This window comes from the organism of the source record quoted next, unplaced genomic scaffold, assembly GCF_019419815.1.
Source record: "Pyrus x bretschneideri cultivar Hongxiangsu unplaced genomic scaffold, Pyrus_bretschneideri_v1 Contig25, whole genome shotgun sequence".
In the NCBI taxonomy this organism is placed as follows: Eukaryota; Viridiplantae; Streptophyta; class Magnoliopsida; order Rosales; family Rosaceae; genus Pyrus; species Pyrus x bretschneideri.
In genome coordinates this window covers 3,931,221-4,000,737 of record NW_025999557.1, presented here as the reverse complement: position 1 = coordinate 4,000,737, position 69,517 = coordinate 3,931,221, and the positions used below count along the sequence as shown (strand labels likewise).

Below are 69,517 nucleotides of genomic sequence, written 5' to 3'. Positions count from 1 at the left end.
CTCGGAACACAAATTTTTATAACTTATGCCACGTTTAATATGTGTCTAACCTTTAGATTCATATTAAACTCGAATCATCTGTTAAAACGGTCAAGAGTACGAATGTTCAGTAATTTCTTAGAGAGTTAAATGTAAAACCTTAGATAATAATCATACTTTCCCATTCCCTTTGTTAAGTACATTTTAGTAGTTCGGTGTTTTTCTTGCATTGAAAATGGAGTAAATATTTTGCGGGACCATGATATTATCATGTAACATTTCACGTTATAATATGTCTACTTGTTAATATAGACAGATGAAACATCAATCATTTCGTCTATAAGTAATGTTAGGGTAGGGATAGTAATGGTTCGGTTTTAGGGACAGAAATGTTATATTCATTCCCATAACTACGAAAATTAACCATATTCATAACTGTAAAATAACCATCGGAGATTATCTAGAATCATACTCACCGGGTAACGAATTTCCTATCAATTAACGGTTATATCCATCTTCATGAAAAACAAAAAATTATATTCATCCAATTGGCGCACAATAATTTAGTGAATACTAATTTCGTTATTAAATAGTCACGTCTAATAATAAAAAATAAAAAACATAACAATAAATGAATTTTGTAGAGTATAAAAATAAGAGCATTGAATAAAACATTGATGATGTGATCCGTTGATATCTCCCATAAGCATTATGTTTGATGCATAATGAATATAGTATAGCGTTTGATGCATAAGGAATATGGTATAGAGTTCATTGAATACTATTATATTTTTTGAGAGAAATACAATTATATTATATACTAAATATATTATGCGGTAAATAATGAATATAGTAATGATGGTATAACTTCACTCAAATACAATATATAGGAACCGGATCCCCTCCGGACCCAAATATACTGAGTCTGCTGAGCAAGGGATCCGAGCCGTTGAAATTTGATCTAACGGTTACAATTATTATAACTTTTGGAGGGCCTCCTGTTTGTAGCCGTTGGATCAAATTTCAACGACTCAGATCCCTTACTCATAAGGCTCATTTTTATTGGGTCCGGATGGGATCTGGTTCCCAATATATATATATTACATAACTATTATATTATATATTATTCGGTTCAGATTCGTGGGAGGATACGGATTTGAGACTCTTATAACCTTATCCAAAATCATAACCGATAAAAGTTCACAGTTTACCCCATATCCATAATAGACCTAATTTTTCATACCCAAATCCGCTCAATTCGGGCGGTTATTCATGGTTATTGAGTTTAACGGTTTGAATTGTCATCTCTATGTTAGGGAGACTAAATTTGCAAATTAAATTATATATCACCAATAAGAATGAACACATTTATCAACATTTAAATAATAAATCAATCATTAACTTTTATACCTTTTAATTTCTAAAATTTAGTATACAAATACAATGTTTTTAGCATTACCGTCCATCCATTGATATTGTAATTCGTACGAAGTAGTTATGTAAACAGCGTGAAATTATGATAGAGGTATCTAAGGAGGATGGAGGACGAGTAGGCTGCATGTACTGAAACTAGGAGAGATTTTTCAGTGTTCCCGTCACACGAGATGGTACACCACGTGTCTCAATATAAATGGTAGGTCATATGTGTTAAAATATTAATAACTTAAAAATTAAAATTTTCCACCAATTGCATTGAGACACGTGGTGTACCATCCGTGTTCCCGTCACACCTAAAAATTTTCCCTGAAACTAGATGGAGCTTTCAAATCATGGGATGGGAGAAATAATCCGTTTCAAGTTGAGATAACTCGGATTACCTACATGCCTCTGCTTCTTCGTCCGTGCGCAATTACAATATTTCTGAACTGTCACCATTAAAGATTGATGAAGAAAGAGATTGATCAGCAACGCTTGGATTTCCTTAGCACTTTTTTGATCTTCCAATTAGGACCTCTCACACTACGGGGTCCCATTTATGCAGCAAAATTTCCTGCAACAACGCCTCATTTTTTTTCTTTCTATTTTCTTTTTCTGCTGCTTTATCACGTGGTAATGTTCTTTCGATGTAAATATGTCATGTGCGATATGTATAGTTTGAGTTTATATACAATTTTCACATGTATTATAGTTTAAACGACGACATTCAAACTTTCTTTGCAAGCGGAACTGCATTATTTGGGCAAACCTGTTTAACTCGTGCATATCTTTTGTAGTCGCATAAATGAATTAATATCAACAATACATGTTGTCATAGGAGCAACTTGTCTGTGGGAATTCTGCTTAACTGTAGCAAAAAAGAGAGAAGTATAAGATCATTGTAAGGATCATGTATTCATCCTACAAGACCTTATGTATTGGGTAGTGTTATTCACACTACTATTTTTACCTCTCACACATCCTTAATAATTTTTGTTCATTGATATTCTTCAATTTATTTGATCTGACAATCGAAAATTGAGAGGAATGTGTACGAAGCAAAAATAAATATGTAGATAATACCACCCTATATATTCTCCATTGTTTCTCTCCTTTTTGTCTTAAAATGTGGAGGTCCCATACGATAAATACAACATCCCTACAAGGTCTTGTTTATCTCGTTTTTGCTACAAGAGATCGGAATTCCAGTTAAGAAATGAGTCGTGATGTTCAGCTGTTATAATGTTATAATTAATTATCTAGTTTTGATGCTAAGTTTGAAGAAAAATATTGAGTGAAGGTGAGGATTTTGAGGAGGGAAATCGGTAGGTACGGACTTACATATGGGTGTAAAGAATGGTCCAATTCCAAGCCAAATCTCAAAACAGGGCAGACATCATGCATATTGCACATGGTAGGGTGGTGGGTGACCCATTTAGTCACAGAGCCAACTAACGTTTTGCTTCAATTCGTGTTTCAAAACCCTATCCCCATTTTTCTGGTAGAAATCTACATTTTATTCAACCCCCTTTCTACGAACCAGAAGAAACTAGCTAGCTATTTCCTCTTGTCAAATCGATACCGTATGAATCCGATCCAAACTGAATTATTAGCTTCTGTTTCGTGGGTGGGTGCAAAGTGCAAATCTATCCGTGGCCTGCGCATGAAGATCCACGATGATTGATGCATGCAACACAGAAAAGTTGTGTCTAAAAAGAATATATATCTACTTTTACTATTTTTCGTGCAAGAGGGGGACATTGCACTGCTAGAGAACAAAACTACCAGTGTATTGTACTGAAAGATCAACATCACAGGAGGCTAAAGTTAATTACTAGTCTTATATTACTGGGGACAATGCTTGAGTGTATTTCTCTAACTTATTTATAATGTATCTTTATCGTAAAAATTATATGATAGAAAATCGTTCCATCTGTTATAGAATGGTTACCTTTTTTTAGTTTAGTTAATTATTTTGCTCGAATGTTAATATTTGGCATTCTTTTTGTTTAATAAATCTCATAAATGGCTTACCTTTCACAATTAGGACAACTGACCACATGCTTAAATTTCTTCATTCTCATGTGTTTATTTTCAGAGAGTTCCGGGAAGGGTTCATTGATAGAGATTTGCTAGCCAGAGTTGCTCCTAAAGTGAGTCTAGCAGGACTTGCCACACGTGTATTTTGCCTCCAAGAATTTACCCTATTTTACCTAATGTACGTTAGATTTAACTGTGGTTAATTTCCATCAAATTACGTACACACTTGTCTTACTTCTGTCAGACCAATTAGGTTATAAATATAATTTATTATCTGTCAAGTCAAATTAATTGATATGAACCCCTCTTTCTCTTGAAACTCGATAGATTGAAACAAACTGTCTTTCCTTCCTGCATTCTGGCCGCATGGAGGTGGTGTGGTCGGACAAGGAAAGGGATCCTCTTTGATTCTTTTTCATCAAGTCTACTAAATTTATCAATTTAAATTTTTAAAATTTGATCTAACTACTAAAATTATTATAATTTAAAAAAAAAAACTTTATATTTTTATCTATTAGATCAAATTTTTAAAATTTAGATTGATAAATTTAATGAAAGAGAACCGAAGATAATCTATTTCCGTCGGACAAGTATCTCTCCTACTTTTTTTATTTTTTCTATTTGGAGGCTTAAGATTTTATTTTGTGAAAAGAGAAAGAAGAAATAAAAAATTGCAAGAGGAGTGGAGATAAAAGGGAAGATAAGAGAATCCCCATCCGTTGTGGTCATTAGGATATTATTTCTTAATAATGTACTTGCAACTTGTAACAAAGCTAGAATAAATAATATACTAAGCCTATTTGACACGAGGCATTCAATAATTTATACGCATTTAGAATTTTGTTATTATGAGCAAGCTATTTGACAAGAAATATAAATATATATATGTATGTACATTGTAATCGTATTTTTCAATTTTGGTTGGTACATTATATTGTTATTAGTATCATGAAGTTTATCTTCTTTCATTATTAAGACAAGACGTACAATATCAGTATACCCTTACTATAAAGTTCATCTCCTTCCACTAACTATGGATTGTGGAGGGCAAGGAGGGAAGCACAAGAAGATTAGAAGTCATGCAATTTCAGAGGAGGCTCTTTAAGCATACAAGATCTTGAGATCTTAGCTGTACCATGGATGTCTGCTGGATCAGGTTTGTGTAGCCAAATACCACCAGCCAACCAAGCCATGTGTAACGGGCAACAGCAAGAGAAAGTTCCTCAACCAAAAGTACAATTAGTGGCAAATTATCTGTATTACATTATCCTCCGAAATTATTTGGTTTATAATAAAAGATTCATATCAGAATCACTACTATTTGCTGCCACACCTACAGGATGAATCAATCTTCAGCCAGTAGTGCTGAACCTGGCTCTGTGTCTTTAGCTGAAGTGTATCCACCTCTGTGCATTACAAATTTTCCTTTTTCTTTTGTTTCCTTTTTCTCTGGGAATAATTGGCACGGTACACCACTATATATTGGGCCAACTTCTAGGGGATCTAGCTGTCCGTACTTCGAATCCACTTCGACTTCTCTATGTCCAGGTCGAATCAACTTCGACTTCTCTATGTCCAGGTCGAATCAGCGTGAAAGTGGACAGTGATGTTGACTAGAACAATATCCTTACCAACAAAAATCACGTCTTAAACCTAAATAGTCAAGTTAACTAAAATAATATGCTTAATCTTCAGATATACCAATATGAATAAGAGTATAAACGTCCGTGTACCCTAAGGAAACTGGCATTATGCAACGTAGACGTGTTTGGACCCGATTTTATACTATTAGTTCGAGTAATCAAGATCATTGAATAAACAGGATTTTAGACCATTGAATGATAAAGTAGTTGAAATGATTTTTAATTATTATTGAGAAATAATATTATAATTTTTACATAATAATGATTTCTTAATAATATATTAAATTATCTAGAGTACAGTTGGATAATAAAGTCACGGTAATATCGTGTGGGTTAACATTGCTATAATTTTGTAGAAAGATAGCATGACTATCATGGATGGAGTCAAAGTATGGCAGGATGATTATCAAGTTCAAAGACTAATCAGATAATGAAGAATGCATGCACGGATATAAATGTGATGGAGAATAATGATTACATTTTTTGATAAATTGATGGAAGATAATGATTACATTTTTGGCTGTAGTGGGTTTGCACTGATGAGACAAACAATAAGGAAGCATTCTATGACTTCCACGTGGAAGATTAAACGCACCTGTGCATGAGAATAATCTCAAGGATAATTTCAAATACTTGCATATTAGCAACGTACAGGAGACGGTCAGTGCTTTTGATATGTTTGGCATCAGGATAGTATTCCATGAGTCAGATCCTATTATAGTACGACACATCAAGCGAGTTTTCTATAAATACATGGCATTCTGCATAATTCAGAGCTCTTTCAATTTAACACACAAATTATCTTGCGTAAAACTTTTCAACAACTTTGAGAATTTTATTTTTTTTCCTTTTTTTTTCCGCCAACACATCTTCAGTTTAGATAAACAGCACTTTGAAGACAACCAGCGACATTTTCAGTTTGGATAAACAACACTGGAGTCATCTTCAATTTAGATAAACAGCGACATTTTCAGTTTGGATAAACAGCACTGGAACCATCTTCAATTTGGATAAACAGCACTGTAAAGGCAATCGGCGAAATCTTTAGTTTAGATAAACAACACTGGAGCCGTAGAATCAACCAATCAATTAGCATCTTCAATTTGGATAAACAACACTGCTTTGAGACCGACTAGTTATTTATCCAAGTCTCGGTCGACAAGGATATTCAAGTCTTTGTTGGTAGAGGTCATCTCATTAGCATTCTTGGCAAAGTGAGGTATTACTAGGTTACTACATTCGGCACATTGAAAACCGAATTTGATATTGAACTTCGTAGAACTACCAGCCTTGTCTTCAGAATATAAAACCCGAAGGTCGAGACGTGTTCCTTCCTCGGCAATAGTCGTAAGATCAATAAGTCAGCAGCGCGATCAATGTGACATCAATATATTTTACTTTTCGGCCGAACTCTGTCGTCGAGTTGGCACGTCCCGCACATAACTAGAAGACATAGTTAGCTCATTAGTTACTCGACCTGCGCGTCATATAGGAATAGTAGTCTTTAAGGTCAACAAGAAAGACACTAGTTTTGCATTTTACCACCAAACAACATAAAGTTAGAAATTAACAAAACGAGGGAAACATGTTGACACTAAACAAGATATTTACGTTACAAGGGATTTTTTATGTCTATGTAGAAACTTAGTATTACAACAAAAGTAACACGACTTATCCACACAAAAACTTTCAACCCATATTCTTGTGCCCAAAAATTTTCAACCCATATTCTTGTGCCCAAATTCTAACATGATGCAAGTACATATTGAAATAGTCTTCATACGTTTATTCCCAGTTCTGGTTAAGCCTAGCCGTTGCCGCGAGCGATTCAGCAACTCCGCCTGGAGTAGTGGGCATATTCGGACTGTTCCGTATCTCCGCTCCTATCACCGCCCTTGCATCCTCTCTAGTCACAGGTTTGTCCGCAGGCAACTTCTGAGTTGCATCCTGCAATATTTTCAGGAAAAAAAAAAAAACAATTAAAAGAATTAAAAACCCTAGAATGTTAAACATAGTTATTGATGTATTATATTAAATGTTAACATAATCTGTACCTCTAACACATCACCAAGTTTCGTTTTATTGACGTCGCGCAGGTTAACAGAAGCTGCATGCTGAGCTACAGCCGCCACACCGCCGAGTGCTATCTTGTTGCATCCAGTGGCTCTCATTTCAGCCGTCTGTATTGCAGCGGCGTCACTTTGTTCAATCGGTTTGTCTCCTGCTGACAGAGCACTGGCCTCCAGCGCTTCACTAATTGTAATTGCATTTCGATCAAGCGCTTCTCCTGGAGAAGCCACTGGCACCGGTGGCTCAACATATTGTGCCACAACCTTCAAAAGAAGGTAACCAATATATAGTCACATAAATATACATAAAACGCTGACTATCACTGTTTTAGTTCATTATCAATTAGATGTTTTGACACACCCCGACCTAATTAAGGCGTGTTGGCCGTCATGTGAGAGTGACGTAACCATGTGCACAATGCGGAAGCAAAAATGATATAGAGAAATACGAATAAATAAAACCCAGACTACTAAAAGTACTCGCTAAAAAAATGCTCGTGCGAGATTAAGCGTGATAACACAACCAGAGTATAAGTAGCCTAAGTGCGGTCCAATAGGACAGTACTAATTACACAACACCTAAAGGTGACCATACAATGGTGATAATCTGTCAGATCTGCCGTGGATTCCTCGCAAGCCACCAAAAGCACTCCTAACTAGAACCTGGAGGGGCGCAAAACAGAAAGTGTGAGTGGGCAAAAACAAAGCTTTTCAAAATCATTTCATTTCTCAAAAGTTCTAACACCTCGCCGTAAAACTTGTATAATTTCTCAGAAAATAGAACATAAATATATATATCACAACCATGCTGAGAATAGCAAAATTCACCAATATGCCATGTCAAATATCTCAGCATAAAAATATATGTAAGTCAGGTGATAAAAATCAATGCCAATGATATGTCAGCCGGAGTCACCTAACGTGACCTGTACGGCTGAATCTAGAGCTCATCCATCTAGCCAGAGTCACCTAACGTGACATGTATGGCTCAAATCCACATCTCAACAAATATACATGCACACGAGTCCGAACCACCTAAAGTGGTCTGTACGACAGGACTTTGTGTAAATAAATACGCTCAAGTGCTACGATCACGTGAAGACCGTGCGAATAATCGCGGGTCACCTACGAGTCGAAACCACCTATAGTGGTCTGTACGACAGGACTATGCACCTAACTTGGATCCAAGATAAGCGTATGGTGCGGGAGGTGAACATCACGTGAAAGACTGTGCCCTAACTCTGTACGGGAGCACTAACACCGAGGTGCAGGTTTATGAGCTCTTAACACATCTCACATAATCATCGATTAACATAAGCAATCTACAACTCACCTGATACTTACCTGAGCGTCCACAACGTCAAATCACAATATGCATACTATAGTAACTCATAATCTAAGTATAAATCATGAGGCATGACATTTCAAAACATAATTCCATTTAAATGCATTTTCTAGGAAAAATACCAAGCACACATATATATACTGAAAACAAAAGATCACTCACTGGTATGTGGAAGGGTCGTAGACCCCAAGCCTCGATTGACTGCGCTCGTCCTGAGGATAGGCCTCACCTGACGCCGTTAACTGCCGTTAGGGATATTCCGTCAAAGTTGACGGAATATTCTCCTTCTCCTTCCTTAGTTTGCCGGAGTCCGGCGCCGATCATCGTTGCGTCGCTGGTTTCTGGAAAAACTTCTAAACTTCATTTCTCACTCATTTTTGCACCAAAATCCATGAAATTTATGTCAAAATGAAGCTTAGGACTAGATGAACACATCCTTGCCACTTTTAGGTCCTAAATCCAACGAAAATTCGTCGGAAAAATCCACGATAATCCGGCCACCCTGCAACTCACTGAACCCGAGCATCCCAACGTCAAAATTACTCTAGATTTGGTCCCAAATGCTAGAAAAGCAAGAATAGAACCTTCTTAAGTCTTAAAATTACCTGAAACCTTCACGATCACGATGAGTGAACAGTGCACCTCATCGGAACTTCTTGGTTCTCGAGTTCCCGACTTCCTCACGTCCAACCAAAAGTATAGATGGGTTCGTATGGTTACAAGAAAAGTGATGATGGTGTTTGCAAACTCGATCCGAGCATGAAAAGAGTGATTCACGAGTTGACTGTATAGTTGTACGAAAAATGGATGAAATCCGAAAGGGAAGAGAAAGAGAGTCAACAGGAAAGGGATTGTGTGTGTGTGTGTGTGTGTGGTCTAGGTTTGAGCAACCAAACAATTAAAAGAAAAACTTAATTTCCAATTGGTTAATTCCTTAGCCCATTTCACACGCTCACAGCCAAACGTCCAAGGGCAACGTCATCATTTCACATTATCGAAAATATATTTTGGGACAGGCTGTCACATGTTTCGATTATTATATTTTAAAGAATATGGTGTTCGATTGATGGACGCAAAACATAACATGTCAAATATATAACGGGAAGTATATGTACAAATTTTATAAAAGTTACTGAAAATATGACTTTAGTCCCTGAAACTTTTTTTTTTTTTTTTCCACATAAAACCCGACATAAGTTTTTTACTGGAATAAAACTCATTGACTAGATTCCATATTAGCAAATTCATTAATTATATTTGACTTACACAATTAATTCCATACAAATTGTAAGGGAGAATTAATGATTTTACAAAAATAAAAAAAATAATACATTCATTGCATAATATATAATAACAATAAAACATGCCTGACAAATGTAGTAATACATGCTTAGTTAAGTCAATAAAATTATATTTTACATATAAATGTAGGTAAATTATTTCACACACACACATGTCACATCCCTACCCGGGGGGAACCACTTCCCGGGCCCGCTCCACCACCGTAACACGATATTGTCCGCTTTGGGCCCCGACTACGCCCTCACGGTTTTGTTTCTGGGAACTCACCCGAGAACTTCCCGATGGGTCACCCATCTTGGGAATGCTCTCCCGCGCTACTCGCTTAACTTCGGAGTTCCCATTGAAACCCGAAGCCAGTGAGCTCCCAAAAGGCCTCGTGGTAGGTAGGGATGAGAATATACATTTAAGGATCACTCCCCTGGGCGATGTGGGATGTCACAATCCACCCCGCTTAGGGGTCCGACGTCCTCGTCGGCACACCACGGCCAGGGTTAGGCTCTGATACCAAATTGTCACATCCCTACCCAGGGGGAACCACTTCTCGGGCCCGCTCTACCACCGTAGCACGATATTGTCCGTTTTGGGCCTCGACTACGCCCTCCCGGTTTTGTTTCTGGGAACTCACACGAGAACTTCCCGATGGGTCACCCATCTTGGGAATGCTCTCCCGCGCTACTCGCTTAACTTCTGAGTTCCCATGGAACCCGAAGCCAGTGAGCTCCCAAAAAGCCTCGTGCTAGGTAGGGATGAGAACATACATTTAAGGATCACTCCCTTGGGCGATGTGGGATATCACACACACATATAACAACAACAAAAAACATGCATGATATACATAAAAATTCATGCAAAATAATTTACCTACATAATAAAGCAAACCCAAATATATGCAAAATAATATACCTGTATAAAAAAAATGTTATTATTTTATTCAATACTAGTTTACTTATTATTTGTGTCACATATCGGCCGGGGCGGATCATTTCCCGAGCCCACTCCACCACCGTAGCATGATATTGTCCGCTTTGGGCTTACCATTCCCTCACGGTTTTGTTTTTGAGAACTCACGAGCAACTTCCCAGTGGGTCACCCATCATGGGATTGCTCTAGCCCCCTTCTCGCTTAACTTCGGAGTTCCTACGGAACCCGAAGCCAGTGAGCTCCCAAAATGCCTCGTACTAGGTAAGGATAAGAATATGCATATAAGGATCACTCCCCTGGGCGATGTGGGATGTCACAATTCACCCCCCTTAAGGGCCTGACGTCCTCGTCGGCACACTTCCGGCCAGGGATTGGCTCTGATACCAATTTGTCATATCCCGGCTCGGGGCGGATCACTTCCCGGGCCCGCTCCACCATCGTAGCACGATATTATCTGCTTTGGGCTTACCATTCCCTCACGGTTTTGTTTTTGGGAACTCACGAGCAACTTTCTAGTGGGTCACCCATCATGGGATTGCTCTAACCCCCTTCTCGCTTAACTTCGGAGTTCTTACGGAACCCGAAGCCAGTGAGCTCCCAAAAGGCCTCGTACTAGGTAAGGATGAGAATATGCATATAAGGATCACTCCCCTAGGCGATGTGGGATGTCACAATTTGTACATGTAATAATAAAATATGCGCAATATATATGACGATACATACAAAATAAAATACCTACATAATGAAAAAATGTTATTTGATTCAAAATTAATTTACTTGCAAAATAAAGCAATTGTATTTTATTCAAGATTAATTTACATATTATTTGTACATATATCTTATAATAATAAAATGTGTCAAATATATGTAATAATACATGGAAAATAAATTACCTACAAAATAAAATAATGTTATTTGATTCAATATTAATTTACCTACAAAATATATTTTATTTGCTCATCATAAATTTAAATATAGGTGGATTAATTAGTTTAATATGTTTGATCATATATGTAGTACTGTGCATGTGTGTGTGTGTGAACATATAGTAGTATTATATGTATAGGTAAACTATATATATAGTACTACTATACGTTCATATAGGTAAACTATGTATGTGTACATATACATATACATATATATATATATATATATATATATGTTGAGCTTATGGTAGTAACATATATATTCGAAGTATATATGTGTGTGTTAGGGGTAATAATATGTGCAATAATTATATTTTTTATTGTAATTAAGGGGAGTAATAACATTTATTGATTTTATTTTGAATATCATGTGGTACAAATTGTAAATATTTTGTAATAATAGGTCAATTACTTCTATACTTGACAGTCATTTTTAAATTTGGGTTTTGTTTGAATGTTTATAACTATGTGGATTTTTGTCTAGGAAATAAGAGTTGCAATGGTCTATATCTAAAGAACCCTAAATGTCACATCCCGACCCAGGACGGATCATTTCTCGGGCCCGCTCCACCACCGTAGCACGATATTGTCGGCTTTGGGCTTACCATTCCCTCATGGTTTTGTTTTTAGGAATTCACGAGCAACTTCCTGATGGGTCACCCATCCTGGAAGTGCTCTCGCGCTCTACTCGCTTAACTTCGGAGTTCCCATGGAACCCAAAGCCAATGAGCTCCCAAAAGGCCTCGTGCTAGGTAGGGATTGGAATATACATTTAAGGATCACTCCCCTGGGCGATGTGGGATGTTACAATCCACCCCCCTTAGGGGCCCGACGTCCTCGTCGGCACACTTCCGGCCAGGGATTGGCTCTGATACCAATTTGTCACATCCCGGCCCGGTGCAGATCACTTCCCGGGCCCGCTCTACCACCGTAGCAAGATATTGTTCTCTTTGTGCTTACCATTCCCTCACGGTTTTGTTTTTGGGAACTCACGAGCAACTTCCCAATGGGTCACCCATCATGGGATTGCTCTAGCCCTCTTCTCGCTTAACTTCGGAGTTCCTACGGAACCCGAAGCCAGTGAGCTCCCAAAAGGCCTCGTTCTAGGTAGGGATGAAAATATACATTTAAGGATCACACCCCTGAGCGATGTGGGATGTCACAATCCACCCCCTCTTAGGGGCCCGACGTCCTCGTCGGCACACACGCGACCAGGGTTAGGCTCTGATACCAAATTGTCACATCCCGACCCGGGGCGGATCACTTCCCAGGCCCGCTCCACCACCGTAGCACGATATTGTCCGCTTTGGGCTTACCATTCCCTCACGGTTTTGTTTTTGGGAACTCACGATCAACTTCCCGATGGGTCACCCATCCTGGAAGTGCTCTCGCGCGCTACTCGCTTAACTTCGGAGTTCCCATGGAACCCGAAGCCAGTGAGCTCCCAAAAGACCTCGTGCTAGGTAGGGATTGGAATATACATTTAAGGATCACTCCCCTGTGTGATGTGAGATGTTACACTAAAAGTTACAAATTATATGCTACGAGTGAATCCCCTAATTATAAAACATAACATGTGCTTGTTAAGTGTGCTTATAAAGAGTTGAGCGATAAACACGAAAATAGTACGTTAAGCTTATCGACCCACATATTGAGATCTCAGTACAATGTTATTGGAATCTCAATACGTAATGTCTCATATGACCTCAAATATAACTACTTGTTGAGAGTGAATCTCAAATCATAGAATTAAGAGACATGAGCTTGTAAGGAATAGCACTACTTCATATCGTATTTAATTTAAGAAATTTTAACGAAATATTCTCGATACTATTCATTTTAACAAAAAATGACATTTTACTTTAAAATATCACTCATATTACTATTTACTTACAACACTTTTTTGTCATTTTGAAAATTCAAAATATTTCAAACCATTTTCATTAGTTTTCCTTTTAATTTATCATCAAACCTCACTTTCTATATGTAACCAAGCTCGGCTAGTCCAGCAACTTTTTCAGTGACAACCCGGTTGCCGTCGGGATTAATTGTTTCATCAGTAACGGCGACGCCTTTCTCTCGGGCGACTTTAGTGGCGTCGCGGTGGCCAACAAGGCCAAAGCGCTCGTTGTGTCTAGCTGCCGACTGCATGACAGCAGCTGGTCCACCCCTCATATTCTCTCCAAGCACTAGGTTTTCAGCAGCTTGGGCAGTGGCAGCGTGGCGGGGTGCGACGGGCCTGTCGGCTAATTCGCCGGAGACATTGAAGACTTCTCCGTATTTGATAGGTTCCTCAACCGTGGACTGGTCCGGTCGGTGTCTTTGTGGCTGTTCCTGGCTCATGTTTTTGGGCTTAAATATTGTACAGATTAGGGTAAAATGTTTTTAACAGTAGTGAAAGTATACGTACGGTCCAAATTAAGCAAAATATTTGACTAAATATATATGAAATTTGTTAGAGGATGGGATAAAGTGAGAAGGGATGTGATATCCACACATCCCATTTTACTTCTCACACACCTTCTTGATTTTCGGCCGTCGGATCGGATGAATTGAAGAAGATCAACGAATAGAAATTATTGAGGGGTGTGTAAGAAGTAAAATGGAGTGTGTGGATAGCACACCCCAAGTGAGAATTGGACCGCAAGGTTCAAATTTACAGGTGGTGGATGGAGAACGAGGAAGCTCACAGGTGGACGCTATGTTTAAAGTTGGACATGATATGCGGCGACACTTGGACTTCGATCGGTGTTCAGCGTTAAACTACTAGAACTTTGACGCGTGTTATTATTGGCCTTTGGTAGGAGAGAATTTTTAATGACGTATCACTATGAATTCCGGACATATCAAAAAAAGGGGGAACTTAATATAGGTCCTATTTTTTGAGCCAATAGTAGGAATAGTCCAATTTATTAAAATAAATCCAATTCCTTAAATCTTATTATTTTATTATCAATAATTATCTATTAAATGATAAGATTTATTATAAAAATCAAATTTCTTCCTAATTATCTCTTTGATTATTTATTTATTTTAGTTCTTTCTTGTTCTTTATCCCGTTTTAAACCCCATTTATAGATTTTATTTTTTATTTTTATAATCAACCTATGTCACAGGTTAATTATATTTATCTACCTATATGATAGATTATTTTTTATAATCAAGTAAGATTCATGTGTCTTGCTTGTAGATATATTATGTTTTTTTCTAGCTTTTAGTTAAGTTTCATATCTTACTTATAGGTATGATATATATGCATATATTTGTTACTTGAGTTAGGGTAGAATGATTTGCAGATAGATTTATGTCAATATATATATATTTTTTTTTTAGCTATAAGATATTAATTATATTTTTTGGGGTTGAAAATTCATAATATTAGAAGATTTTAATTGATTTTTAATATTTTTAGAAAATATAAAATGAGCATTAAAAAAATAAATACATATAATTAGGTAATTGGACTCACTCCTAAAAACCATCTATGTTTTTGGACCTGGATCTAAAAGCCCCTTAAAAAAAATATCGTCTTGGGTAGAGTCGGTTAGGGCAGCTCTTAAACAAGTTGGAGTGTTACTACAAAATCGAGTGAGTGAAAATAAAATACATAATGCCTTATACTTTTGAGATATGTGTTACGGATGACATGATCGATGCATTCTGGTTTAGTTATACATTGTGTAATTTCCTTTTCTCCTCCACATAAATGAACTCGGAACCAAAACGTCACAATGGAGATGAACCAAAAAAAAAAAAAACGTCACAAATGACATTGACAATGAATTAGAAACCAAAACACCACAGCTAAGATAAACTGTAAGTTGGTCTTCCATTTGCATTGAGCCCCAAAACAGCACAAGATCCCGGTAAAACCGCGTCGCAAGGGGAGTTCTACACAATGGTGGACACTGCCTAGTTGCACCATGTGACTGATCTCACGTTTGCCACCGATTTGAAAGTTTTTTTTCTTGAGATGGACACAATCACATCCCAGTAGGAGTGTATTTGGTTTGAATGTATTTTCATTTTTGATACAAACAGAGTTTAGCATTTTGGGTCTCTAACTTACTCCTATTTATTACTTCACTACCAGGCTAATGCTAGTAACTTTTTGTTCTGAATGTTTTAGCTTGACCTTCATACACCATGTGTTGTTAATAATAGACATGTCATAATATAAGTTGACGATATTATTACAATATTATTTTCATACTCAACGTCTAATGTACAGAACTTCCTTTTCTTCGTTTGGTTACTTGCATCAAGGACTAAAAATTATTGAGTAGGTAAAATATTTTACTTTGTCCAAAAAGATTTCAGTAATCAAACTAATTTCTATTATGATTCCTAGCTAGTAAACAGTACAATAAGAGTGCCTCATTCCATTTCATACTCATTTTGATTCCTTCGTAATCTGAATCTTTCTCATTCTAATTTCATATTAGTAAACGTGGCCAAATAGTAAGAAACAGCAAAATTAATATATTACGAGTGAATTTATAATACGACGTAACAATTTGATTTCCAATTCTAAGAAATATTTAACTTGTTTCAATATGCAATTTGGCTCTTGACCGAATCTTAATTATTTAGAGTATAAAATTTTGGATTTGGAATTTGGGTTTTGCAAACAAATATTTCCAGGACCTCCAGTAAAAGTGTTGAATGATACAAAGTTCCACTAACTTCATCGGCATCCAAAAATAAAGTAAAAATGTGATGGAGAAGAAAGAATTTTGTTAAATCTATATGAAATCATGAAATTGAATGATACAAAGTTCCACTAACTTCATCGGCATCCAAAAATAAAGTTAAAATGTGATGGAGAAGAGAGAATTTTGTTAAATATATATGAAATCATGAAAGTGGAAGTCTATTCTACTTAGCCTGGCCTACTTGAGAAGGAAGCTGATTGCCTGCCCTCTTATTTGGAGTGTCCTTCTCATCTTCTCTTATTTATATGATCACGATTAAGCTATTTTAATATTTTATATTCTTATTATTTTTTGTCTTATTATATTTATAAAAAATTAATATAAAATATTTATATAACTTAATCGCACAAAATAAAAAAAAAAAAATTTAAAAAACCAAACAGAAGAGCAGACAATTTGCCTCTATTTAAGAAAAGGTAATGCCCACATTTGTTATTCCTTGTCAATTCAACAAGAAAGGATGTGTCATTTCGAAGGGCGTGGCATGCACAAGCTGGATGTGATGAAGCCAAATTTAGGTCCACAACTTTCATAGCAATCAAATCCATATTCTATATGTAAGAAAAATACAAACCTTTTGGATGATATACCTTTTTAATATTCGATCCATCGGCATCGATCCAAAGACAAGCGAAACGAAAGATAAGGAGGAAGGTGGTCATGGGACATATACAGGCAAATATACCTTTTTAATAATACGTTAAACTATTTAGATACAAAAAATTGATACTGTTAAAAGATGTGGATCTATAACTGCATCAAAGAGTGTGTTGGTAAATCGTGTTGATTTTGTATACTTACTCAAATTAATATTTACTCCTACTGTAACCTGACCACATTTGTTTTGCTAAGTTTGTGTATGTGATCGATCACCTTCATTGATAATAAAGCGACAATTTAAATAAAGAAGTGTTATTGGCTCTTCGAAAATCTCATTCTATACTCTTCACAAGTGTATTTTTATTTCTAAATATAAAATGTTTGGACTGTAGAATGAGATTTGGAGTGCCAATAACAATTCCCTTTAAATATTGATGTAGTCTCTACTTTGCCCATATTGTCTATTTTTGCATTCTTGCGTAGGTGACGAGAAAGTTCTTTCATGCTATGGAACATTAAGTGTTATGAGAAATGGATGATCTAGATTTGTTTGAATTATTATTTTTAGGATGAACTATCAATTTAGTTCATAAATTATCACCTGAGTGAAAATTAAGTCCATAAACTTTTTTTTTTTCTTCAGAAAAATCAGTCATTGCATTATAAAAATTTGCCAATTACATCCCTAATATTAGATTTGAAGCTACAATATTCAATTTTCCGTCCATTTAAGTATCTTACTTACATGTGATACACATTGAATGGTAGATTGATAATTTTTCATAAAGAAATAGTGTATGGAGTTAATTTTGAAGGTTAATTAGATTTGCAACCTATATGAAATATTAAGGGCTTATAGGTGAGAAAATGATGGTATTACACTCTAAAGTATGTCAAGTTACTTAAGTTAACGAAAAATTGAATAAAATAGCTTTGAATATAATAGTAGAGATGAAATTAGCAATTTTAATGAATTTAGGGGACTTATTTTACCGAAAAAAATAATAATTCAGGTGGTGATAGTTCAGGGACTAAATTGACACTTCACCCTTATTTCTATTGTGCCGTTGCCCAGAGGAGCATAGTTGTTCCGATCAAGTAGTACATTAGTTCTCAACCTGAAGATTATTTTCTATTGTAACGGTTCCCTTGTTATCCATATCATTTTCTTTTGTAATCCCGTAAATTCAAATCATCTAATGCTTGTGTATTTAATGCTACGTAATTTTATGAGACAGTAAAAATTTTACAGACAATTCACTAGTTCACTACCAATCGATATATCGACTTTCATATCTCCCAACTTAACCGCTGATGTAGTAATTCAATGTGTAATGTATATGCAAAAGGCCTCAATCAATTTAATATTAAAAAGATCTAACTTCACGAAATTTCCAACACGGGACGAACGCCCCTATAGAGTGAGAGATTTTTTTTATGTGCTTGAAACATAGGACAGTAAGCTATATGTTATTATACAATTAGAGAAAATCTCTCCTACATAGCCTACTATTCATACTATGATTTGTTTCATGTCCCCACATGCATGTATGAAGATAATTTAGAAACTCATCACACATGAATATTTCAACATGAGTATCTAGGTAGACTAAATTTAATCACTTTAATATTACCCTTTCAACATTATTCTTATGCGCAATATGTTATAGCAACTAGCAAATAATTCTGAAATTGTTCTCGAAATGTTCATATGCATTATTAGCAAGATATTCCAAGTTGAAAGAGAAATATTAATTATTGTACAATAATTTGCCTCCCATTTTCTTCACCCAAAACCTCTTCTTCTACACCTTGCTTATTACTATCATAACGATCATGAACATGGTCCTTTGGAACTGTCACAACCAGCTCTTCCCTAGTACACGTGGCCCTGGCCAACTCCGGTCTCGCCGATGCCGGCAGCCGATACCTCCAGAGATCAAGATCGTCCACTACTTCTCCGTCCAACCTCCACAAATCACCACCTTCCGTTTTCCTTATCACAGTCTTTGTCACCCCGGGATAAATCTCTACCGTGTGGACTCGGACAGCAACGCGGTTGCCAATAACTTGTCGGGTGGTGGTGGGCGTGGTCACATGCACGGGCATGGCGACTGAGAAAATGAATGAGTCGGAGGTTTCTTGGACGGAAACGTCGGCGTTTGAGTGGAAGGGGAGCTCGAGGACGCTGGCGAACACGTGGGGGAGTCTCCGGAGCTTCCTCGGCGGCATGGAAGAAGATGCGACGACGTCGTATAACATATTGCGCTTTTGGGGGGAGGGGTGGACTCTTTTCTTCATGGGTTTCTGGTTTCTGATTGTTCACAGGTTGCTTCTCGCAGCTCAAACGCAAAGGGTATAAATTACACGAGGGAATATGGGCCCAAAATTATCCCCACGTTGTTATAGATTAAATATAAAGCCCACATGGAATGTCTGATCCAATTTTTAGCCCAAGACTGAATGCTTTATTATAAAAACAGAAACCTTACAATTTTGTGATTGACAGGATTTACTCATGAATTTGAGGTCTCATGATCGACTCATTCCTTACCCACTATTATTTTTATAAACAAAAACACACACAAACGCACAATTGTGGCTAAAATGGTGAAATGTCACTTTAATTACAAGTTATCTCTCCATTCAAATTTTGTTTGTCTAAAATGGTGAAATGTCACTTTAAAGATGTTAACACAGGTCCCCTTTCGACCCCAACAAGCTCAGAAGAACACAAGCCTGATGAACTTGGCAGGACGAAGTTGACTGCTCTAGAACCTATGCCTCCCGGCGTCTTATCAGCTATCAAGCCAAGCGCTTCCCCATAACAGTACTTTTCGACCACTAAGACCATCTCCAATGGTGACCTAAAACCTAAAAATATTTAGCCCATAAAATTTAGGTTTTAGCCCAGAAACAGATTTTCTACTCCAACCCTTCTGGCTTAAAATTTTAGCCCCAGATTATCAAAGAATGAATTAAGGCTATTTTTTTTAAATTAACTTTTTAAAAAAAAAAATTTATGTAGACTATCCTAAATTAATTTTATGAACATTTTAACCTAAAAATATTTAAATTCCGATAAATTTTGAAAAATCACTAAATCAATACATGAAAATCAAGATAAACCACATAAACTTAATACCAACGACATTTAATAAACCACATAAACTTAAAAAATAAAAAAGACAATTAATAAACCACATAAACTTAAAAAATAAAAAAAACAATTAATAAACTACATAAACTTAATACAATCGAAAACTCATAGACTACATAAACTTAATAATGATATTCACCATCTTGACTTGGTGATGGACTTGGTGATAGTCTTGAGATGAATCATCATCTTGAAATATACTCCTTGTGGCATTCCTTCGTAAAATTTCCTTTTGCTTACCACGTAAGTATCTCTTCCTCTCTGGAGTGTATTTGTCGAGGGCCTCCATTATCAAATTAGTTTCGTACCTTTCTTGCTCCCTATCCCCTTCTTCCTTCATGGCCATTCGCATTTGGGCCGATTCTTCTTGCCGACGGCACTGGATTTCCTTCATTATTGCCATTTCGCTAGCAAATTGTGCACGTGCCGGATCTTGGGACTTCCCTTTTCTCTTTGCTTCCTTTTGCTTATCTCTACCCGGGGGCCTTGCAAAAGAAGAAGTTGGGGTCATTTGTTCGACACCTTCATTGTCGGCAAAATTCACACCTTCATTGACATCATTTGGGGGTGGGGCTTCATTATGAAATAATCTTCCACATTGTTGGTTCGCATCGGTTCCCCACCTCGGACAATCCTTGAGGATGTTCCAAGCATGATGCAACTTAAAAGCTTGATTTTTTGGTGTAGTTCTTGTCTTGTAAATTGCCATTGCTTTGTCACCCTATGCAACAAATACATAAAAACAATTAGTTGCAAAATACTATTATGTACATGACAACTAAAATATCAACAAATAAACTCACAATTTCTGAGGCGCCCCTTCCACTAGGCATGTCAACCATGGCTCTCTCCAAGCTTCCTTTCCATAAAGTGCACGCTTTGTTGATAATCTTCCACCGATCATAAACACCACCAACTTCCCTTCGACCGGCGTTGGAGTTTTCATGGAACTTATCAACGATTTTACCCCATAAAACCTTTCTATTTTGATTGGTGCCGACGGCACCATCTTCGCTAATTGAAATCCATGCCAAACATAAAGCAATATCTTCGTCAAAGGTCCAATTACGACCTCTAACATGCTCTTTTGCCATCTTGAAAATACTAGAAATGAGAATAAATGGTATAAAGAAAAATTAGAAGAATTGTAGGAGAAAAGTGAGTTTTGTGTGGATGTTTGAACAAATACATAGGTATTTATAGAGTTTTTGGTTGAATTTTAAGTTAAATAATTTTTTAAAATTATTCTAGCCGTTGGATTTAAATTTGGACCGTTAGATCTTTTTTTTTACCGTTATATTTAATTATATTTGATCTAAGCCGTTGGATTCAATAAATACATAAATATAAAACTAAAAAAAAAAATAAAAATTTGAACCTGGACCGTTGGATTAACCAACGGCCCAGTTAATTGCACCATTAGATATAAAAAGTAGCCGTTAGCTACCTTTCGGACTGACAAATTGAATGAACAGCCCACGTGGGGCTGTCGGCTGGAGCAGAAGTGATGGCGCGTGCGGCGCATGGGCAAGTGACGGAAGGGAAAGTGGGCTTCACAGCCCGTGTTTCACTCACAACAGGTAGGGCCTATAATGACTTTTGGCCTAAAAACGGGCTGATATTTGGCCTTCTTTTAAGTTTTGGGTTTTAGGTTTTATTTAACACATGGGTTGGAGTGGGTTTTGGGGGGGAAAAAAAGGGGAATTTTAGGTTATAAGCCATTGTTGGAGATGGTCTAAGGGGCAAGTTGGCCACTCACAGCATTGTGGCACGAAGTTCTAGGAAAATAAAGGGCATACTTATTCAGACATCTAACTCCAAGCCATATGACGACTAGACGAGGGAACAAAACCCTATGAAAGGGGCATAAAGGTTGATAAATAAAGTGTTCGAGTACGGTTCCCACCAACACAGGGCCGAGCGTTTAAGCTTTACGAAAGGGACATAAAGGCTGATAAATAGAGTGTTCAAGTACAGGTTCCCACCAACATAGGGCCGAGCTTAGACGGTCCGCCGTGTTGTCCCAAGGCAGGGCACAAGTGAACCTGCACAAGCATCACTTCGTTGCCATGTATCAGCCAAATCTGTGTATGTGGCGCATTAAATGCAAAGAAAGTGATTAATATGTGACCTGTGATTGTTTGATCTCCTGGTTCCAAAAGGAAGAGATCCGAAGGACCTCAACATCTCAAACCGGGAAAGAAAAAGCATTGCAAATGAAGAATTTGTATTTGTACATGTTTTGTGTTCAACTATATGCAAACAATAATTTCAAGTTTTTGTAAAGTAGAATGAATTGAGTGGACAAAGCATATGGACCATCTATACCATATTTTAAAATTTTCATACATACAAAAATCCTTTTAAAGGAAAATGCATATTCAATTAAAAAAAAAAAAAAAGGACAAGATGTTTATAAGGAACATGTCTTGTTTGCTACCTACCACTACAATTAAGTGCACAGGAATTATGGAAAGATTGTGCCATCTTTTGTTTACACTTGATTAAAATGGACCTAAAAGTTAAAAAAAATAAAATAAAATAATTTCATTTATCTGAACTCTTAGACTCCATGTGGCAGGTTGAATGGGATAGATTGTGTTAAAATGTGAGATGGACATGACTGGACAAAATGAGTTATGGATCCATAACATAGTGGGTTATTCAGCCCACCAAATACACGAGTTACAAGTACCGTCTTACAAGTCCCTGACAATCAAATCTCATCCCTAAGGTACAATCCTATATAGCCCACCAAATAGGGCCCTAAAGGATTTGTTTATGAGTGTTTAGGGTTGGCTCAAAACAATTTGACTCACACCAAGTTTGACTCATGTTTGTCTCGTCATAGTTCGGCTCGTGAAATAACTAAGTAAAGCCTAGTTCGGTTCGATTAAGAAACAAGTTAAGTTTGAACATTGATATATTTGACTCGTAAAGCTTATAAGCAACTTCTAAAGTTTTTACAAGCGACTTGAGATGGACTTGAGCTCAGCTTGGTAGTTCAAGCTTGACAAGTAATAATACATATTTAGAGGCCTAAATCCAACTAACTGAATTAATACAAAATAAAAAATATATTTTCATATCATACCAAAGATCCTCTTAATTCTTAAAGGAAAATATATTTAAAAGGAACATGTCTTGGTCGGTACCTACCAGTACAATTAAAGTGTAGAATTATGGAAAGACTATGCCATCTTTTGTTCACACTTGATTAAAATGGAGCCAAAATTAAAAAATATTAATTTAATTTGTCTAAACTCTCAAGTAGTTGTTTCTGAGTGTTGTAGGCAGAGAGAATTTGACTATTATGACCCTGTTGACCTTAAAATACGGCATAGTTGTGTCTTTGTATGAGGGTGACATAATTTTTTTTTTCCTCGTCAAAAATAGTGTCATTCAACGAATGTGAATTGGTAAGTGTTTCGTTACTACAGTGATAATAAAGACTTGAATTCATGCATGATTGCATGAGTACGAACCTTATCAATAACTCATTTAATATCTAATATAATAAAATCTATCGTTACAAAAAAATTAACAAAAAAAAAAAAAAAAATTAGAAAAATTTGGAGAAGTGGGGTATCGATCCCCATACCTCTCGCATGCTAAGCGAGCGCTCTACCATCTGAGCTACATCCCCACTCTGATAAATTTGTTCCACTTAATTTTAATAACGTTACTAAAGTGAAACTGTGGCATATTCGGAATGGTATTCGTGGGCATCTCTCCAGTTTTGAAGCCCACCCACAGAAGCAAAGATCCCCACTTTAGGATTTATTCGTTGCGGGAAAAAGGAGAAACATTGTTTATTTTTATTTTTATTTTCATGCATATCTTTGTCTATTTTACATAGAAAAAAATTATTATCAACGTACTGTTTTAGTTTAGTTTTACATATGGTGTTACATTATCAAATTGGATGATAGCAAATTCGTTACCCGTAAAACAAAAATGTAAACGAGAAAAGGAAAAGATGTTAAAATTATTTATTTTTAATGCAACAATATTTTTAAACTAATTGAATCACATAATGAACAGCATAATTATTGATTTTTTGAACTCAATTTCGGAAAAATTTAACCTATATTTATTAGTAAAAATGTAATATTAGAAAAAAAAATTCAGTATACTAGACGGTATTAATGGTAGATTGAGAAATTTATAAAATATTAACCAAGGGAAATCATTTAATCTTTTAAAGTTGGAGAGCAAAATTATGCGACCGACCTAAAAAGACGGACACGTGTAGGTGGCTAACCCACTACACAACACGTCAAAGTCTCCAACCACTCTTTTCATTTATTTATTTATTTTCACACTATCTTTTTGTGCCAATATTATATTTTAGTAAAGATGACTTTCGTGGTTCCCCAAAACGCCCACATCACTCATAAGTTTTATTTTGATTTTCAGTAGAGTTATGAGTGTTTTTCATAGGCATATTTTATTTGTCGATTTTGTTTAAACTTGTATAAAACTGTTAATTTTTTTTTAATTTTAATTTTAATTGATTACCTTTCAGAATTTTTATAATTAGCCAATTTTCTCTTAAACTTTAATTTTAGCTGTCACATCCCGACCCGGGAGAGACCACTTCCCGGGCCCGCTCCACCACCATAGCACGATATTGTCCGCTTTGGGTTTCCCATTCCCTCACGGTTTTGTTTTTGGGAACTCACGAGCAACTTCCCAATGGGTCACCCATCATGGGATTGCTCTAGCCCCCTTCTCGCTTAACTTCGGAGTTCCTACGGAACCCGAAGCCAGTGAGCTCCCAAAAGGCCTCGTGCTAGGTAGGGATGAGAATATACATTTAAGGATCACTCCCCTAAGCGATGTGGGATGTTACAATCCACCCCCCTTAGGGGCCCAACGTCCTCGTCGGCACACCACGACCAGGGTTAGGCTCTGATACCAATTGTCACATCCCAACCCGGGAGAGATCACTTCCCGGGCCCGCTCCACCACCGTAGCACGATATTGTCCGCTTTGGGCTTACCATTCCCTCACGGTTTTGTTTTTGGAAACTCACGAGCAACTTCCCAGTGGGTCACCCATCATGCGATTGCTCTAGCCCCCTTCTCGCTTAACTTCGGAGTTCCTACGGAACCCGAAGCCAGTGAGCTCCCAAAAGGTCTCGTGCTAGGTAGGGATGAGAATATACATTTAAGGATCACTCCCTTGGGTAATGTGGGATGTTACAATAGCCATTGACTCCATGAACTTTTATAAACAACCTATTTTCCTCCATGACGCTAGATTTTAAAATTTTTCATTCATTTTGATCACGCGTACAACATATGACAACTGTATATAGGCAAAATAATGAAAAAATGGATAGGTGAAAATTGGATGAAGAATTTTAAAATCTACGTAGGAAAAATTGGCTATTTATAAAATTTTAAGGGATACAATTAAGGTTCAGGAGGAAATTGACTAATTATAATAGTTCATAAAGTTAATTGACTAAAATTAAAGCTTAAAAAAAAATTAGCAACTTTGTACAAATTCGGGAAACAAAATGACAAATACCTCCTTTTTATATATATTTACCTTCATTCCTCCCTAAAAAATTACATTTCATAAACTAAATTAGGATCATAAGGAACTAGAAGCATTTTTTATATATTTTTTTCATAATATGAACTAGAAGATAACGAAAGTTTACTTTCGGATCTCGAAGTCATTTTGATCGTTTAATAGTTAAGATTGTTAACATAAGGCAACTAAAACAAGCTGAGCCAATTATTGGCATTGTTTGCAGACACACATAAGGATAATAATAATCAATTTTCGTAATCAAATGAAGCTAATGTTCAAAGTTGTACTGCTAATTTACATTCAACCACACTAATGTTAGCACAATATTTCATACTGTAGTGGCTAGTTTAGTTTGATTAAGTTTGACTCATGTTTTGCTCGTCATAGTTCGGCTCATGAAAGAACTAAGCGAAGCCTAGTTCAGTTTAATTAAGAAACAAGTTAAGCTTGAACATTGGTATGTTTGGCTTGTAAAGCTCATAAGCAACTTCTAAAGTTTTTATAAGCGACGAGATAGAGTTGAGCTCAGCTTGGTAGTTCAAACTTGACAAGTAATAATACATATTTAGAGGCCTAAATCCAACCAACTGAAGTAATACAAAATAAAAAATATATATTTTCATATCATACCAAAGATCCTCTTAATTCTTAAAGGACAATATATATATTCAATTTTTTTTTTAAAAAGGACAAGATATTTAAAAGGAACATGTCTTGTTTGGTACCTACCACTACAATTAAAGTGTAGAATTACGGAAAGATTATGCCATCTTTTGTTCACACTTGATTAAAATGGAGCCAAAATTTTAAAAATTAATTTAATTTGTCTAAACTCTAAAGTATTTGTTTCTGAGTGTACTAGGCAGAGAAAATTTGACTATTATGACCCTGTTGACCTGAATTACGGCAGAGTTGTGTCTTTGTATGAGGGTGACATAATTAATTTTAGGGTAAATTACATTTTTATACTTTAGGTTTTGATTCTATTTCAATTTCTTACAACATTTTTAAAACATTTCAATATCATACCTTAAGTATTATTTTATTTTAAAATAATATCTTTGTTACATTTTTCATCTATTAATCTGTTAAATGTTGATGTAGTTGCCACATATATGACACGTGGCTGCCAAATGTCTGTCATGTGGCAATAATAATAATTTTTATTTTATTTTCTAAGACCAGAATTTTTACAAAAAAAAATAAAAAAAATTGAAACCTCAGCAACCCACATTTGCAAGAAGAAGAAGAAGAAGAAGATGGAGGAAGAAAGAAAGAAAATACCCGAAAATCCCACCCGAGCCACCCCTCCCAAAAATCCCCCATCACCCACCCCGAAAATCCAACCCAAGATTAGGTGGATCTACCACAAAACCAGTCCAAAAATCATCTCAAACTCAAAGTAATTTCAAAATTCACTCGCGCTGAAAATCACCAGATCGCGGAGGGAGGAGGGTCACGCGCGGAGAGTGGGGAGCTGGGGGGGGGGTTGGTTTTTTTTTTTTCTTTTCTTCCTTCCTCCTCTTCCTCTTCTTCTTCCTGCTGCAGATGGGTCGCTCAAAATTTTTTCCCCCTTCTTCCTCCCTATTCTTCTTCTTCTTCTTTTTCTTCTTACAGATGTGGGTCGCGGGAGGGGGGGTTGAGGGGGGGGGGAGAGGGATAGTTTCAATTTTTTTTTTCTTCCTCCCTCTTCTTCTTCTTCTTCTTCTTACACATGTGGGTCACTGAGGGGAGGGATAATTTCAATTTTTTTTTCCTTTCTTCCTCCCTCTTCTTCTTGTTCTTGCAGATGTGGGTCGCTGCGGTATTGGGTATTCTTTTTTTTTTTTTTTTTTTTTTTTTTTGTAAAAATTTAGGTTTTTTTATTTTAAAATTATTGTTTTTGCCACGTGGCAAACATTTGGCAGCCACGTGGCAAACATTTGGCAGCCACGTGGCATACATTTGGCATCCACGTCAGCATTTAACAGATCAATGGATAGAAAATGTAACTGAGGTATTATTTTGAAATAAAATAGTACTTAAGGTATGAAAGTGAAATGTTTTAAAGGTGTTGTAAGAAATTGAAATATAGCCAAAACCTGAGGTATGAAAGTGTAATTTACCCTTAATTTTATTTTCGACCCCCAAAAACGGTGTCGTTCATCGAATGTCAATTGGTAAGTGTTCCGTTACTACAATGATGAAAAGAAGTTGAGACCTCTTACTTGATAACGTGAGTATGAACCTTGTCAATAGCTAATTTAATATCTAATCTAACAAAATTTATTGTTAAAAAAAAATAACAAAGAATATAAATTTTCAAAAAATTAGAAAAGATGGAGAAGTGGGGTATCGATCCCCATACCTCTCGCATGCTAAGCGAGCGCTCTACCATCTGAGCTACATCCCCATTTTGAGCAATTTATTCCACTTAATTTTAATAACGTGACTAAAGTGAAATTGTGGTATTCGTGGGCATCTTTCCACCTTTGGAGCCCACCCACCAAAGCAAAGATCCCCACTTCAGGATTTATTCGTTGCGGGAAAAAGGAGAAACATTTTTTATTTTTATTTTTATTTTTATTTTCATGCATATCTTTGTCTGTTACATAGAAAAAAATTATTATCAAGGTACTGTTTTAGTTTAGTTTTACATATGGTGTTGCATTATCAAATTGGATGACAGCAAATTCGTTACACGTAAAACCAAAAAAAAAAAAACAAAAAATGTAAGGAAAAGAAGACAAATGTTAAAATTATTTATTTTTAATACAACAATATATTTACACTAATTGAATCACACAATGAACAGCATAATTATTGATTTTTTGAACTCAACTTATTAAAAAATCAACCTACATTTATTAGTAAAAATGTAATATTAGAAAAAAAATTTCACCATACCAGTTGAAAATTTTATAAAATATTAGCTCCGGGAATTCATTTAATTTTTTAAAGTTGGAGAGCAAAATTATGCGACCGACCCAAAAAGACGGACACGTGTAGGTCGCTAATCCACAACACAACACGTCAAAGTCTCCAACCACTCTTTTTTTTTTATTTATTTATTTTCACACTATCTTTTTGTGCCGATATTTTTGCACATATTTTAGAAAAGATGACTTTCGTGGGTCCGACTTTTTCGATTCATATTTATCTAGGTTCCCCAAAATGCCCTCACCACTAATAAGTTTTATTAATAAAGTTATCAGTCATGAGTGTTTTTTATAGGCATATTTGTCGATTTGTTTCTTAAATTTATATAGAGCTGTTAATTTTTTTCTGAACTTTAATTTTAGTCAATTACTTTCTAAAATTTTTTATTATTAACCAATTTTTTCCCTTGAACTTTAATTTGAGTCATTTATCCCTTGAACTTTTATAAACAACCCATTTTCTCCTGATGCTAGATTTTAAATTTTTTATTCATTTTGATGACGAAGACAACATATGACAACTGTATGTGGGCAAAATAATGAAAAATTGGATAGGTGAAAATTGGATGAAGAATTTTAAAATCTACGTAGGAGATATTAATTATTTATAAAATTTTAGGGGTACAATTAATGTCACATCCCGGTTCAGGGCGGATCACTTCCCGAGCCCGCTCCACCACCGTAGCACGATATTGTTCGCTTTGGGCTTACCATTCCCTCACGGTTTTGTTTTTGGGAACTCACGAGCAACTTCCCAGTGAGTCACCCATCATGGGATTGCTCTAGCCCCCTTCTCGTTTAACTTCAGAGTTCCAACGGAACCTGAAGTCAGTGAGCTCTCAAAAGGTCTCGTGCTAGGTAGAGATGAGAATATACATATAAGGATCACTCACCTGGACGATGTGAGATGTTACAATTAAAGTTCAAGAAGAAATTGACTAATTATAATAGTTCAGGGAGTCAATAAACTAAAATTAAAGTTCAGAGGAAAATTGGCAACTTCGTACAAGTTCGAGAGATAAGCTGACAAATACCTTTTTTATTTTATTTTATATATATTTACATTCATTCCTTCCTGAAAAATTACATTTCATAAACTAAATTAGGATTATAAGGAACTAGAAGCATTATATATATATATATATATATATATATTCTTTTTCATAATATGAACTAGAAGATTAAAACGAAAGTATACTTTCGGATCTCAAAGTCATTTGAATCGTTTAATGGTTAAGATTGTTAACATAAAATAGTAATAATTATTTTTGTAATTAAATGAAACTAACGTTCAAAGTTGTACTGCAAATTTACGTTCAACCACAATAATGTTAGCACAATATTTCATACTGTAGTCGCTAACAAAGAACCAAATTAGCCGTACAACTTTGAACGTAAATTAGCTGTACAATTTTGAACGTTAAGGGAGCAATTTTGTAGACTCCGATTTTGTTCGTCCAAAAAGGAAATTTCAAAGGGTAAATAGTCAACTCGACTGTGCCATGTATGGGGCTAGGGGCCTAGGGCCCAGACCATCCATGATGAAATGGTACTTCTGTAAATATAACTAAAGCCAGACCCATTTAACTATGCTTACATGATACAGTACGGAGGGAGCACCGCAAGCAGGTAGTACACCACAGTAGTACTGTACGTTAGTTATATACTACAACTGTAGACAGCCATTTCAGATTTGTGCTTTCTTCGTCTCTCCTCCTTGTACCTCTCTCTCCCTTCCTCTCCCTCTCCCTCCCTCCCTCTCTCTCTCCTCTCCGGGGTTCAATTCCTCGTTTCACTCCGATCCCCGAAAAATCAGTGCTCGAGAACCAGAAGCAGAGCAAAGATGGAGAGGTGATTACTGCCTGTGTGGTCCAAGTGAGAATTTTCTCGCTCGATTTGGTAATTTTCCATCACTTTCTCGAGAAAATAATCATGGGTTTTCGATTTGAATGTTTAATTTTCATGGGTTTTGTGTATTTCGTGTTTGGGGTAATCATTTTTACGCCGTTCTTGGATCTAATTTTCAGTTTTGATCTTTCGTTTTACAGCGAAATAGGTGCTTTTTCTGATCTGAATCTGATCGGGATCTGGGTCTTTGATTGGACTGATTTTCCGTGCGATTCTTACCGTAAAGTTGCAATCTTTGAGTATTTTGGGGCTGAGTTGTAGAAGTAGATCGTTTACTCTGAGAATCGGACTGACTCGGCCGAGTTGTACTCGTTGACTCACTGAATCTTTTGTAATGGAGACTCTTCTGGTTGTGGCGCAGCATAAGAACCAGTACTATGGCCAGGGGAAGCCACACGGGCCGGGCCGAGTCGGCCCGTCGCCGTCCAAGGACTTCCGAGGGATCAATTGCCGGACTTTCCAATCCGGGTCAGGTATACTCCCAACCCCATCCAAGGCTTGCTCTACTCCTGTATCCAAAAAGGGAGCATGCTCTGGTTCTCCTCCTAGGATAACTACACCTAGTCCAAACAAGATACATACATCTAGTCCAGTTTCACAGTCTGATAGCAGAACATTTATTAAAAGCACCCCAATTGCTATCAATGTCAACAACTCGAAGAAAGGCAAGCACTTCAATGGAAGTTTTTCATTTTCTGAGCTCTGGGCCGGTCCGGCTTACTCGAACTCTCCCCCACCGAGTTCGTTGCCAATCCCCAAGTTTTCAATCCGACCCAAGAGAACCGTGTCGCTCGAATTGCCCAAGTCGCCCGCTGATATCGAAATGCACCACCCAATTGCCAAGTCTACACCTGCATCCCCAACTAGGGAGCATGGTGGGTCTTCTGCGAGAGACCTCTTTCACAATGCTGACTCCGCGACCAAGACTCTGCGTCGCATTCTGAATCTCGATGTTGACGATGAATGAAGGGCGGATGGGAGCACTAGGCTCCTGTAAATAGGTTTAGATTGTATATAGAATGAATAAATTGGGTTGGTAGACTTGGTAGTCTTGGGTTGTGACGAGTGTGTTTAGTTTTCTGTAGTGGTGCTACAAGTTAAAGTCATGGTTATGGTGGGTTAACGACCTCCGGATGTTGGATGTGGAGTTGGCATTAGGGAGATGAATGGTTTTTCTGGAAAAAGCGGCATGGTATGTGTTGTATGGGATTTTCGACATGGATGGACCTGACCCGAAATTTTAAGGAAGCAGAAGGAAATTGTGATAGGCTTGTACTTTTGAAGGCTTGGTTCTTTCGAAGTGGATGGTTGTCTGCACTATTGAATGGGGGAGATGATGGCATATTGGAAAAAATTGGCATGGTATGTGTGATATGGGATTTTCGACATGGAACTTACCCGAAATTTGAAGGAAGCAGAGGGGAACTAGTGGTACAGGGATTGTACTTTTGAAGCGGGTGGTTGCCAGCACTCCGGAACAGGAGGGATTGAGCAACCCGTCGTACATATGAAATCCGAGGGAAACTACATTGGACTTGAATGTTCCAATGTAATCCCCTCACAAATTTGCTAATTCTTAACCCTTTTAGAGTTAGGTTTAGGTGTCTTCATTCGGTTACTGTACATGCTGTAGAATGTCTAGTGATCTATCCATACAGAACTTTGTAGGTTTCTATAGGTTTCATTTTTCTTCTGCGTCATGTCTTTTGTTTCCTTAGGGTTTAGAGTTAGTGTCCTTCTAAATATTCTAACATTGGCTAGTCTCTTTGTTCCTTAGTTCAGCGTTGCCCCAATAGCTGCTTAGGTAATCTTCTTTCATTGAACACTCTTGCCTTTCCTGTTATAGTCTCGTTTGCCTTCTTAGTCAACGAAACGTTCTTTGCTTCTGACAACAATCTAACCCCTTTAACTACACTCTTATCAAAGGGTGTTCTCACCTTTCACTCTCTTTTCTGTTTTTTGAGAAAGAAAAGAGGGAAGGGGCATTGATTGTTCTTTCGTACTTCTGCTTCATTGGTTTTTTGTCTTTAGGGTTGGTCAATCTGTAGTTCTGTCCTGTATGATGTCCTGAGTTTGGAAGTACCTATTAGTTCATTGTTCTTGGAAATGAATGGTGCCGGTTGTGGTGTTCACATCGTTTTCATCCTTGGAGATTGTTGATCTCGCCTCACCATCGACAAGGTAATACATCTGTTTTCCTGTTCCCCTTCGGTGTTGTGTTCGCCAACTCTTTTATAATTTGTTTCAGTTGTGACTAGTTTCTTTTGAATGTGTGTGAAACAGGGTGCAAGTTGGTACAGTATTCCGGAGGTGTGTTCGTTAGCAGTTCGTGATGTAGTCCTTTACGCGTGTAATAGTTCCTTGCTGAAGGCAAATGCGGTTCCAGTACATCATCACTTGTGTTGAAGAATGCATGATGTATGGAAAAGCTGTTTGTCTTCCATCGATCCGGTGGAGCATTGTAGCGTCGGACATATTTGTGGTGAACTTTTATGTCTTCTATTTATGTTTCAATGTTGAGTCTGTTCTTCTGTCGTCTAATTTAAACTTCGATGCTAGCTTGTTTATCGTCATCTTTCATATTCGTACGTTAATTTTATGGATGTTAACATTATTTATCTGTTCGATTTATATGGTCTGTTCCATTGATGTTGCTGTATGGCGCATAATGTTCTTTCGATCGGCTTAGATGTGAGTCATGCGCTTTGATAATCGATAGCTTAATGGATTTGAATCTGCGAGTTGCTGGTGATTCTGTCGCAATGAGAATTTGAAACTTGATACTGTTCACAGAATTTTGCAGCCCCTCCATCTTGGGAGAGATTGTTGGGTGCTGTTTGTGTTGCGAAATCGGTGTATATTGCAAATTTGTATCATGGAAATGTAGACATCGATATCGGTTGGTTTGGATGGAAATTACGAAAATTTAAAATGAAACTTAAAAAAATGTTAATATAAGAGTTTTTTCGATATATTGGAAATATTAACAAAACATGATATCGAAAATATCAACGGTATTGAAAAGATTTCAAACGCTAGTTCCGACCTGCTGCACCCGCGGTGACTCAGAATGTTTAGCTTGGGGTGCTTTCGTCTCCTTTGAGGATTATTCTCATGGAAGATTGGCAAATTTGAAGTAAGTCGAGAAGGTTTCTCTTTTCCGTAACTTAGTTCTCCAATGTGCAAACCGGTTCGTACGTATTTGTGGAGGTTCTGAAGTTAAACCAGAATTTCTTAACTGATTTTCGTTTGAGCACTCCTACGAACCGAGCTCTTGGTGGTGGTCTGTCCATGGTTGGTTTGTCTTATGACCAAAGCATTTGATGATTTGAAGAGCGAGTTACATGAAACAGGGATGCGAAGGGGGCAGTATCTAAGCATGTCATGTGTTTCAACTTCATGTGCCGTCACCTTAGAGTCTCATTTCATGCAAGTGTTTTTCAATAGGGGATTGATAGCCACACCATTTCCATCATCGTACACACTTGTGTTGAATTTTGTTCATTTCGTGGAAGCATTATGCAATTTGCTGGTGTATTATTGCGACCGAGTGTTCTTTTCCTTTCAGTCATTGCTGCTTTGTTGCCGCGGTCCAAATTTTCACTGTGGTATAGGCGTGGAACGTGAACAGGAGAAAGGGGTGAATGCCAAAGCCAACTTTGATACTTGTTTCAAAAGTAACATTTGACAGACAACATTCCCTTTTGTCCGATCCCTGTAGGCAGCCCTTATCTTAAACTAGTCGTCTTTTTCCCTCTTCCCTCATTACATCTTCAAAGTGCTTTTGGCTTCTTCGTAAGTTGGCCTCATCAGGCGAGAGATTCTGATGTGCAACTGATGACATATTCTGTAGTGTTTACATCTCTATTTTACACTTTTATCACGTGATGTTAGAGATATATATAAAAAGATATTTTCTCGGATACATTGTGATCTCTTTCTTTATACATTTATCGTTAGTTTTACTTATTTATATGAGAGATTTTGAGGTGTAACCTAAGATAACTTCATTGTATTCATATCCTCCATATATTTACTATGAGTAAGTTTGTTGATATACAAAGGGATATATAATAAATATATCTATCACAAGTTTTGCTTATTCACACGAGAGATTATGTTGTGAACCACCTCTCATTCAATGCACTCAACATGACTAAATAGGGTGAATACTGTTTCTTTCACGTATTTGATTGACAAAGTGTGTTTTATTAATAGATAACTAGTATACGAGATACTTTATAGTTCATTGTGTAACCTATTCATTGTATTTATATCTACCATGAGTAAGTTTGTTGATATACAAAGAGATATATCTTCAGTTGTACTGATATATACATCCATCACAAGTTTTGCTTATTCACGCGAGAGATTATTTTGTGAACTGAAGATGTACCTCTCATCCAATGCGCTCAACATGAATGCCATTTTTTTTTTTTTTTGGAGTTTTAACAAAACACTTCGAGTACTGTTCACTTTTAACTAAAAACCAATTTTTTACCTTTCCTTTGTACTATTCACTACACCTTTATTTGTCAATTTTCATTAAAACTAAAGTTTTTTTTGAACTTTTCGTTAGTTTTTTTTTTTAATTTTATTTTGGTATTGAAATAGTGAATATAGGGTTAATACCATCCTTTTTGCTTATTTGATTGACAAGGTGTGTTTAATAATATGTGGTTTAGATTAGATACCCATCATGGAGAAATTTTCTAGTGTGTCAGAAACACGATTCGGTATACTAAGTATCAGAATACAAATAATTTTTTTTTTTTAAGTATCCAACTATTTGTATTATGACATTTGTTGTATCAAATTGTATTTCCAGCACACTAAAAAATCTCTCTCTATAATGGTATGGTGGGTGATGCAAGCAGATGTTTGGACAGCCTCTGCAATTTGCATCACAGTTCTTAACTGCTACCGATATTTAATTATCCGAGCCATCGAGTAATGTATAAATAATAGGTATGGAACCTTGGACCCATTATTTGGACTAACTCTTTCTCCATTTTATTTTTCCTTTATCCGATCAAACTGTCGCCTCTTTTAATTATTCTCGAGAGTTTAAAATTTCTATACTAATTTTGTGTGTGATTTTTCTATCGTTTATATCATTAATTGTTTGCAGGAAATTAAATAATTTATTTTGGTCTATAGTTTTGCAGTTGTTAATACGAGTGGTTAATTTAATTCACACTATCACTAGTACCAGTTTTATAGTATGCATAGCGGAGTGCAAGTTGGTTCATATCTAGTAGAAGAATCTCTAGGATTCGAACTATTTCATCATTTATTAAGTTAGCTTTGAGGTGATTTACTCTCTTATGTTACCGAAAATAAAAAATTATGACCTCCCCACAACCCAAAAAAAAACCTCTTGTGCAGTTAAAATTATCAACGATTGATTAGAAAATACAAAAGTTAGGCAGGTTCTGAGTCTTTTTAACTTATGAAAGTAGGGAAGGAGAAGAATTTACATGTAACTACGACGTTAAAAAGGCGATATTATAAGTTCATCATAGAATGTTAGATGAACAAGTTAAAACGTAGAACATATAACAACTTATCATAATCATAGGACATTAAGTCATTAATTTAAAAAACTCAGAACTCTACAAACTTAGAATACGTCATCCTCTCTTATCTTTATCTGCAGTGGAGAGGGTATGAAAAAATAAACAAGGCAAATACAAAAATTAAATAGGAAGACCTAACTTTTTTGGTTTTTAAAATCAATCATTCAAGAACAACTCCTAAATGTATCATCAAGTTCTGTGTTCCCAACTTCATCCAAGAGCATTTCCTGGTACCGGCATTCTTGACTGCAAAACGCCTTCTCACCTCTACACGAGACATTAAACAGACAATAAATCGTTATTTAATTAGAAACAAATGTTGAAAAAATGATTTAAGCGTAGGATACATATAACTGCCACAAATGTTTGATCAAAAGTAGAACTAGAAACACTAAACCAATAATAAGCGGTATGTATATTGTTTAGTGATTATTAAGAGAAGCCTGCAATCCAATATCTTCGTCTTCAAACTTGAAACTTCCAATAATTGAATAAGAACGTGTTTGAGACGGCTTCTAGAAAAGCTTAAAGTGTTTTTTGACGATCAGAAATACTTATGATTACGCTAGACAGAAAAACTTATAAACTATGTAGGTCGGAAAAGCGTGTTCTAGGAAAGAAGACTACTCCTGTTCTTCAAGTAAAAAGCACCTACAACAAAAGCCCTTACGAACAGTACTTCCTACAAAAACAATTTCAGAGTAAATATTTGAAGAAGAGCTAGAATTGTTTTGTGACGATAAAAAGCACTTTTGATTACGCTAGATATAAAAACTTATAAACTTTGTAGGTCTTAGAAGTGTGTTCTAGGAAAGAATACTAATCCTGTTCTTCTAGAAAAGAGCACCTACGACAAAAGCAACAGATGTACTTCCTACAAAAACAGTTTCGGAATAATCATTTGAAGAAGGGGCCATTGAAACGAACCTGTAAATGTAGATGTCAATCTTCTGTTCAAGATTCTTCCTGCATGTGTAACAAAAGCTAAGAAAATTCTCAGAACCGGAGCTCGACTGATCCGACATAGTATGGTAACTTTCCACAATGCAGTTATCAAATATGTGAGTCGTTCTCGGCTTCGGCCCACGAGAAATCACACAAGTATAATCCTCAGAAAGCTCCATTTCACTTCTCTCGCTCACACAACCAGACCCTGAACCTGAATTCGAACCCGAATTTGGGTTCTCTGTTTGGATGCCAGAGTTAACAGACCCAGTTTCTGAAAACTGGGAATTCAAAGTCTTGGGGATTTGAACTCTGAGCTTAGTGCCAAACAGGACCTTACGGTTACTGGTTTTTGAATTTTTGTCTTCCAAGTTTTCATCTTTGAGTGTTTGAACCAGAGCAAGGCCAATGCCTTTGGCCTCAGATTTCTCCCAAAAGGGTTTGTTCCCGGGTTGAGTTTTTGGGGTTTTGGGTTGGATTTGGTCACCCGAAAACGGGTTTCTTCCGAAGGGGAATGGCTTGGTGGTGTCAAGAATTGAAGTTGGGCTGATCAAATTTGAATCGGTTTCGAAACTGCCCTTTATCGCGAAGCCTCTGAATCTTGGAGAGTCGAAGAATGATGGGCTTTTTGAGTAGTTTTTATGAGTTGGAGATGGTTGAGAATCCGCCATTAGAGGTTGCTTGCTGGTCACTGCTCTGGATCTGTTCCTCAGCATTACTTTGCTCTATAGCAAATGATCTAAATTAATCACTGCAAATTAGCTAAAAAAATTAATCAGATATTTGCATGAGAGACAGTAACAGTATTCGAGAAGCGGTATTCGGAAACTTACCCCAATAGTCCGGCTATGAAACAAGCTTCACTCAAAAACCACCTTTTGAGTATCAAAAGTAGAGCAAAATTAATCCAACATTGCCATGCGAGAGATTAGCAACAATAAAGAAAGAATATATGAGAACTTTAGTACTTACTTTCACCAGGTCAGTAATTTCGGCTATGAAACAGACGTCTGTCTCGAAAATTCCTATGAGCTTGAAAAGTAGAGTTAATTAAATGGTTTTCTTCCTATTCAATGAAGAAAATGGAAACAAAGGGAAGAATCTAAGATAAAAAAAAATGGAAGGGGGTTGTCGCTAAATCTCAGTGGCCTCCATAGATGAAAGCTTAAAAAAAAACATAAAGTGGTATTTTTTTTTTTTTTTCTTTCAATTGTGGTTATATTTTTTGGGGATTGGAACAAATTGGGGCTCAAATTCCCATCATAACAAACAGCATGCATGCCATGTGATCAGGGCAGGGAAATATATGAAGAGAGCAGCTCTGGCATTGGCAGCAAAAGGAGCTCTGTATCCCCACTTTGGCATAAATGCTTTTGGTTCTTCCTATGAAATGAAAGAGCCCACCATTTCATATATGAGCCTCTCTCTCTCTCTCCCCCTCTCTTAAAATATTTCACTTTTTGCTAGTGGGTTTTGCATCCCATCGATCAAGTTCACTTCCTCTGGGCAGGAATTTGCAACTTGGCCAACAGAGAAAGCGAAAGATGGAGAAAAGAATAGGCCCTCTGTTTTAAAGGGGAAGTGAAAAGAGTGGGGTTTTGGGGTGCCTTTTCTCCTTTTAAAGAGTGAGAAACAAGATAAAAATTTTAGCTGGACATTCTAACCATGTCATTTATAAAACAACTCTCATAGATAAATAGATGAGAAAAAAAGTTGAGGTTCTACGATAAATTAAATGTAATTTATAAAATTGACGAAAAATCTTGAATTGGCAGATTACATCTTAGTTCAACATAGTAAATTGGCTGAAAAGATAGTTCACGAAGAAAACTGACAATTAGGTTATAGTTTCAGTCTAATCTTCAATCTAGTCTAAAGGGTAATTGACAATAAAAGGAGTAACTTAACTTATAAGTACACGCAAAATTTCTTAATTTATAGATGAGAAATTCAGACTCTTAGACACTTCCTACATTTCAATGGCTTATTTTTAGCTACAGTGCCTGAAACTCAATTTTAATCTTACTTTATCCTCCACCACCTCTCCTCCGCACGTGTGTAACTCAAAAGTTATTACTTTACTCCTTGAAATTCAAAATTAACTCCATTTTGCCATTGGAACTCGATTTTCATCCATTTTGCCGCTGAAACTCAAAAATCGTCATTTTACTCCATTAAAAGCAAAATTTGCTCCAAATTGCCTTAATCATGTTAACTCCATTATGTGGGTTTGATTTTGGTGTACCAGCTAATTCATTTCTTTTTTATTTTTTTCATCTCTTTAATTTATTTTAAACTTAATTTTTCTGATTATTAATTGTTAAAGCATACTTATAGTGGAGATCTATAATTAAATTCATTGACACATGAGGTATAATCTTATTAAGCTGTGGGTTTCACATACATTCCAGATGCAACTTGTGAGTTTTAGATAGAAAAGACGGTTCACAAGTTAAAATAGAATAAATTTCGAGTGTTAGTGAGTAAAGTAAATGTTTTTAAGTTAAAAAAAAACAAACGAAATCAAATCAAGTTCTAGACAACGAAACTAGAAAATAAGCCTATTTTAATATTTGTGTTCCACCGCTCGTATACGGTCCTCATAGGAAGTATTGAGTATTGACCACACAGCCTCCTGCCAGTGAAATGGTGGTTTTGACCACACCGCCACAAAACCCAGAAATTCGAATTTTTATTTTTTCTAATATTTTACTTTTGTAGTTTTCTCACATGATTGAATAGCTTTCTTTCTCTAATAAAATAATACAATAGGCCTCTATTTTCTTAAACAGATTACATTTTATCTTTCTATAAAGAGGTTTTGTGAGTAAAATTTTTTTATTGTGACGGGGAATACAGATGATACACAATGTATTTTTATGTAAATAGCGAGAAATTTTATTTTTTAAGTTATTAAATTTTTAACACATATATTTTAACATTTGTACAATAACACGTAATGTACCATCTCGTGTGGTAGCCACATTGAAAAATCTTTACTTTGTGAGGGTATTTTGTCGTGACTCGCTTGGACTTTGTGTGAAACTCTCTCTGCGGACTCTGCAGTTATGAATGCACAAATAAACGCACGGCACTCATAGGAAGTGTTGAGCTCATCCCTACGTTTCTCTTTGATTATATATATATCCACCATGCAAAGTTATTATATAGTTTCCATTTTGATATTACAGTGCACAAATTATTGATGTCGCTTCACTTTCTTGTTACGTGATAAAACACAATTAATCATGAGTATATAATTATTTAAGAAATGCTAATGAAGACTTTTCATGAATTCTTTGTTACCACATATTTAACGTTAATGTATGTTTTATTATAAGATATTATGTCAAAGACATGAGGTGACAAAGAGTATAGAAAGAGTTTCAATTTTGGAAAAGTTTCTTTAGCATTTCTCTAGTTACTTTATTAAAAGAAGGTTTTTTTAGTCAAAATGATCACTGAGATTTGCATAACTGATCACTTTGGTTGCTGAGATTTAAAATCAATAAAAGTAGTCTTTGAGTTTGTTCGCTATCAATCATTTTGATTATTCCTTGAAAAATTATGCTAAATAAAGAACAAATAATAAAAATACACTCAATTTAATAAATAATGGACCAACATGATTGGACAAAAATTTAAGATATTTTCGTCGTTTCATTTTTATTTAATGAAGATTTTTTACAGAAAGATCAAAATGATTGATGGTAGACAAACTTAAAGATTACTTCTACTGATTTCAAATCTAAAAGATTAAAGTGAGAAATTATGCAAACCCAAGAATATTTTTTTTGTTAAAAAGCCTTGAAAGAACTGTAGTTAGTAGGGCGGTGTCAATCATAGGCGAGGGTCGCCAATCTTGACTTATGAAAAGTTATTGACTGACTTACCATCGAATAGCTGGGCAAGACAGAATCGCAAATAAACACATTTTTCTACTCCAACCATCAATTATTGTTGTCTTTTACTTTCCTTTTTGATTCGCCCAAGTTCACCCACTTCACTCAAATATCTCTGTTTTAACTTTTTTTCTGGATCTCTCAAGCAGCACGATCGCTAGGACTTACCTACCACTAATATAACCTAGACAAGAACCACCAAGCCTTTATACCTTGCCCAATCAAAGGAAAAAAAAAAAAAAAGGTCCGAACCCGCCACCGACAATTAGTAGGTTTTCGTGGCAAGACGTATATGCCGTATGATAAAATCTCTTCCGCGACTCAGCCCCTTGATTAACCTAGATTAGGTTAAAATTTAGGAGAGTACCAACATTTCATGAAGCAAAAGTTAAAACACTTTTAGCATAAGTTGTTTTAAACATTCGATGAAACAAACGTTACCACATTGCTACATTATTTGTGTAGCACACGTTTATTAAATGCGTGCTTGTTGCAAATACGAGGCACTTGTTTTTTTGCAAACAATAACTCATAACCCCTCATATGGCATGTGGTGATTAGAAATACTAATCCATTTTTTAGCGGATTTCAACTTTTGAGTTTAGTCTAAAATGCCTAATTTTACCTCACCAATGCAAAATCCAGTACTACTTAAATGTAATCAATTGTATGCTTTATTCGATAAGGATAGTGATATTCGCATACTCATTTTTACTTCTAACATACCATGTGGCCTGAGCTTCTGTCTTTGCAACATTAAAGGTCCAGAATTAACATGGTACATCTATCCCACATGACTAGTTAGGCTATAGATGAAAGTTTTGGAACGTTCTTGACTTTGTTTTTACTACATTTCACACTCTATTTCTTAATACAATATTTTAAAAAATAAAAGTCAGAAGGGTACGTTTTATAATCATCTTGTTTTTAGTTTTTACGTGACGATAGATGAGAAATACATAAAGAAATGATGGATGAAGAAGCTTAAATGAAGAATTATGAGGGAGCTATAGAAAAATGATATAAAAAAAAAACACAATGAAATTTAAGATCAAAATAAAAATTTTAAATAAAATTTTATTTTCATTGATTCATCTTTGTTTCTTTTTGTTTCTCCTATTAGCTTCTTCACCTATCCTTTTTTTTTTTGGGGTAAATTACACTTTCATACCTTTGGTTTGGGGTCTATTTCAATTCTTTACAACATCTTCAAAACATTTCACTTTCATACCTTAAGTACTATTTTATTTCAAAATAATACTTTCGTTACATTTTCCATCCATTGATCTGTTAAATGCTGACGTGACTGCCACATATATGCCACGTGGCTTGTTGTATCCCGGACCGGGGCGGATCACTTCCCGGTCCCGCTCCACCACCGTAGCACGATATTGTCCGCTTTAGGCTTACCATTCCCTCACGGTTTTGTTTTTGGGAACTCACGAGCAACTTCCCAGTGGGTCACCCATCATGAGATTGCTCTAGCCCTATTCTCGCTTAACTTCGGAGTTTCTACGGAACCCGAAGCTATTGAGCTCCCAAAAGGCCTCGTGCCAGGTAGAGATGGGAATATACATATAAGGATCACTCCCCTGGGCGATGTGGGATGTCACAATCCACCCCCCTTAGGGGCCCGACGTCCTCGTCGGCACACACGCGACCAGGGTTAGGCTCTGATACCAAATTGTCACATCCCCGCCTGGTGGGGAACCCTTCCCGGGCCCGCTCCACCACCGTAGCACGATATTGTCCGCTTTGGGCTTACCATTCCCTCACGGTTTTGTTTTTGGGAACTCACGAGCAACTTCCCAGTGAGTGGGTCACCCATCATGGGATTGCTCTAGCCCCCTTCTCGCTTAACTTCAGAGTTCCTACGGAACTCGAAGTCATTGAGCTCCCAAAAGGCCTCGTGCTAGGTAGAGATGAGAATATACATATAAAGATCACTCCCCTGGGCGATGTGGGATGTCATATGGCTGCCAAATGTTGCCACGTGGCAAATAAAATAAATTTTTAATTTTTTTTTTAAAAACCTGAATTTTCTCAAAAAAAGAAAAAAAAAAGGTAAATTACACTTTCATATCTCAGGTTTAGGGTATATTTCAATTCCTTACATCTTCAAAACATTTCACTTTCATACCTTAAGTACTATTTTATTTCAAAATAATACCTCTGTTACATTTTCCGTCCATTGATCTGTTAAATGCTGACGTGGCTGCCAAATGTCTACCACGTGGCAAATAAAATAATATTTTAATTTTTTTTAAAAACCTGAATTTTCTCAAAAAAAGAAAAAAAAAATTGAAAAAAATAAAAATGAAACCCACTATCCCTCCCCCCCCCCCAAGCGACCCACATCCCTATCCTTAACCCAAAACCCAAAAAACCTGCTGCAGCAGCAAGAAGAAAAAGAAGAAGAGGGAGGAAGAAGAATAAGAAGAAGAAGAAAAAAAAAAAAAAAAAAAAAAGCCTGCAGCAGCAGCAGTAGGAAGAAGAAGAAGAAGGAGGAAAAAAAAACCCAAACCCAGTTCGTTCCCCCCCCAACCCCCACCCCGCGACCCACCTCCCTCCCTCCCACTCGACGCCGCGTGACCTCCCCCTCCCCCTCCTGGCGCCGCGCGACCTTCCCCTTTCCCCGCCCCCTTCGAGTCAAGATCTCGTGATTTTCAGTATGGGTGGGTTTTGAAAATACTTTGAGTTTGAGATGATTTTTGGACTGATTTTGTGGTAGATCCACATAATCTCGAGTGGAATTTTTGTGGGTGATGGGGGATTTTTGGGAGGGGTGATGGGGGATGGGAGAAAGGGGTGGGTTGGGTGGGACGAACTGAGGCTTTTTTTGTTTTTTTTCTTTTCTCCCTCTTTAGGTTCTAGGTTAGGGTCGCTTGGGGGGGGGGGGGGGGGTGGCGAGGGAAGGCACTGGTTTCAATTTTTTTTTTTTTTTAATTTTTTGAGAAAATTCAGGTTTTTTAAAAAAAATTAAAAAATATTTTATTTGCCACGTGGTAGACATTTAGCAGCCACGTCAGCATTTAACAGATCAATGGATGAAAAATGTAACAGAGATATTATTTTGAAATAAAATAGTACTTAAGGTGTGAAAGCGAAATGTTTTAAAGATATTGTAAGAATTTGAAATAGACTCTAAACCTGAGGTATGAAAGTGTAATTTATCCCTTTTTTTTTTCAATTTTTTTTTCTTTTTTTGAGAAAATTCAGGTTTTTAAAAAAAAATTAAAAAATTATTTTATTTGCCATGTGGCATATATGTGGCAGCCATGTCAGCATTTAACAAATCAATGGATGGAAAATGTAACAAATGTATTATTTTGAAATAAAATAGTACTTAAGGTATGAAAGTGAAATATTTTGAAGATGTTGTAAGAAATTGAAATAGATCCCAAACCTAAGGTATGAAAGTGTAATTTGCCCTTTTTTTTTACTATGTATTTTTCTCAAATCTTAAAAAAAAAAAAAAAAAAAAATCACAACCAGGTAAACATAAAATAATTTTGCTCAAGTTATAGGCAATATCGTAAATAAACACAAAATAATTTTACCTTTTTTATTTTCAAAGCTCACAGCTAGGTTAACATATCAGTTCTCTCAAATAAACTAAACTTTTTTGTACCGAAATAATTATTTAGAAACAGTCACTAAATATATAAAGGGCTAATCAAAAGTTCTTGCATTGGTGTTTTGGGGCGCATACAGACAACAAAGAAAAATAAATATAATATAATATAAAAGTATGAAATTTAATCCAAAGAAGAAACAAATAAATAAAATATCCATAAATCGAGTCATACGTTAGTTGGAGGATTAATAACTTCAAAATCACCATCCATCAATAGAAAAACTTGTTTTTCTCTATCAGAGCTATTAGGGTTTTAGTCGGAATGAACATAGGATAAACAAAGGGTGATGCTAGGGTTTAATTATAGTATGTGGATCTATTGATAAATTCGATTTTTATTATTAATTTGATTTTGTACTTAATAGTAATTATGCAATAGGGTAAAATAGACAATTAACATTTAAAATTTAAATTAAATGTAAAAAGTGGTCAGATGAGTTTAAATAAAATTTTCTATATATAAATAATATTTTTAACGACGACAAATCGTTTGAAGGTCGTTATCAACAATGTAATGAAATAGTCATATGGTCAAAATCTTTAATTATAATCCACATATCGTACAGTCTTGCGTAATATCTGCACAGCCAATCACTTGCAAGAGAAAACAATCCGTCAATTTGAAAGGGGGGGTGGGGGTTTGGGTTTGGCCCAATTATGTGATTAGGCCTTGTGGGGTTTGATTGTTTGTTAGCCCTCGAATAAGTGAATAGTGGGGCCCAACAAAATAAAAAAACGGACGTGGCTATGGTTAGTGGGTGGGGCCCACTGAGAGTAACGGGTAGCAAGAAATTTTTGGATTCTTTCTTTCACCATGTTCTATCAGAGACGACGTACAACCGCTACTAACTCCTTTGCCGTTGGTTACGTAAACGTTAAAGCTGTGTGGGCCTTCGACTGAAGATAAGATGTGGGGTCCTGCTTTATTTTTTTCTTTTTTAAATTTCAATTGTTCTCGATACAAGAATAACTATGTCACATTACAGGTCAATCATAATTATGTATCGATTTCATAATTTTTAATTGTACTACGTACTTGCTCTCCAACTAACGTTCTCATCAATCTTCAGCTCGCCGTTATCCTCATCGGCGATGAAGAGGTGAACTTGTCGGAAGTTATCATATCATGGCATCAAAGTGGTCGGAGGTAATCATCTCATCGCATATTTGCATCTCGACTGCATCCTCATCAGTGGTAGAAATGCAATGGGAAAAATTGTTGGATGTGATCATATAGTCGTAGACGATTACATAAGAATATCGCTAGACCGTACTATGGCATCGTTACCGCTGTCATCCTTATTAGTGGTATAAATGCAATAGGCAAACTTGTCGGATGTGATCATATTGTCGTATATGATTATCTAAAAATATCGTTAGATTATAATACGAGACGTCGTGAGATCTACATTTCACTAAAAAAACAAAAAAAAAAAAACAAAACTCAGGTAAATCGTGGGCCCCACTGTGGAGCCGGGTCCAACATTCAGGCGTAACTTTTAGGCTTTAGTAAAAAAGTGGGCTCCACAGCGATGAAATATCCAAGAAAGAAATGGGAAACAAAATCATTATTCTTTGTATGAGTGGATTTTAATATTTTGCTTTTCTTAACAGCTTACATCTTTTCCGAGTTGACACAACAAATAAGAAAGCAAAAAAAATGCTCTTTCTGCCCAAAAAAGTTACCCTATCTTACTATTTACTACATCACATCTTTATCCTCGAGGTAATATTTAGTAACGGGTGTTAATCTTGGTCACCCTATTGCCTATTGATTGCGTAGCTTTTGAATAAAATGTAAACGAGAGAATCTACTGTACCATTGAAATTATTTATCTTTTTTGTTTGTAGTACCCATCGTATGAGTCAGTTGACAAAACGTGATGTAAAACTTAATATCAAAGTAGATCTTATCGTGTAACACATCTCTTACCACAATTTGAAGTAGATGTGATCTTTACGGAACATAAGGTTGGCAATGCTTTGGTCTCATAATCGACTCATCATATAAGTTAGTCTACAAAATGTGACATAAAACTTAGCATCAAAGTAGATCTTATCGTTAACACATTTCTTACTACAATTCTAAAGCAGATGTCATCTTTATGAAACATAAGGTTGATAATGCTTTGGTCTCACATTAGATCAACAGTTAGGAATTGGCACTCTTTAGTCTACGATTACTTCAAACACGAAAGGTTTTTTTAGTGTCATTAACTATATATACTTATAAACAATGGTGGATTTAGGATTTGAATCTTGGAGTGTCTCAAGGTTAAATACAAGTTTTTAGATAGAAATAGAACACGAAGCACACAAATTTTTTAATCCAGTTTATTAACAGAGACATTTTGGCGAACACTTGGTGGGCTCATTGTTGTCAATCAAATCATGTTGCACATATGTCAACTGATATTGATATATACCGAAACAATCTATTGAATAATATAGAGAGAACTTGTCGAGTAATGCCTATGAAACCTATCAAGATATGACTAGTATGCATTACATCAAATACTTGATAAGCACAGAAAAGACCCGTACCAAACATCCGCCCTTGCCTATAAATCTTGCTCTTCGCTTATAGTGATCGTTTCAAACACGATTGTAATTGATGAGAGATGTTGACATAGATTTTTTCCCCCAAGCATAACTCCCATCGTTCAATGATATGGAAGGAGTAGGTAGCAACACGTAAATGTAGCACACGCGAGGCGTCGTCCAAAATGTAGTGATGGATAACGAACCGATTGAGATGTCTTGATCAATGGGGGTAAAACTTGAGAGAGAAGAGATGATCCCACAACGATTGCTATCAAACAAGTTTAAGTCACTTTCACCATTGCCAAGCCCCACTAACATGTCTTCAAACAAGATGACGTTGTCAGTCAATTATTTTTTGGACATGGCTTCTTAGCCCTTCCAATTCTCATACATTCTCATCCTCTCCTATTTATACGGTCACGGTTAAGTCACGTCAACATTAAATATTACTATTGACTTTTGTCTTATTATCTCTATAAAAAAATCAATATAAAATGTTGACGTGACTTAACCATGACCGTACAAAATAGGAGAGAATAAGAATTTATAGGAACTGAGAGAACAGAGAAGTCGGGTGCTTATTTTTTTTGGTAACCCTCAGTTCCAGAGAGAGAAAGAAAGAAAGAAAAATGCAATACATAATTGATCTATTGACATTGCTCAATTCCTCAAGGCAATGATATTCTTTTCATGCGTAAGATAGGATTGTATTGTCGGCACCAAGGAAAATTTATATTATATTTTACACGCTTATTCAATTCAGAATATGAGGGATTTCAATTAATTAATAAATTCATGGATTTTTAAAGAGTTTAACTGATTTGTAGCGATTTCATGTAAAATTTTGACTTCATTTTCTCGAAATCTCATGAGGAGATGTGAGATTTGTGGATGCTTAAATTACATTACGAAATCTCTCTAATTCTCTCTAATTCCTCAACTTTTTCAAATTCTCTAAAATCAAATTATAATTGAATACACTTGGAATCTTATAAATTTCTTTAAAATCTTAATTGAATACACCCAAATTTCTAAAGATTTTAATAAAGTATTTTAAAATCCTAATTGAATACACATTGAATTTCAGAGAATCACTTAAAATCCTAATTGAATACCCCTAAATTCATTAAAAGAATTAAAATCTTTCAAAATCTCAATTGAATACACATCTTTAGCTAATTTATAGAGTTTCAGATTTCGTATATTGCATCGTTGCATTTATAAAATTATTTCAATTTATGCCTTTTATAATTTGATTGTATGATCATATGTGAGATTGTTAATGTGATAGATGTACGACCCGTTTATGTAAATTACTTTAATTTATGAATTGTATCAATTTATCGATGACCAGACAATCAAACAATCAAATGACATGAAGTGAGTGATTTTAAAATCTGACGGTGCAGTGCTAGAAAATTAAAACCTTGATAAACTTAAAAGGAGGACAATATAGTTACGCAAAAAGAAAAAAAAAAAAAGTTATTGGATTAAGTAGATAATTAATTTACTAAGACATGATTATGTGATCCCTTCTGGTGTCTTCCATTTGTTTTTAGGTGATGATTTGTCGTTACCATGTGGAAGGTGAGAAATGACAGAGGGCAATGAAGTGGAAAAATGGGGTACAAATTTGTTGTAAGATTCCACATCGTTCGGGAGAGAAGAAATGATGTGCTTTATATGTACATACCCAACTCCTTATAGTAAGATGCGTTTTGGGTGGAAATCCAAGAACAAATCCATGAGGATGTGGCCAAAGCGAACAATATCTTACTATGTAGATTGGGATGTGACATTTGTCTTTTAATGGCGTTATGCATTAGGATAATCACCTTTGATTAATTAAGATAATCAACTTTCTGCGTAAGGATATGCTTGTGGGGTTTATTAAGATGATAATTACAAAATGTTCATAACACCCGGTGGATACAAGCAGACATTTCCCGTACGGATTTGTCTCTGTATTATGATTGTGAAGACCTAATTAGGTGTCGAAATGCACCACCACTTAACTAAACCGTCTAAGGATAAGAGACTATTTCCTAATCCGAAGAGATAATCACTAACCTAATTGCTAGTTATAAAGAGAAACTTGCATGTCACGCATAAAATAGAGACATATACAAGGGTTATGACACCACTTCGTAACGGAAAAGTTAATTTCTTTTGCATCGTAATCACCTTCAAAATAAATTTTTATTTTTTTATCTTTTTATTTTTTGCAAAAGAGAATCAGCTTATGCCTTCGCAAAGCTAGCCCATCTTTCTGGAGGCGGATAAGGCTCACAGAGGCATTTTAGCATTCCCTGACCATTATCATGTAATTCACCAGCGTCATGAATCAAATACAAGAGATGCCTTGTGGAACACAGACTTGAAGGGGACACCCCGTAGTGGTGCAAAATCATGATGTTTATGCAAAGAAACGTGCAGGTCACACATGAAGATAAATTTGTCTTTTAATGGCGTTATGCATTAGGATAATCACCTTTGATTAATTAAGATAATCAACTTTCTGCGTAAGGATATGCTTGTGGGGTTTATTAAGATGATAATTACAAAATGTTCATAACACCCGGTGGATACAAGCAGACATTTCCCGTACGGATTTGTCTCTGTATTATGATTGTGAAGACCTAATTAGGTGTCGAAATGCACCACCACTTAACTAAACCGTCTAAGGATAAGAGACTATTTCCTAATCCGAAGAGATAATCACTAACCTAATTGCTAGTTATAAAGAGAAACTTGCATGTCACTCACAAAATAGAGACATATACAAGGGCTATGACACCACTTCGTAACGGAAAAGTTAATTTCTTTTGCATCGTAATCACCTTCAAAATAAATTTTTATTTTTTATCCTTTTATTTTTTGCAAAAGAGAATCAGCTTATACCTTCGCAAAGCTAGTCCATCTTTTTGGAGGCGGATAAGGCTCACAGAGGCATTTTAGCATTCCATGATCATTATCATGTGATTCACCAGCATCATGAATCAAATACAAGAGATGCCTTGTGAACACAGACTTGAAAGGGACACCCCGTAGTGGTGCAAAATCATGATGTTTATGTAAAGAAACGTGCAGGTCACACATGAAGATAATAATTCGTTCATTTCCTGACGTTGGTCCATATTCTAGTATTTTGCAGGTAGTAGGCTGTACCACGGGATCTACTGTACTGCAGACAAAATTTAAGGCATAGGAACTGTTCAAGAAAACTTTGGGGTCCCCAATCACATCATGTGTGAGTTTACTTTCACAAAACCCCCGTGTTCGGTTTCTACGATCCACATTGGTTTCAAAGGGAGTAAATGCAGCCTACCGAAAATTCTCTCTAAAACACGACCAAGTAACAATTACTGAAGGTGCAAAAGCAATCACTTGAATACAAACCTACTCAAAATTATTGTCTACTCAAGTTGATTGCAACTTGCAAAGGTACAGATTTTCTAATATCTCAAAACAAAACAATCATTTTCTTACAAAGATACGGAAAAACAATTACTAGGGTTACAAGCTAAAGAGTAATACGAGTAGTTCACATTAGGGCTTCTCAAAACCGGTTTCCGGAGGAGCTTTTGACGTTTTAGGAATCCCATCACTGCTTGAGTTTCTTATCATTTCTGGTTCTCTTTCTAAACTCTCGTTTCTCCGTTGAGTACTGCTTTTTTATTAACAAATTGCTCATGGATGTTTTCAAAGCCTCAGCAGCTGTCAAGAAAAAGTTTTCGTCAAAGGACACTCTTCCCTGCAACTTCTCGAGCAATTTCTCACCTCCGGGGATCTCATTGTCTTTCAAAACAATTGATCCGTGCTCAACTGAATCAGGAGTGCTGTCCTTAAAGCCAGAGATAACCTTGACACGGGCCACACAAGGGTATTGAGAATCAGGCAATTTAGAGGCACCGGTTACCATCCACAATAATCCTGACGATGAGCTAGTTCCCAAACTTGTAGGAATAAAGGCATCTCCCTCGATAGAAACCACCTGTTCGAATCACACCAAATACAAATGTCTACTTTATGTGCGTGTCTTGATATAGATCTTCAGCAATTTAGCTCCAAGGAGCTATATTTCATGCTAATTAATTAGGTAATTAAGACTTAGGATAAAAGGGTTAACAGGAAGGACAAATGATCAAAATCAATGGTAATGTTAGGCAAGACGAAAAGCGTCTAAAGAAGACAAATTTTTGTGAATGAATTCAACTACAGCTGCTTGATAAGAGGTCAACGTGTAGTTTTATACGGATGCATTCTTACAGTTCAAATTACTTGACTAATCGAGGTCCTTACCTTGGCCACATGGAGTGTTTGGGCAGAAAGATCACAGCTCAACAATATTATTCCTTGCAAACTACAATGGAATACCAAATGAGGATCAAGACAATGAAATAAACAGACAACCGCACAACGAAAAAAGAGACAAAATCCAACAGATAGGAACTTGCCTTTGAACAGCCACTGCAACAAGGGTGCTATCTGGGATGGTGCACAAATTGGTAACGGCCCCATAGCACTCTTCTATTCCTTTGGATTCTAAAAGTCCTGCCTTCAGAATGAAATCAGGTAAATAGCATGCCAACAGAAAATTACAAAACTATCGTACTGCTGGTAAGTATCAGCTAGAGAAATAGGAAAATTTTAGAACAAAGAGGAAAATGGGAATCCCGGAAACTTAGAACTATTGAAGTACCTTTTCCCTAATATCACAAGTGTTTAGGAGAGATCCCGAAGAAATATCCCATAGACGAACCTGAAAACTCAACGTGGATCAATTACTCTACTGTACACAAGATGCATGCAGAAGAAATTCAAAGACCAAGTGTTACTATGATTACTTACTGTCGAATCACCACTTCCAGAGACAAGAAACCCCTGGAGGCATTCCTGAGTGCAAACAAAGGCAAGGCATGAAACAAACCTGCCAATAGATGCACAAAAGTGAAGATAAGTGAACATTTAGTTGCAAGAAGATTTCCAAAACATGTTTTATGTCGAATTGCTAACTTAATAAGAAACACCAAGGCCTGTCTATTTAAATTTGAGTTCACCGCATGTTTTGTGCATATCGCGTTGAGGTTTAAAGGAAATCCCTGACTAAGAACATAGCAAGTACAATTGTTTGCATAAAGCTTCTTCATTATCTATATAGTTTGTCTGCTGTCTTATAACAGAATAAATAGCCACCCACTCTATATGACCAAGGGAGAAACTTTGTATCTCGTGAGCTCCATCTAAAGGCTTCTTGGGAAACACTGTAACCTGCCAGAAGAAAAATCATGTAAACTATTTGCAAATGTAGCTATCAGATTACTGAAAGGGTTGTAATGCTGGATTACTCGAATTTTGAAATCCCGGTCAGCACTAACAAAAAACCGTCCATCTGGTGAAAATTCCTGTCAAAATTACAATGTTAATTACTACTCATCTCATGAATATCTGGTGGTCATAGAAACAATGTCCACCTACAATATAAGAAGAACCATTAGTATTTATGCGAGAGTAAGAAACAAATAAATCCCGAGCAGCAGAAAATAAATCACCAGGCTTGTTATGATGCTACAATAGTGAGAAAGCAGTGGTGCTGCCTTCTTATTAACGGAAGCTTGATTTCCATCAGACACATCCACATCCACAACCCAAACAACCCCAAACTTGTCAGCAAAACAAACATAGGAACCGTCACTGCTTATGGCAACTGCACTCACTCTTTTCTCCGAGCACCTATATCGAAGATAAGTGGAAATAATATCGAATGATTTCGATGATATGATCCTCAAAATGACTCATAAGAGTACCAATATCACGGGAGTTTCAATAACTTACACAGTGGTAATGCAGCGCCAAGATTCAGTCGACCATATCTTGACGGTTTTATCATCACCAGCCGACACAAATAGCTTCCCGTCTGCTCCGTAGCGAATGGCTCTTATCGAATCCTTATGAAGGGAACTACCAGAATCATCTACCAAAGAAACCGCACAACCCCCACTGTCACACAAACATTAAGCAGTTATTTTGCTAAAATTGATTAATTTCCTCATAAAATCACATAAAAACAGCTAATTTAGTATTAAATTACAACGGGAAACTGAATTTACAACTTCCAATTTTCCTGACAAATTACTCAAATCCAAACAGAGCATAAAGTTCAAAACTTGACCAAAATTGACACTCTGTTCTACATGTACAATTGAAAATACAAAGAGACCGACGCCGTTTCAATCTTCAGGGGCTCACAGTTGAATCGTATTGCAGTTCAATGGGGCCAATTTTTAGAATCCAAAGGAACAATGCACAGAGACAAGGGGAAATAGCTTACAGGAGGTCGAAGACACGGAGGTCCGACCCAACTGCGACTGCGACGGAGCTCTGGGTGGGGTGGACGGCAATTAAGGCTGGGGCCACCTCAGAATCCTTGTTGGTCTCACCGTTTTCCATCGGCGTGTCCTCCATTGTTGCTCAGAGACGGCTCTGGTTGGCGCTCGTCCTCTTCAGGGTTTTGAGTTTTGACACCAAAATTGGGGTTTATCTTTTGGGTTTGTAGAAAGCCCATCTAATTGTATTTGGGCCCAATGGCCCATTAAAATAAAGGGTTTGAAGTAGTGATTGAAACTACGAATTTGTTACAATTACATTATTTCTAAAAGGTTGAAAGTGTTTTCTAATAACCAAAAGTATTTCCAATAAACGGTCACAATTAGATAATTTCTGAAAGGTTAAAAGTGTTTTCTAATAACCAAAAGTATTTCCGATAAGCGGTTTTAGAGAAGCAAATGAAGTTTTGATTGATTATGTTCACATTTTTAATAATAAAAGCAACAAAAGAAACTTTAGTAGGACAACTGCTCTGGTGTGGAAGAAATTTTTAGTATGCTAGAAACACGGCCCTTAGTACACTTAGTATCAAATACAATTGGTTAAGAACTTTTTTTTTCAAGTTTTCAACTAATTGTACTATTACACTTGATATACCAAGCTGTGTTCCCAACACACTGAAAAGTCTCTCCTGACATGAAGCGAGATCGATGTGGAGTCAGACAAGCCTATAATTACAATCCCTTCGTGCTTATGTAAGAGGTGGTCTACTAATGAAGCGGTTAAAATGTCTCTACCCCTATTTTTCTCGTTTTTGTAGTACAACTTAACGTCCTCGGTTCGATTGGCATCACATTGGATCAGCGTATCATAATTATATAATCAAACAAACTAGGAAATTGGATTGATTTGATTTTTTTTCCGAATATATAGATCACATTCTATAAATGACTTGTTGAACAACATAGGTTTCCCCATCAAATAAACATGAATGAAAGAAATTTATATAAGAAGCAGAGACATACAAGAAGATTCTAAAAGAAGAAGAAAACAAGTGCTTGGTCCATGAGATCGTTCGTTCATATAATTCTTGAACCACTGAACTGTTGCCTCTTCCGCCGGCGCTTCGGCCTAACTTCGGATATAAGAGTTCCGAGGGGAGCACAAGCCGATGATCGTAACGTGACACAAGGCCGACCGACGATAACATAAGGGCAGCAGGCATAAGGCCAATTCCTTCTAGCAGGAATGAAACAACAAAAAGGCAGCTGGCATTACGCCAATTCCTTCTAGCAGGAACGAAAACACAACAACAAACGGCGACCAGAACAAATGAAACCTAAATTCTCAACTGCGCACAACCATAAACGCTTCCTTTGCACCGTGTCATCGGAGCAGCCTGGCGCCAAGTTGGCCTTTCACCTCCGATCGTGAGAACATCAACGTCTGATATTTGCTTGATTTCCGAGGTCCCATGTTCAGAGAGAATCACCCCACCAATCACATAAATTTCATCTCCTAGTCCAGCCATTGCAAACCCAACTCTGCCACCGAACTCAGAAGCCGAAACCAATACCTTTGATGATTCTCTGTCTTGCCTGGAGATTACTCCATGGCTCATCACATAGAGTGCATCCTTAATGACTGTCATTGGACCCTGTTGCCAACCATAATCCTCTACCGTCCAATGAAGCCCAACATTGTCGAAGACTTGCACCGTTGATAAACCCCTGTGCAAGACATACATCTTTTCTCCAATCACTATCCCCGAGCATACTGAATTATGAGATAAATGCAGATCAGGAATTGGAGCCCACAAATCTTTGTTAGGGTCATACATTTCTGCTAGAGAGATTGATTTCCGGCAGCTGGTTAAGCCCCCTGCAACAACAATCTTTCCACCTAAAACACAGCATGCAAACATTGCACGAGGAACAAGCATAGATGCACGTGGGGCCCATTGCCTAGTTACAGGATCGTATGACCAAACCTCACTGGTTGAAAAGGTACCATGGTCACCAGTCTGTGGGTCAACAGCATCACTGCCACCACCAAGAACAAACAGCTTTCCAGCAGTAAAGACAGTGCCGAAGTTGGAAAGGTTTTTTATTTTAGAGGGGAGAACAGGAAGCGTAATCCAAAGGTCTCGACGAGGGTCATATAGTTGCCATAGATTATCTGGTTCATTAGCAGACACACATAATAGATCCTCACATGAGCCAACTTCCTGTCGAACTCTAAAAAGTTCAGTGCTATGAATGGCAGCTTGCCAAGAACGAGAAACAAGCTCCAACTTGGGATGGAGATAGAAGGGAACCCATGCAAGGCACCTAAGGGCAACAGCGTCAGGGAGACCTTCTATCAGTTGTTCAGACATAATAATCACAGTTCATCTGTTTCAGTTGATCCTTCACTGCTGACTGTTGCCACGCTAGGGCAGCACCGCAAAACAACCTGAAACATCAAAATATGAGGTTATGCCGAGAAGAGAATATTGATTTCGAATTTTCAAAATCAAAGTTTCAATGACAGTGTATTAAGATCAAAGAAGGTGCACGATAAAGGTCACTGTATTTTCTATCAAACTTCATAAGTAATCCGCAAATAAATGCCACAAATTGCAACAAAAACTTCTAACAAAACCTCAAAATGAATATCACCTTGTCAATTGTGTTGCAAATTTCAACGCCCTTATGTGCATGTACAGCTATGAAAGACAATAACAGTGTAACATAATCTCAAAAAGTGAAATGGGTTTGATTCTCAATCACCAACGTTATCATCGAGCCCCAAAATAAAAGAAAAAAAAATGTCATCATTTACTAAAAGCATCTATCATCCTCATGATACTGCTAAAACATCCTCAATGACCTTTACATTTGTATCCTGCAGTGCATAAATGACAGCATGAAGACCATAAAACGTTTGTTAAGTTTCAAAATGTCGAAACATAATGTACTTCATTCAAACGCACACTATCATGTAAATTAAATGTTGTAGATATGGAAAACAAAATAATATAAGGTAAAACAAATTCTGCACAAATCATGATAAGAAAACAAATGCCAACATCAGAAATCTTAGCCACTGAGATTTGTTACCGTGCTGATATTGTGATATAGCAAAAAATAGCTGAATGAGAGTATGACTGCTCTCCGTTACTTACCAGTTTTAGCGCGACGTAAGCAAAACAATTCTCTTCTCTATGCAGAAATTCCTACAAAAACAAAGAGAAAGTTAAAAAATTTGAACTTTGAGATATAATAGCTTGTATAAACGATGTTCAAAACAAGAAATCTAACAAGTAATAAAAGATATCTCACAGTACAAGACTACTCACATTCTAACACATTAGCTTTCAACTAAACTAGTTGTCGGTCCGAAAATTCTTGAGCATTCAAGCATACACCACTGTCAGCTATGGCATAACTATTTGGATTAAGGTGGATTGACACACTAAACGAAAAGGCATCGGTTCAAAACCCATTAACTTTGTAAGAGACCTTTGTTATCAATTCCAAATGAGAAACTAAAATGCTCAAACAAGAAATGAGGCAATAGGTAATTAAAAAAATCCAACAGACTCCACCATTTAAGCATGATCCAGGCCTCATGCAACAAAATTGGTATGAACTCACATGCTAATACCTATGCAACAAAAGCATGAAACTTTTGTTTCAACATTCAACCCAAAAAACAGAACCAATCAAATTCGTTCACCAATTGATGCACAAAGCACACGACTTTGAAATTCAATCCCTACTATTACACTAAAATTCTTGACCTTTAACACGAAACCCACCTCCAATTCCACATAACAAAAACTGGGCAATCAATAATTTCAACTCCAACTAAAAATCTATCACAATTCACCAAAAATTATGGTAAAAATTTCTAATCACAACTGAAACAACTCTAATCACATATCAAAATTTGTTTTTCCTTGCCCATGAGAGAGAGGGAGAAAGATAGAGAGAGAGAGAGAGAGAGTGGATGTACCTGTAATACGGGGACCGGGTGAAGAACACAAAGATTTGTGCTTTGCTGCTCAAATTCCTAGAGAGAGAGAGAGAGAGAGAGAGAGAGAGAGGGTAGCGTTTGGTTTTCTAGGCTGAGAGGATGACTTTTAAGAGCTCAGGGAAAACGCCGACTTACAAAGTCCAATGTTATTTGTGCGTGCTGTTTGCTTGTAAGGTAACGCGAGATAATTCGATCGTTACAGCGACGGATTGGAAAATTGGGGAACTTCTTGGGATTTTCCTCTTTCACTTAACCCTAATAACTTAATAAAATAAACATTTGTGGATATTCTCAAATTCCTAGTTCCTCTTTGCTTCTCCTCTCCTCCTGATTTCCTTCGCGCTTTGCCATGGCATTTTTGTTATTTTTGGTTCATCTTAGGCTGACACGTGCATGACACACTCTTGCAAAATCTCACCGAAATGAGAAAAATTTAGGTAATGACATATAACTACGTTATTCGGGCCAAGCTTTGTCCAAAAGTATGAGGTTTCTTGTATTTTTGTTTTCTCCGAACTTCATGTCGGTCCACTGAACTCTATGATGATTTCACTAAATGTGAGAACTACTTCAGTTCGTTTTCTATATCTAAAAAAAGGCTAATATCTATGTACAAATAAGAGTACTAGGGTCAAATATATCACTTTAAAGTTAAATATCATTTTAAAAAAGAAGACTAATATACACCAATAAATCGGTCACATATTTTAATATAGCCATAAAATTCAAAAACACTAAACGGGTAATACATCGTATATGACTTACAGTTTAGTTTTTTTTTTTTATCATTATGTAATTTTATATTGAAGAATTCGTGTTACATTGTAGTTATATTTTTAATAAACAAAAAATGATATATCTTCATATATTTTAGTTGGCATGTCCATTGTTTTGAATTGAGATTTATCATCTTTTTCTGTCCTTTCCAAAATATTTCCGAAATTTATGTGATCTTTTGTGGAGGGCATATTCCGTACATTCTGCAGAATGAGTAATTTGTAGGACTTTTCTTCCAATATATTAATTAGAAAAAATGGTACCTAATAGCAATATACCTTGCCGTGTGGAAGGTTAGATGCATTGATGTTTTGACTCCAGATAGAGCCTTCCTTCCTTGGCATAGGGGGCACGGTGGCGGTCTGTGTGCTGCGTGTAAATGAAGCAATTTGACAGACCTACAAAAGTGCTTTTACGAAAAGTTCTTTTATACAAGAACATTTTTATATATTGATTTTTGATTAATTTACTTAAGGAACACGGTTTTATTGGTCAAAGCTCATGATTTTGTTGTTGATAGGGTTGTTCTTTCAGCTTCATCGTACATAATTATATATGTTCATATTGTTGAAATCGAGATTTGACTTCATTTGAAGGCTTCTTCGGAGTACCACCGTTTTAGTGGTGACAAAGTTAATTAATCTGTTTGTTGTTTTGGTACAAGCAATTATTTCAGTACTTGGTTTGTATTGTCCATGGAAACGTAGCAAACTCAGTGGCTGTTTTATTTCAATTCAATAAGGAGATAATATGTGAGTGAAGTAACAAATCATGTAAGGATTTATAAGAGGTTAGTTATTTTTTATTTTGTCCAATGGTTTTATGGTAAAATCTCAACTTTTTTCATGGTATCAGAACAAGTTTGTCACTTGTGAAGGTTAAAGGCTACAAGTGCTTTACGTCACCTGTTTATGTTGTCCACGTGTTAGGCTTGAAAATTCGTTACACGTGATGTGGGTATGTGAAAATATGAGGACAAAGTCCCACATCGATGAGGGACCAAACCATGCAAGCGCCTACAATTAAGGGGTCCCACATTGGTGAGGGACCAAACCATGCATGGTTCACGTGTGGCGAATTTTCAAACTTTACACGTGGACAACACAAATTGAAAGACGTGGAGCACGTGTGGCTATTAGGCTTCACGTGTAGGGCAACCTGTTCTAATACCACCAAGAAAGTTGGGGGTTACACCATAAATCAATTGGCACTATAAAATGGAGCACAACCTCTTATAAGTTCTTGCATGATAGAATCTCAACTTTATAATCAATCATTTCGGACAAGAAGCAATAAATTATACAACCGCAATTTTTGACAGAAACGGTATTAGAGCTTCATTCAAAAACCAAAAGGAAGCGATTACGAAACAGGCCATCAAGCCAAACGGCGAAGCCTGTTAGAAAGCAATAAGGATCCCTATCATAAATTAAGGGCCTAGAATAGGCATGTAATCAGTTATTAATATGTATATATTTCCTTCCTTTCCCGTATAGTAGTATTGCAGGATCAGTTACTTGTTTATAGGGAACTCTCTGTATAAAGTTAGTAGACTAATATCAATACCATTATTCTGGCCAATTCTATTCCTCAGTCATTTGATTAGATTTTAGTTTTACAAAGCCCAAGTCAATTACCAACCGGAATAGCTGAAGACAAAAGAGAGAGACATAAGGCAATACACAACCAGAAATCACGTTATCATACTTGTCACTTTAATACGAAGATAGCCAATCCCATCCTTAACTCTCCAGAAGTACTCTTAATCGAGGATATATCCCGTTGTATATAATAATGTGTCGTAACCCTAAAGGAACACCAAAAGCTTACAATATGCAAAAATTGGAACAGCAATATGGCACCCTATAGTTCAAGGAGTAATCTAGCTAGATACATCCATGGCATAAGAGCTTAGAAATTGGCTGTGGATGTTGAGGCATATGATGCAACGAAGAGCAAGAAGAACAGCAGAGAAAATGCCAACTTGTTAGTATTTGCATCTGAAGACCCCACGTCTGTTGATGGCGAAGGAGAAGCTGCTGGAGCGGAAGACCCTGCAAACTCATGATTAAAAGTCAACCAATAAAGTTTCCTAAACCCTGGACAAGCACGAAGATTTATCATCTTGCACTCCTGTGTTATAGAAACATAAACCAGAATAAAAATGTTATTTAGATGCATGAAAATGAAAACACTGCTGACACATTTTTTTTAATAGAACCATACGAGGAATGTGGCCGGTTTTGTGTGTCTAAATTGAAGTACTCAAAAGAAAAATGACATTCAAGGGAGTGCAAAATGATTTTTTTTTTCTTCTATCGACAATAACACTTCATTCTATATACCGTTGCAGCGGCTAACCGGCGGAGTTTGGACATTGCAGGCAGAGGGGAGAGCCAAGGCCTGAGTCTGATTGATGGTCACACCAAGTGAAGAAGCACCTCCATTGAGAACCTCACAGAGGCACTGTGGCTGAGAGCTGACTACATTGGCAAACTGTGAGCAACATGAGGAAGATGGGGATGATGAGTTTCCTGTTACATAATCAAGGCATGGGGACATGCTAATTATCACATTGGTGCAACTTGAAGATTGAGCAACAACTCTGCCTCCTTCCCACAAAGCCATAAAAAAGATCAAAGTTAGCACCATTAATTCATTAATCCTCCTCCTAAATGCCATTTGCAAGTGAAATTAAGTAAATACTTCTGTGAAATTTGAGAAAATAAAGAGGGGTTTCGATGGTGAGTTTATCTGGGTTTAGTGTAAGAAGGGGGTTTTGGGATTTGTATGTATAAAGGGGGAGATTGTGAAGTAAAGAGAGGCAGCTGGGTTTTCTTTGGTCACCAACTTTCCTACTTTGTAACAGGTTTTATTATTAGTTAACCTAAAAATTTAGGAGGGGTTATTTATAACTCTGGTCTATAGTAGTATTATTTTTCTCCATAAGTGAGAGGCTTTAAGTTCAACTGTCGCAAATGATGAACTCGTTATCAATTTATTGACTAGCATATTGTGTGACTTAACTTCCATAGCCCAAAATAAGTGTAAATATCAACTTCGTTCGTGTATATATATCATTGTTTTAAAACAAATAAAAAAAATTTAAGATTGGGACTATGATAATTTAATTAATAGAGTTACCTAGTCCAATGTTTCTTTTCACCATTTTGATTTAGCTTTTATAATATTTTAAAGCATGTCTAATTATTTTATCAGCCAACAGAGGATCCTTAGGATCCGTGAATCTTGTCCGTTCATCGTACATTGTACGGTTAGTTTTTGTCAAGTACTGTTTATGTTTATTTTTAAATAAAAATATTTAAAATGATTTTTAACTGTACGATATACGATGAATGGACATGATTTATGAATCCCTGGGATCCTCACAAAGAGGATCCGGCAAAAATCCGAACTCTTTTATCAGATCATTCGTGTACGTTGCTTAGCTTTGTTTTTTTTCTTTGACTATATGTATGTGGGGGTAAGGACGATGGGACACACGTCTTTTACACACATTTTGTAGGGTTTGTTTTGAAATGTGGTTCAACGATCTGAACCGTTTATATTTTAATTCATCTTTCATAGATAATTATTGTAAAAAAAAAAAATCTAAACAAATCTAAGATCATTAAGCCATTCATGTTTAGTAAAAAAAATAGACCAGTATGATTTTACACAAAAACAATAAATTTAGTCCAACGAACATACGGCTTCGGATTTAAGTGATTTTGGTAGATGTCATATTTGAGAGAATACCTAATAAATAGATGATTAGATCATTAAAATACATAATGTAGTAAGTCTCATAAAAAAGTGTATAAAAAATGTGTCTCTGGATAACCCATGTGTATGATGCTTAATGCGACCGTCCAGTGAAGGCAGGCCAACCACCCTGATTAAGTTTGGTGTGCTCTGGGATTATGTGGCCTCCTAAAGCTCAAAGTCGACGACGGCAAGAAGAATAAGAAAAGGAGGGGCGGTTGTGGCGAAAAACTACTTCTCATGGGATATTCGAAAGTTTAGAAAACTCACATTTAAACCTGCACATCGTTGTTTGATGAAATGAGAGGAGGCAAAAAAAGCCAATGGATTTCATTTTCCATGAAAGCAAAGAACCTGTGCAGATGCTAACTGGACCAAGGGAATAGCATCTTATATATTATTTGATTGAGAAAACATAAGACTTTGTTGAATCCGCACATAAATAGTTATCTTCTAGAACATCATATCATTTTAAATGGCCCAAATGGGTGACCAAAATCAAAGCTTTGGTCCCTGAAGAGGGTTGGGATTTATTGCGTAGAGAATCGAAGTTCAACAAATTAAAATTGAGTAGCGTTAAATCAACTAGTTATCTAACATTATTAGTGATCCAATACTTTGTGTGTGGTTACACTTTTTAATTTCGAATTTTCATTTTTCATTTTTCAGTTTTTTTACTACAAAAAGGTATTCTAAATTATTCTGGTCTATATATGTAGAACGTAATTTTGTAGCCTTTATTTGCAATCTTCAAATAAAAAATTCATTATCAAATGTTAAAAGTACAAACAAATGATATAAAGAGAAACACAAACTACAAGTACGAATAGGGATCTCCTTCTCTCAGACCATCTTCAAGATGACAATTCATCTCAAGACTGTCATCCAAGTCCATCACCAAGTCAAGATGGTAGATATCATTATTACATTTATGAGTTTTCGATTGTATTAAGTTTATGTGATTTATTAATTGCCTTTTTTTTTTTTTTTTTTTTTAAAGTTTATGCGGTTTATTAATTGTCATTTGTATTAAGTTTATGTGATTTATTAAATGTCGTTTGTATTAAGTTTATGTGGTTTATCATGATTTTCATGTATTGCTTTAGTGATTTTTCAAAATTTATCAGAATTTAAATATTTTGAGGTTAAAATGTTCATATAATTAATTTAGGATAGTCTACATAATTTTTTTTTCTTCTAAAAGTTAATTTAAAAAAAATTAGCCTTAATTCATTCTTTGATAATCTCGGGCTAAAATTTTAGGCCAGAATAGTTGGAGCAGAAAAACTGTTTTTGGGCTAAAACCTAAATTTTCTGGGCTAAATATTTTTAGGTTTTAGGTCACCATTGGAGATGGTCTAAGATTCAAGAGAGAAAAATTAAAATGCTTGTCTCTAAGAAGAGCACTAATAAAATGAAATCAAGGTTCTAAAAAATGCTAGGCGGGCGCCTAGGCTGGTTTTAGTAAATCTATTATATTTCATGTAAATAAGTGTCTGTTAAAATATATATAATTTTCTTATAAACTACAAAATAGAATACCATATATATTAGGAAGTATTGGAATATAATGAAAACATGGGGAACATGCATATAATGTGTATTTATTTAAGTATTCAACAAGTCTTTTACAATTTATTGAAAAAAATAAAATGCAAAATGAAAGTTATCTATTTTCTGTCTAAGTAAGTTGCAATCTAGACGGGTGCCTCAGCAGGTCTAGGCGCATTTTCTTAATTTTCAAATGCATAGGCATTAATCGAAGTGGTGACCAACCGTCTAGCACCTAGGTAGGGATTTTTAGAAGAGTGAATGAAATGAAAAGAAAAGAAAATGTAGTGAAACATTGGAGAACTAGATCGCATGCTCCAAACCTCTGCAGGGAAGAAGACTCAAAATTTGGAGAGAGAAGAAGCACATGACATAACAAAAAAGAGGAAGAGCACAAAGTGAAGAGGTGCTCTGCTGGTGCTTCCGTTGGATGTGTTACCGTTTGAGGATGGGACTGTTTTTGAACCTCCTCCTGCATTAATACATGTCATGTTAGTATTTCAGGTCTAAGTTGACAATGTGACAATATAACATGTTAGACTATTTGAGAAGACAACATTTCACTATGCATGTCACTGTAGTTGATATGGAATAATATCTTATACCTGAAGATGAAGGAATGTCCGAGGCTGATGGCGAAATGGATGCTGTTGTGCCTTGGCCCGTTCGTTAGTGCGGAACCGAGATTCAGATTACAACCTCACCAAAATCACACACAGTTGAACAAAATAAAATACAAGAAATAAAGACACCGAGAAATTTACGAGGTTCGGCAAAAACCTGCCTATGTCCTCGGAGAGATATTGCTCTTCACTATGAGAAAAACAGTACAAGTTACACATGAGTTAAATTGACATAACCCAATCCCATAACCCTTGTACACCCACTCACAGAATTTTCCCAAGAGCCTCACTCTACCCCAAGAGTTCTTTCACAAGAGATCTTCCACTCTAGCTCTCTTGATTTCTCTCACCCATGCCCATGGTAGAGCCAAATGCTCACACCATCTCTTTTGGATGCTTTCCTTCTCTCATCCATATCCTTGTTTTGCCAAATGCTCTCTTTTTATGCTTTTCTTCATCCAAGCCTTCTCCCACAAAACATGACTTTGAAAAAGCCACAAAACATGGCTTTGAAAAAAACCACAAAACATGGCTTTGAAAAAGCCACAAAACATGGAGCAATTTAAGCCACAAAACAAGGAAACATTTGGCCATTATCCAACAATCTCCACCTTGGCCAAATTGTACCAAAGTCCATTGGCCTTACGTACCAGCATGCACACTCTGAATCAACCTCGTTGGTCCTGTTCCGATTCAGTTTCTGCCAATGCATGTGCAGCTGCTGCAAGCTAAAAATCACCATTTAGCTTCAGACAGGATCTCAACACATCCTCGTCTCCTCCAGCAGGTTTTCCTCCCCTTCATTGTCTGCAACCTGGAAACTCGTCAGCGCGCCTATTTCCAGCAACAACCCATCGAGCCAGACAAAATTCCCACACTTCCTCCTACCTCAGGACCTTCTCATCACCTGTGAATCCCATAGCTCCACCTGCTGCAAAACCCCTGCAACACTTGAGACTAAACATCACCAGGAGAAGTGTTGCTTCGAGTACCTAGAGGGCATACTCAAAGTCTTTCACCACAAACTTGCTAACCCGGCCTTGCACCCGTAGCACTGTGGACCCTTGCCTCCGGAACCGGATCCGAACCTGCTGTCTCTCTTAGATCCTCTTTCCAATTTTCTTCCACGATTTCAACCTTGAATAGCTTAAGCAGTCTTGTGCCCACCATCATCCATGGTCTCTTGTGTGTATCATTCCACACCAAAGAAGCTTGCACCTGCTCCAAACTTACTGTTTCTTTCCTTGCAGTAAAGTTTCACAAGGTTCTCGTACAAATCTGAAAGTGAGGTAAGAAGGAAGAGGCCTTTGTCTTCTTCCTCAACATCAACTTTCGCAGTTGATCCAAGCATCCCTAAACACGGCTTCCATTTCTTCAGGCTTCCATTACTCTCCTTTACCAAGAGCAAAACCGCCTCTCTCTTTAAACTGCTCAACTGAAAATTCCATGGTGAACAACAAATCTGGACCTCCAACGAACCAAAGCCCCCAACGATGCTCTGATACCAATTGTTGTGCCTTGGCCCGTTCGTTAGTGCGGAACCGAGATTCAGATTACAACCTCACCAAAATCACACACAGTTGAACAAAATAAAATACAAGAAATAAAGACACCGAGAAATTTACGAGGTTCGGCAAAAACCTGCCTATGTCCTCGGAGAGATATTGCTCTTCACTATGAGAAAAACAGTACAAGTTACACATGAGTTAAATTGACATAACCCAATCCCATAACCCTTGTACACCCACTCACAGAATTTTCCCAAGAGCCTCACTCTACCCCAAGAGTTCTTTCACAAGAGATCTTCCACTCTAGCTCTCTTGATTTCTCTCACCCATGCCCATGGTAGAGCCAAATGCTCACACCATCTCTTTTGGATGCTTTCCTTCTCTCATCCATATCCTTGTTTTGCCAAATGCTCTCTTTTTATGCTTTTCTTCATCCAAGCCTTCTCCCACAAAACATGACTTTGAAAAAGCCACAAAACATGGCTTTGAAAAAAACCACAAAACATGGCTTTGAAAAAGCCACAAAACATGGAGCAATTTAAGCCACAAAACAAGGAAACATTTGGCCATTATCCAACAGATGCTTCAGGAGTAGAAGCTTCTGAAGGTGTTTCATTGGAGGAAGCTGCTGGCGAACTTGCTGGAGGAGTTGATGATGAAGTTGAAGGTCCATTGGCACCTGAAGAAGTTGAAGGTCCATTGGCACCTGCTTTAATCAAATCAGTTCCAACTTATTACTATAAAATACCTTATTGTAGGGTCAATTGTTGAGAATGAACACACACTGATGGGAGGAGAGACATTGCATGTGCTTATAAGTAATTGATCGTACTCTCCAATTACCAATTGATTTATGATAGAACCTCAGCTTTGTTCATCAATACCTGAATAATATAAGCTATTTTGGCACTCATGGTTTAACTTCTAACCCTTCAATTTGAATATTTTATATTTATTTATTATCTAGATTCATTGTCGACTGCAATGAGATAAACTGAAACTGCGAAAATCACTACTCTATGATAATTTCAACTTACCTTGACATCGGCTAGGGGGAGGAGTTTGCACTTTGCAAGCACCGGGCAATGACAAAGCAAGTGTTTGGTTTATGGTGATGCCCAATGAGCTTGCACCGTTGACCAAAGAGCAAAGGCACTGAGGTGATGACTGGACAACATTAGAGAGCTGTGAGCAGCAAGAAGATGAAGGGTTTGCTGAGCTTCCAGTAACGAAGTTGAGGCATGGAGCCAGGCTTGTGATTGTGCTGGTGCAGCTTAACTGAGCCATGGCTCCACTCAATAGCATGGACCCAAGGACCAGGGCTAGAACCATCTCAATTCCTTTGAATGCCATGGTCAAGTGGACTTGTTTGAAAATAATGAGGAGATGGACTTGGTGATTAAACTTTCAAAAGATGTGTAATTTGTATATTTGTGATTTGGGGTTTGAGTAAGGAAAGATAAGGGATGATATGGGATTTATATAGGGAACTTTCTTTTTGTAGAGACAATAAGATTGGTGTATTTGGGTGGCCAAACTTCAACTGACTTGGTGTTGTTGGCATCTAAAAAGAGCTTTTCAATAAATTAAGATAAGAAACTGTCATTATTTGAACCAATTATGCTCTAAAATCAGATTACCTACTTTAGATTTTGGACCCGCCTAGTAACTTGTGTGTCACCCTATATAATTGGGGTAATGATATTCACACACCCTTTTATTACCTTTCACATACTCTTGTTAATTTTTGTCTATTGATCTTCAATTCATTCGATCTGATGCCCGAAAATTAAGAGGTGTGTGTGAGAAGTAAAAATAAGTATGTAAATAGCATAATCCTACTTATAAGTGAATCAAATTTATGTAAGCAGAGCATCAAACATTTGGCAAATGGCTTGTAACTTGAGTTGTTAAAAGTACTAATTCCTACACTCAAAGCAGCTCAAGCTGTTAAATTAGTGTACCATTGCACCCAAGGTTCTCTATCCTCACTGTGTTAATGGATTTACATTAAGTAACCAAGTCAAAAGTTAACTACAAAAACTCCAATAGGGGTTTTCGATCACGTCATTTATTAAACGTCTTTTACAATGTTGTAAAATCCATTTATATTTTGGTCTCACCTAACCTTATACCTAGTCACACACACTACTTCTCACTATGTAGAACTATGCTATAATTAAAGGATTCGCCAAGTATATGAACAAATTAGTTAAAGTTGTTGAACTCCAAAACCCATTTCAAAACCACTCCTTTTTGTTTTTTCACTCAAAACCTCTCTATTTCGTCAGCTATATATAAACTATCTCCTCAACTTGAGCCAAACCCAACTAAGTTCTAAATCCCAGTTTTCAATTCCCAAAGCCTTTCATTGAAGACAAACTCATGGACTCATTCAAGGATTTTCGATTGAGTCTAATCCCAATTACCCTCCTTATCATTTCACTAAGATGGGTTAATGGGCAGATTAGTACACCATGCACAGCCTCAATGATAAGCAGCATCACTCCATGCGTAAATTTCATCACCGGGAGTACAAGCAGCGGCTCACCACAGACAGCCGGATGCTGCAATTCGTTAAAGTCAATAATGGGCACCGGCATGGACTGCGCTTGTCTTCTTATAACCGGCGGTGTCCCTTTCCAACTGCCCATTAACCAAACCCTTGCGCTTTCTCTTCCTCGAGTTTGTGGGATCGGAGCCGTCCCACTGCAATGCAAGGGTACGTACTCACATAATTTTAAGATTTTTCTAATAATGTGTTATATACTTTAAGTGACAAATTGACTTGTATAAGAAATCTAATTTTGCGATATTTCTTCTTAATTTGCAGCCTCTGGTAGTCCTTTACCTGCTCCAGGTATGTTAGAATTCATGTTATTCTAAGAACGTAAAAATTTAGGCCTTGTTAGGTGGTTGAGACAAGACACGACTAATCAATTAAAATGACCTATTTGTCGTGTCCCTTGTTTGGTTAACTTGTACATGTTAAGACTGGACTTATTAAATTCGGCAACAGTCCGACATTTGTGACTAACACATCCCATCTGGATCGGGTGAGACTCTATAGTCCAATCCCGGCCACCAAACGGGTCATTTCGCAATGTGCCAATTTGTTAACTAGTACTTGAACTGGCAGGTTCTGGGTTACTAGTGCCAACACCCGCACCAACAGCTTCTTCACCTCTAAGTCCAGGAGGTAATAATTATTGATTACTAGCTAATTTTTCTTTCAAATTGCAAAGAAAGTTTTAAGTCTCTTTCTGAAGGCTAATACTAACGTTAATCTATTGGAATTGATGGGCAGCTTCAATGGCGGTTGCAGCAGGTCCTGCACCAGAATCTGGAACATCTGATGATCTGCAGCCAGCATCTCCATCAGATGAACCAGAAGCTCCAACACAAAGTACCAAAGGAGTCGGAAGACCACAGCTGACCCCATCAGCATCTAGTTTAACCGATGTTCCCCCACCATCTTTCCTACTGATAATTTTGGGAATTATGGTTTTCAAGTCCTACTAATACCTCTCTAGCACATGCTTTTTGTATGGTTTATCACATCCACAACTAATAAGAGGATTGTTATAAGATCATTAATTTATACCGTCTTGATTGGAATGGTGTAGACTTGATAAACATTGTTAGCTTGGCTCATATTATGTTTAACTATTTGGGGCAAGCGATCATGTGTGGTAGCTAGTCAAACGATACGTACAATGGCGAATCCAGTATATCTTCCTCTTGGGATTAAGACGAAGTTCGGATGACATTTGAGGCATTTTTTCAATCACCTTGCCGTTCCATGCTTAAAGGAGAACATAAAAGGAAAATTAGACAATTTCATGTTCAA

The 69,517-nt window shown here is 36.6% G+C and overlaps 9 protein-coding genes and 3 non-coding genes across 18 annotated transcripts; 3 read left to right on the top strand and 9 right to left on the bottom strand.

Moving 5' to 3' along the window:
- Positions 1-6,863: 6,863 nt before the first annotated feature.
- On the bottom strand, positions 6,864-13,984 carry LOC103957223 (late embryogenesis abundant protein D-34-like). The gene is made up of 3 exons (XM_048586685.1): positions 13,643-13,984; positions 7,133-7,411; positions 6,864-7,025 (listed from the first exon to the last, which is right to left on the bottom strand). Exons 1-3 carry the CDS (start codon positions 13,982-13,984, stop codon positions 6,864-6,866), a joined length of 783 nt encoding a protein of 260 aa, XP_048442642.1.
- A 4,727-nt stretch (positions 13,985-18,711) lies between these two features.
- Positions 18,712-19,218, bottom strand: LOC103957222. The gene has a single exon (XM_009369349.2). The coding sequence runs from the start codon at positions 19,216-19,218 to the stop codon at positions 18,712-18,714; it is 507 nt and encodes a 168-aa protein (XP_009367624.2).
- Positions 19,219-23,689: 4,471 nt separating this feature from the next.
- On the bottom strand, positions 23,690-23,762 carry TRNAA-AGC. The gene has a single exon. It is a non-coding gene; the product is annotated as a tRNA-Ala (tRNA).
- A 4,220-nt stretch (positions 23,763-27,982) lies between these two features.
- Positions 27,983-28,055, bottom strand: TRNAA-AGC. Its single transcript has one exon. It is a non-coding gene; the product is annotated as a tRNA-Ala (tRNA).
- A 2,232-nt stretch (positions 28,056-30,287) lies between these two features.
- LOC125478600 lies at positions 30,288-31,530 on the top strand. Its single transcript, XM_048586924.1, has 2 exons — positions 30,288-30,480; positions 30,630-31,530. The coding sequence occupies exon 2, from the start codon at positions 30,824-30,826 to the stop codon at positions 31,454-31,456; it is 633 nt and encodes a 210-aa protein (XP_048442881.1). The 5' UTR covers positions 30,288-30,480; positions 30,630-30,823; the 3' UTR covers positions 31,457-31,530.
- Positions 31,531-31,550: 20 nt separating this feature from the next.
- LOC103957221 lies at positions 31,551-33,138 on the top strand. The gene is made up of 2 exons (XR_007259407.1): positions 31,551-32,670; positions 32,773-33,138. It is a non-coding gene; the product is annotated as an uncharacterized LOC103957221 (transcript).
- Positions 33,139-36,055: 2,917 nt separating this feature from the next.
- On the bottom strand, positions 36,056-38,544 carry LOC103957220 (FCS-Like Zinc finger 8). Of its 4 annotated transcripts, none has more exons than XM_009369346.3 (4): positions 37,986-38,544; positions 37,847-37,888; positions 36,996-37,775; positions 36,056-36,335 (listed from the first exon to the last, which is right to left on the bottom strand). In XM_009369346.3, exons 3-4 carry the CDS (start codon positions 37,727-37,729, stop codon positions 36,233-36,235), a joined length of 837 nt encoding a protein of 278 aa, XP_009367621.2. In that variant the 5' UTR covers positions 37,730-37,775; positions 37,847-37,888; positions 37,986-38,544; the 3' UTR covers positions 36,056-36,232. The 4 variants fall into 4 exon arrangements, with proteins under 4 accessions (XP_009367621.2, XP_048442880.1, XP_009367619.2 ...); XM_048586923.1 differs by having other exon boundaries at positions 36,996-37,752; XM_009369344.3 differs by having other exon boundaries at positions 36,996-37,738.
- Positions 38,545-50,462: 11,918 nt separating this feature from the next.
- Positions 50,463-53,618, bottom strand: LOC103957219 (tRNA (guanine-N(7)-)-methyltransferase non-catalytic subunit wdr4-like). The gene is made up of 10 exons (XM_048587025.1): positions 53,428-53,618; positions 52,932-53,096; positions 52,649-52,829; positions 52,445-52,501; positions 52,297-52,367; positions 51,948-52,026; positions 51,799-51,858; positions 51,554-51,654; positions 51,399-51,459; positions 50,463-51,090 (listed from the first exon to the last, which is right to left on the bottom strand). The coding sequence occupies exons 1-10, from the start codon at positions 53,559-53,561 to the stop codon at positions 50,701-50,703; spliced, it is 1,299 nt and encodes a 432-aa protein (XP_048442982.1). The 5' UTR covers positions 53,562-53,618; the 3' UTR covers positions 50,463-50,700.
- Positions 53,619-54,762: 1,144 nt separating this feature from the next.
- Positions 54,763-57,637, bottom strand: LOC103957218 (F-box/kelch-repeat protein SKIP30). 2 transcript variants are annotated; one of them, XM_048586966.1, is made up of 4 exons: positions 57,423-57,637; positions 56,590-56,640; positions 56,084-56,130; positions 54,763-55,877 (listed from the first exon to the last, which is right to left on the bottom strand). In XM_048586966.1, the coding sequence occupies exon 4, from the start codon at positions 55,798-55,800 to the stop codon at positions 54,763-54,765; it is 1,038 nt and encodes a 345-aa protein (XP_048442923.1). In that variant the 5' UTR covers positions 55,801-55,877; positions 56,084-56,130; positions 56,590-56,640; positions 57,423-57,637. The 2 variants fall into 2 exon arrangements, with proteins under 2 accessions (XP_048442923.1, XP_009367614.2); XM_009369339.3 differs by lacking the exon at positions 56,084-56,130 and having other exon boundaries at positions 57,423-57,636.
- Positions 57,638-59,959: 2,322 nt separating this feature from the next.
- On the bottom strand, positions 59,960-61,791 carry LOC103957216 (non-specific lipid transfer protein GPI-anchored 5-like). Its single transcript, XM_009369338.2, has 2 exons — positions 60,566-61,791; positions 59,960-60,274 (listed from the first exon to the last, which is right to left on the bottom strand). The coding sequence occupies exons 1-2, from the start codon at positions 60,900-60,902 to the stop codon at positions 60,132-60,134; spliced, it is 480 nt and encodes a 159-aa protein (XP_009367613.2). The 5' UTR covers positions 60,903-61,791; the 3' UTR covers positions 59,960-60,131.
- A 175-nt stretch (positions 61,792-61,966) lies between these two features.
- LOC103957215 (non-specific lipid transfer protein GPI-anchored 15-like) lies at positions 61,967-67,104 on the bottom strand. 3 transcript variants are annotated; one of them, XM_048586725.1, is made up of 5 exons: positions 66,705-67,104; positions 66,253-66,373; positions 64,142-64,185; positions 63,860-64,008; positions 61,967-62,263 (listed from the first exon to the last, which is right to left on the bottom strand). In XM_048586725.1, exons 1-4 carry the CDS (start codon positions 67,018-67,020, stop codon positions 63,878-63,880), a joined length of 612 nt encoding a protein of 203 aa, XP_048442682.1. In that variant the 5' UTR covers positions 67,021-67,104; the 3' UTR covers positions 61,967-62,263; positions 63,860-63,877. The 3 variants fall into 3 exon arrangements, with proteins under 3 accessions (XP_048442682.1, XP_009367611.2, XP_048442683.1); XM_009369336.3 differs by lacking the exon at positions 61,967-62,263 and having other exon boundaries at positions 63,574-64,008; XM_048586726.1 differs by lacking the exon at positions 61,967-62,263 and having other exon boundaries at positions 63,574-64,008; positions 66,253-66,346.
- Positions 67,105-67,988: 884 nt separating this feature from the next.
- On the top strand, positions 67,989-69,260 carry LOC103957214 (non-specific lipid transfer protein GPI-anchored 16-like). Its single transcript, XM_009369335.3, has 4 exons — positions 67,989-68,389; positions 68,501-68,527; positions 68,807-68,866; positions 68,975-69,260. Exons 1-4 carry the CDS (start codon positions 68,053-68,055, stop codon positions 69,187-69,189), a joined length of 639 nt encoding a protein of 212 aa, XP_009367610.2. The 5' UTR covers positions 67,989-68,052; the 3' UTR covers positions 69,190-69,260.
- Positions 69,261-69,517: the final 257 nt, after the last annotated feature.

Coding starts and splice junctions, on each gene's coding strand:
- LOC103957214 (XM_009369335.3), top strand. CDS start 68,053: ATGGACTCATTCAAGGATTTTCGATTGAGTCTAATCCCAATTACCCTC. Junction 68,390..68,500: donor CGTCCCACTGCAATGCAAGG/GTACGTACTCAC, acceptor CTTAATTTGCAG/CCTCTGGTAGTCCTTTACCT. Junction 68,528..68,806: donor TAGTCCTTTACCTGCTCCAG/GTATGTTAGAAT, acceptor TTGAACTGGCAG/GTTCTGGGTTACTAGTGCCA.
- LOC103957216 (XM_009369338.2), bottom strand. CDS start 60,902: ATGGCATTTAGGAGGAGGATTAATGAATTAATGGTGCTAACTTTGATC. Junction 60,275..60,565: donor GCCGGTTAGCCGCTGCAACG/GTATATAGAATG, acceptor ATGAGTTTGCAG/GGTCTTCCGCTCCAGCAGCT.
- LOC103957218 (XM_048586966.1), bottom strand. CDS start 55,800: ATGTCTGAACAACTGATAGAAGGTCTCCCTGACGCTGTTGCCCTTAGG.
- LOC125478600 (XM_048586924.1), top strand. CDS start 30,824: ATGGAGACTCTTCTGGTTGTGGCGCAGCATAAGAACCAGTACTATGGC.
- LOC103957223 (XM_048586685.1), bottom strand. CDS start 13,984: ATGAGCCAGGAACAGCCACAAAGACACCGACCGGACCAGTCCACGGTT. Junction 7,412..13,642: donor CTGAAAAAGTTGCTGGACTA/GCCGAGCTTGGT, acceptor CTTCTTTTGAAG/GTTGTGGCACAATATGTTGA. Junction 7,026..7,132: donor AACTTGGTGATGTGTTAGAG/GTACAGATTATG, acceptor AAAATATTGCAG/GATGCAACTCAGAAGTTGCC.
- LOC103957222 (XM_009369349.2), bottom strand. CDS start 19,218: ATGTTATACGACGTCGTCGCATCTTCTTCCATGCCGCCGAGGAAGCTC.
- LOC103957215 (XM_048586725.1), bottom strand. CDS start 67,020: ATGGCATTCAAAGGAATTGAGATGGTTCTAGCCCTGGTCCTTGGGTCC. Junction 66,374..66,704: donor TCCCCCTAGCCGATGTCAAG/GTAAGTTGAAAT, acceptor TGATTAAAGCAG/GTGCCAATGGACCTTCAACT. Junction 64,186..66,252: donor TCAGAAGCTTCTACTCCTGA/AGCATCTGTTGG, acceptor CCAAGGCACAAC/AGCATCCATTTCGCCATCAG.
- LOC103957219 (XM_048587025.1), bottom strand. CDS start 53,561: ATGGAGGACACGCCGATGGAAAACGGTGAGACCAACAAGGATTCTGAG. Junction 52,502..52,648: donor GTAGCATCATAACAAGCCTG/GTGATTTATTTT, acceptor TAATTTTGACAG/GAATTTTCACCAGATGGACG. Junction 51,460..51,553: donor GTTGCAGTGGCTGTTCAAAG/GCAAGTTCCTAT, acceptor ATTCCATTGTAG/TTTGCAAGGAATAATATTGT.
- LOC103957220 (XM_009369346.3), bottom strand. CDS start 37,729: ATGCTGAGGAACAGATCCAGAGCAGTGACCAGCAAGCAACCTCTAATG. Junction 36,336..36,995: donor ATTGACATCTACATTTACAG/GTTCGTTTCAAT, acceptor TGTCTCGTGTAG/AGGTGAGAAGGCGTTTTGCA.